The sequence below is a fragment of the Pelecanus crispus genome, chromosome 1 (genome assembly GCF_030463565.1).
Source record: "Pelecanus crispus isolate bPelCri1 chromosome 1, bPelCri1.pri, whole genome shotgun sequence".
In the NCBI taxonomy this organism is placed as follows: domain Eukaryota; kingdom Metazoa; phylum Chordata; class Aves; order Pelecaniformes; family Pelecanidae; genus Pelecanus; species Pelecanus crispus.
In genome coordinates, this window is record NC_134643.1 from 40428336 (window position 1) to 40500424 (window position 72089).

At 40.8% G+C, this 72089-nt stretch overlaps 3 protein-coding genes across 4 annotated transcripts in view; all 3 read right to left on the reverse strand.

Annotated features, from left to right (window-relative positions):
* Positions 1 to 4029, reverse strand: part of IL26 (interleukin 26) — a 6516-nt gene extending 2487 nt beyond the window's left edge. Inside the window, exons 1-3 of the mRNA XM_075707174.1 lie at positions 3859 to 4029; positions 3413 to 3469; positions 1815 to 1946 (exon numbers count right to left, since the gene is read on the reverse strand). Coding sequence (XP_075563289.1) covers positions 1815 to 1946; positions 3413 to 3469; positions 3859 to 4029 — 360 coding nt within the window. The remainder of the gene's footprint in view (positions 1 to 1814; positions 1947 to 3412; positions 3470 to 3858) is intronic.
* A 15781-nt stretch (positions 4030 to 19810) lies between these two features.
* IL22 (interleukin 22) lies at positions 19811 to 21898 on the reverse strand. Its single transcript, XM_009478996.2, has 5 exons — positions 21695 to 21898; positions 20862 to 20927; positions 20621 to 20764; positions 20340 to 20405; positions 19811 to 19924 (listed from the first exon to the last, which is right to left on the reverse strand). Exons 1-5 carry the CDS (start codon positions 21896 to 21898, stop codon positions 19811 to 19813), a joined length of 594 nt encoding a protein of 197 aa, XP_009477271.1.
* A 10952-nt stretch (positions 21899 to 32850) lies between these two features.
* On the reverse strand, positions 32851 to 58366 carry MDM1 (Mdm1 nuclear protein). 2 transcript variants are annotated; one of them, XM_075712151.1, is made up of 15 exons: positions 58211 to 58366; positions 57059 to 57164; positions 54328 to 54689; positions 53751 to 53885; positions 51457 to 51612; positions 49257 to 49390; positions 47013 to 47112; positions 42058 to 42096; positions 41516 to 41691; positions 39824 to 40102; positions 37939 to 38087; positions 37678 to 37808; positions 36445 to 36703; positions 35289 to 35357; positions 32851 to 33040 (listed from the first exon to the last, which is right to left on the reverse strand). In XM_075712151.1, the coding sequence occupies exons 1-15, from the start codon at positions 58364 to 58366 to the stop codon at positions 32934 to 32936; spliced, it is 2358 nt and encodes a 785-aa protein (XP_075568266.1). In that variant the 3' UTR covers positions 32851 to 32933. The 2 variants fall into 2 exon arrangements, with proteins under 2 accessions (XP_075568266.1, XP_075568275.1); XM_075712160.1 differs by lacking the exon at positions 58211 to 58366 and adding an exon at positions 57667 to 57690.
* Between the last annotated feature and the right edge of the window lie 13723 nt (positions 58367 to 72089).

Below are 72089 nucleotides of genomic sequence, written 5' to 3' on the forward strand. Positions count from 1 at the left end.
ATCCCAAACTCTGTATCAGCAAAGGATCCATTACTTTCATTCTGTTCACAGTTTCTATTATTCTTTCACATCGTTTTGTATTGTTGGCTTTGAATTAATACAAATACTTTGAAAAATGTTAGTTTCCAGAAATGAGATGTCTCATAGAAAATCATGACAAACCATCATTTCTCAAAGAGCTATTGTTTATCTACTACCAGAGGAAGTCTTTTCTCTCCTACCAGTATTTTTTAAGATCCAGAAATGTAAATTTTTATGTTTAGACTTGTATTGGGTAAAACGCTGGTGCTAATTATGAAAAAGAATGCAGGAACTTTGAGAAATATGCAGCATTTTGTCTCCATACAGCACAGAAGCAAATGTATTACTAAGTTATATAGCAAGCTCCAGTCACTGATGGTATTTCATAATAACTGATATTCTGAAATCAGTCACAGTTGACAGTCTAAACTCCTCAGTGTGTACTGGCACTTGTATAGGGTGTAATTGCTTTTCCAGGCAAGAATTAATTCTCTGTAAAGTATATTATAGCATGCAATATCTGGAATTTTGACAGACACAGATAACCACAGCAGTGTATTGAATGCTGTGAATAATAACAGTTGTAAATTGCAACTGTTTAACATGGTTTTAAATGCAGAACCTGAAAGCTGGTGGAGTTTTCTCCTATTGAGATTTGAATCTTTTTACATTATACAAAAATTCTGGCTGTGTTCTGAGCTATAGCACTGCAAAGAGATCTCTGAAGCTGCTTATTTTTGCATTGCAAATATTTGTGTGCATGTAGAACCAAAGTCCTTTTCTTTCATGCCACCACGCAATTCAGATTAGGCAGTTTTAATTCATTAACATTTAATTGACTTCTCATCCTGCCCTCACTTTTTAAAATTACTCTACACATTTCCCTGGATATCCATGGCTATATTTCACCCTAAGTCACATGCCACTTTTTGGGACACTGTGACTTGTGAGGACTGCAGGTTTAGGGGAGAAAAAAAATGTAGCCATAGGACATAAAGTTTTAAGGCACACCCTGTTGTTATTCATCTACCCTTAAAAATAAGACAAGAAGTGACCCACAAGTGACAGTGTCATCTCAGCATCAGAGTATGTTAGTATGCATATTTGCATGGGCAAAAGTGTGCTTTAACTGATGTCTTGTTGTTATTTACAGGGTGGGATGATGACATGGTGTTGGTACAAGTGCCTCTTCCCTGGGACACCTGGATCTGCTCTAGGGACATTTTGCCAGTGGGCAGCATCACTCCCTGACAACCTGCTCCGACTGCGGTCATAGCCGACACATGGAAACTGCTCCAATGTGCTTCATAATTGCAGTCCCTGCTTACTCATGAGACACCACCAGCTCTTTCAAAATTCAATATGGAGGAGCAGAGATGACATGTGAATAAAGATTACACACGTCCAGTGGGTACGCTGTTGAAGAAGAAAAGCATAACCAGTGTTACACCATGGAAACTTAAGGAGCCACATTTCTCCCTGTGATTGCCCTGTCTCTTTGCACCTTTGGTGCTGAGAGGGCAGTACAAGGCGACATCATCAGCAGGGAAGTGGCTTCTCTCCATGTCTTTCCGCCACCTTGCCCGCTCCCCGCAAGCTCACTCTGGGAGGAAATGAGTGGTGTTAAACTTCCCCTGCCCCAGCGGGGAAGCCCTCGGGAAGTTGGGTCCTCTGTAATGTGGGGCACACTGTGACTCTGAATCACCCTCTCTATCTGCAGAAAAACTGTGATGGAGCCCTTCCCTAAGCTTTCAGCTGAACAAAGCTAATTTGCCTCTCAGGAATATACTCACACAGGCATTCATGTTTGCTTGCAGGACCTGGAAGGCACTAATTACATACAACTTGTCACTTCCTACTCCAAGACGACTGAAAACATTTTTCACATAGAAGGAGAGGAGCTGATCTCGAACACTGCAGTTTGTCTGAAAACAAAGCAGGTAAAGAATTGCCAAATGAAAACCTCGCAAGTCAACTTGGCCTAAAACTTCAGCCTTGTAAAAACATGTGTGTTTAGAAAGCATACAATCAACAAAAACATTTTCATGAATTTTAGTATCCCATTGGATTGTTTCCTTTGTTTTAAAACAGCTCAATGTAACCCTGTGGTTTCTGAAGGAAAGGCAGGAGGATACCGTGCTGGCAGTCAAAGGAGTATTGGTAAGACCAACCATGAACAGAAGTGACAGCAACAAATCTATTTAAAACACAAAGAATAAATAGAAGATAAATTGGGGAGTTAAGTCAGACCATCTTCGCCAAATGGTAGGAGTCATTGTGAGTGTCATTGTCCCTTTCCTCCACATCAGTGCCTGACACCATTTGAGATGCTGTAGGGTATCCCGCCCATCCCCAACTGCTGCTCCAGAAGAGACCAGTCATCCTGTACACCCTGTGTCATATCTGCCTGGCCTGTGGGATCTCTTGGATACCCAAAGGTGTTTAAAATATCTATATGCCTATTTTTAGGCAATGGAACCAAGTATCAGTTGTGAAATTCCCACAGGAGGGCAATGCATCTGCAGATTAAGCCATCCAAATGCAGGTGTCCATATGTAGGTCCCACAGGCAAGCGAGGAGCCTTCACTCCCAAGGCAATCAATGAGATCCAGGGGAGTTCAAAGGCTGGTAGGTCTCCACTTAAGGGTAAACTGACTCAGTTAGCCCTGCTGACTAGATCTCTGCGCTGAGGAAGCTAAGGTATCTCACACTTGTAGTCACTTACAGATAGGCATCCCAAGTTGAGTGTCTCACTCCCATGCTGAATTGCACTGGGGAACTCTGATCTCCCTCTTCCAACGCACCTGCAGAAGTCAAAGCCCAAAGCAGCTTCTTGGGTGTCCTGGCTGCTCTGCATCATCCCTGGGCTATCCGTGGTACCACACAGCCTCAGCAGAAGGCGTCTCAGCTGCTGGGATGGCGGCTGTGGCCCTGGCCCTCATGTGAATGGGCTGGTGCCTGGAAATCATTGCTGGGGAGGATCACACTCAGCCAAGCTCTCACAGGAGGAGCAATTGCTAGCATGAGCACGCTCCTCCCTGACACAGCAAACACCCTTACTCCAAGTCTCCTGGAAGAGCACCACTGCAACCACCTAGAGAGAATTGCCTCCAGCCAGGCTTTCCAAATCCACCTCTTTCTCCCCATACCACGCTCAACTCTTCCCCTTCTGTCCCAGAGGAAAATCCCTTTCTATGGGGCAGAGATAGCAGTCTTCCTCTAAGCATAGGACTTCATTAAGTGTATGACTCTCATAAATACAATGTCCTTCCCAGTTAAACACAAGTGATTTTTGTGTCAGCTGTCATTCTTTTTGATCATGCATTTCTATCTCTACTGACCAAAGGAAAATCAAAGTAAGAAAATGGAAAAACAGTAGTATAAATCTTACCATAAACAGCATTTTTGTTGTCTTTTTAAGCAGTCTTGTGTTCTTGATGAGATCCTTCTGTAAAATATAATGTGCTAGTGTTAATTAACCTAAGCAAAGGAAGGGAGACAGAGTTTTAAGTCTGGTTTGTACAAAGCTTAGTAGCAATAATCATCATCGTCATCATCATCATCTTATTCAGATGTAGGACGAGGATTCAGCAAAACTGTGTTCCAATCCCAGCCTCGCTACAAACTTCTTCCATGGCAAACTCCTTGGTATACTCATCCCACCTCTTCATGCATCTTCTTTTTTCCCATCTTTACAAAAGGAGTAACGGCATTACCCTGTCTCTCAGGACTGTAGAGATCATTCGGCTTATTAAAGTTTCCAGGTGCTCAGTAACAAGGCTGGTAAAGAAGCATCTATAAATAAAATAAACTTTTCAACTAGTGGGATCAACTTACAGGAACAGATGATTTTAAACTAGTTGCCTTGATATACAGGTTCTCTGTCACTTGGGAGAGGAGTCCTTTTCGGCAGGTATGCTTTCCTGTAGGTGACTTTTTGCCTTCCACAGTGAAAAGACAAAGCAGAACTAAAAAACGCCCAGATGTGAAAATAGAATACACTTTCATCTTCACTCCCAAATCTTCGTGCTTCTACAGTCACAGCAGCGTATGTGATACAGCAAGACTGGTTAGATGACAGAGGTTAACCTAATTTTGTTAACCCTCAAAGCAGCTTCTGCGCTGAGATGCTCACGTAGATAACCTATTGCTCGTGTGCTGGCTGATCACTATTGTTGCTGTGCTTTTTTATACATCTTGCTCCACTTTCAACAAATTTGACCACAATCATCTGTGACGTTTTTCTAAACGATATCTCCATATTTACTGGTAGCAGGGTCAAGGTTTCCAAGAAAGGAGAATTTCCCTCTCATGTGAGAAGTCTTCTTTCATTTAAGGGGTGGTCAAGTGAGGAAAAAGTAGTTCAGCTGGTTAGTTTGGTTTTCGTAACAAAGTATACCAAATGTGTGAATTTTTTTTTTATTTTTCTGCAAAACCTTATGGCAGCAACTTTCTGAAAGGTAACGGCCCAAAGAGAAAAGAATCTTTGCTAATTTACCCTAAGAAGCATTAGAAAATCAGTTATCTATAAGGAAGTTGGACTGCACTGCCTTTAAAACTTCACTGTCCACTCTTTGAGAAGTGTTTTGTTTCAGAGGTACAGCAGCTAGTAGCAAAGGAATTTGCTGCCTATTTTAATCTCTGTAATTAGTCTTTTGCCAGGGCAGAATTTTCCCCAGTAGAAGCAGCAAGCTATTTAGTGTGAAAGGGAGGGTTCCAAGGAGGGCTCTGCTCAAGGACTGGGGCATGCCTGGCTATCAAGTTGCCTCATGAGCCCACTAAGAGCCATGGGCACTGGGAAATAACATGCAAGGTCCTAGCATACCCACCACAGATGTGGTAAAAGTAAAACCATAAAGTCAGATGGTCACTCTTCTACAGAGTTGCTCAAACAGGAATTGGGCCTGTTTCTGAGAGCGCCAAATGCTGAGGGTTTCTCAGGTACCACTCCAGACATGCAAGGAACATCACACCAAGGATAGACTTGGAAATGCTGAAGTGACACCAGCAATGTGAGGCTTTTAAGCCAAGGAAGGATGTAAGTCAAATGTCAAGACCCCTGGGACTTGCTGAGGTGTATGCAAGAAGAGGGAGAAAGCAGTTTTTCGTCCAGCATAGCAACACTTCAGCCTACAGTGATACCAGTTTTGTTGGAAATAAAAGCAAGCTCTTGAAATGTTCACCCAGGACAGAGCTTTTTTACCCCTTCAATGTTTCGAGAGCAACACAGAAGGTCTTAAACAGATCAGAGAAAATTATTTAAACTGCAACTGATACCACTCAAAGGGATGTTGAGTTGCCAGAGCCAGCAGCAGAGCTCTATGGCACCACCAGCGCATCCGTGCCAGGGGCATGAGCTGGCTTTGGGAGGAAGAACGGTGAGATGAGCTGGATAATAAACTCACCCAGCCTTGATCCCACTGGCCATTTACACAAACAAACATGCATGCAGCCTCCAGGCCAAGCTGGACTCACATCCAGCTTCAAGGATCCCACCTGTAACAGCTCTGGGAAATGCATTTTACCACAGGATCGTCCACAAGTCCCAGTAGCTTCACTGGCATTGAAGTGCTGATGGGGTCAAGGGACAAAGAGGACCAATAAGGGGAGGAGAGTAGACTTAGCCTTTTGGAAAGTGGAGATGATGGAGAACTGAGGCCCTATGTGCATTTTAGTGCTTATTTGAACTGTGGTCTGTACTTAAACTCTCTAAATGCTGTTGGGCTTGCCAGATGAGGTGCACCAAACCTTGGCATACAAAGTATGTGGACAGCAGATTAGCCACTTACACCTAGTTTGTTCCTAGAAGAGGCTCTCGGGCGATAGCAGAGTCAGAATGCAGAACTGCCTTGGGTTCCCCAAGGTGTGGTACTCCCTGGTCAACAGTTTTCCTCTAAATGGAATAAATGGGTCATGTAGCCAGTCTGTAATGGCTTTTCACAAGAAAATCAATAATTTTCAACATCTGTGAAACTTCTGATGTTGCTGGAAAACCCTTGAGCCCGCAAGTTTCATTTTGTCTGTTCTGTGAGCTCCTATCACTGTGCTTAGATGGCTATCACAGTGACACTGCTGCATTGGGCTCTAGAGACCTCTGCACGTGAGTCAGCAAACACCTTACTGAATTGGCTAACTTTTCAAATGAGTGGTGTAAAAGGATGCAGGTAGATGCAGATACATGGTGACCATATTTAAAATAAAAATAAAAATAAAAATAAAAATAAAAATAAAAATAAAAATAAAGGAAATAGGGCTTTCCTATCTTTCCTGTCACAGAAGGATATTAGGTACCATTTAATATCCAATCCTGTAAAATCAGTTACACTTCCACCTTTTTTGATATGCTGACTTAATTACTAGTCAGAGAACAGCCAATATTCTTTAACTTTCTCATCTGTTACTTGTTCAGAACAAAGATGGTCTTTTCTTTTGGGGTCTCATGTAGCACTTTGTATGCTGGATTTTAGTGCCACTTTGGCACTCAGACATAATTATGGTATAAATAATATAGAATACCAAATAACCAGTATTATTCAGTATTTTAAAGTTATAGGAAGCATAGGAGGAAACAAATTCAGGACTCCAGCCCTTTTAGCAATGAAGACAGAAAAGATGTGCAAAGCTTTGTATGGGCAGTGGAACTGATATATCCAGAGACAGTCTGAGGACAGCAACAAAACATACCACCAAGCATGTTGACTTCCAGACCTAGGATGGGAACCACATGAGTTCAAGGAGCCAGCCCCAGAGAAAATGGGCTCTCTCCATATGGAAAATTTTAGATGTACAGTATCAATAAATACTTAAGGAACAATACCATACTGATAACACATGCAAAGTTCATGTGTTACATTAATATAAAATGTGCAAAGTTTATGATCATGAGAATGAAAGAGAAAGAAATTAACTAAAAAGAAAAAAAAAAAAGAAAAACTAAAAGGGTAGCCAACTTATTAGCGAAGAAAATCTTGCCTGATTTACCCTGGCTAGGGACTAAGTTTCAAAGAAGGCTGTGTGTGACCTATGCTCCACATGAATGCATGAGACCACCAGCCTGGAGAAGATCTTTTCTTCACTGTGAACCATGGAACTGTCTTGATCTATATGAGTTCAGTAGATATTATTAACATTAAATTCTCTTGATCTATGTAGAATGAACAGATACATCTACCACTGCTGCAAAGTTCTGTTAATCTATTCAAGGTAACAATCATATCTACTGGTTGTTTTGCAGCTTAATTGGCTTTCTGTTCTCCATCCATAAAAAGCCTCATCTAGTTTCTTACTTCTGAATCTTCTCACCTTTCACATTTTCTGTTTATTTTATTTCCTGTTAGTATAACTAGAACTAAATTAGTCGTGTGCTTCCTATAAATGTTACTCATATTTGCTTAGCTGCTGCTAATGTTATGCTGTCTCTTAAGACTATTCTCTACCATTTCTTTTGTTCCCTTATCCTGTTTAATTCACTTTGGTCTTCTGAAAAATAATAGGTCTACATGAAGAGATGCAGTATTTGTGCTCAGAAATGTGATTTGATGAGTAACAATGAAATCTAGTGAGATTTTTCCAAAAACTGAGAGTGACAATACTACTGTAGGACATAAAAAATTGAGATACCCTAGAGCTTCTGTTGGAGAGGGAAGTCTGGAGCAGAGCCACTGCTAGCATCCAAAACTGATTCTGCGATTTTCTGAACATGATTATAATGAACATAGGCACATAGGTAAGCACAAAATGCCCACCAGTGTTTAAACACTGTTCGTGTAATCTTCTATCATTATAATAGAAAGCTTTGGAGCTGCTATAGATTTTCTACAATTACTGAACAATTATGAGCCAATTTTTCAGACACAAGTGCCTAGATTACCCATGCAAACTCAGCGCATAGGCACCCAACGATTCACTGCCATCAGCTTCAATAGCCATAAAAAGCAGGGGAACAACAGAATAGTACCAACAAATGGTACTAACAACTCCTGCTTAAGTATTGTACATACACTTCTCTGGTTAGGGAAAAAATCCTACATAACTGAAATTGGGACAGTGTAAAGAAAGCTAAAAACATTGGATGCCTAGGATTGGATGTCAGTCTGGTGCCTTTTTCATCCCTAACTACAAAATCACTACACTTGTTCCCATAACACACCCACACTACATGTTGCCTGTCCAGGTGCTCGTCAACTGCCTTTGTTGAGGAGCAACAAAGGTTGAGGTTGGAAGGGACCTCTAGAGGTCACCTTGTCCAACCATCCTGCTCAAGCGGGGCCATGTAAAGCCAGTTGCCCAGGGTTGTATCCAGTCAGGTTTTGAATATCTCCAAAGATGGGACTCCACAACCTCTCTGGGCAACCTGTGCCAATGTTTGGTCACCCTCACAGCAAAAAACTGTCTTATTATCTTCAGATGGAATTTCATGCATTTTAATTTGTGCCTATGGCCTCTTGTCCTATCACTGGGCGCCACTGAGAGGAGCCTGGCTCTCTTCCTTACTCCCCCCTTCAGGTATTTATACACATAGATAAGATCTCCCTGACCCTTCTCTTCTCCAGAATGAAAAGTCCCAACTCTCGCTGCCTCTCCTCAGATGAAAGATGCTTCAGTCCCTCAATTATCTCTGTGGCCCTCCACCACCAGGGCCACATATCCACAACACTCAGATTTTTTTCACTCTATGCCTTAGACAAACTTCATAAAAATTTTAAGGCATTAAGTAAAGCAGAAATCAGACTCAAACCCAGATGAAGAAGACAAACCAAACCAAAAAAAAAAAAAAAAAACCCCAAACAAAACCCAATTACATTTCCTCTGGGCATTTGCATCTCTTTGCACTTTATGAGTAACATCTTTTGAGTAAGCCTCAAATGTGAATTGCTATAAAACATACTGTTAATCTCCTCTCATCTTCAAGAAGCGGCACAGACTGGTTCAAGTGGTGGATCTCCCTGTGCTACTGGCCTGGTTCTGTTTTTCAGTTTGGTGACAGATGCCAAACAATTGTCTGGCAAGCTAGTTTTAATTCAGGCATTGATAAGAAGGTCTCAGCACATTCAGTCTTTTCAGAGACAGATTACAGTGTATATGCAAGGTCTAGTTTCAAATCACCAAGGTACTAAAACTAAAATTCTCCCTCTGTGCACAGAAAATAGACAAGAGTTTAAGTTTTCAAAGCAGTAGTAATTTTTATGGCCAACGATTAGCTACTTTGAAAGAATGCTCGGCACTCCCTGAATATCTTCAAATGTCTCCAGCTGTGTAATTAAAATCAGTAATCACTTCACAGCTAGACAAGCAGCTGAATTTGGCATAAAACCTTTATGTATATAGCCTTTACTAGTCATGTTCTTGTACTCTGATGGGTAGACCACTATTTGAGAAAAGAGATTATGAAAGAGATACAAAAAAGTGTTCGAGCATATTCACATCGTTCCCATCAACCAGTCAAATGATCTCAGCGACGGTGATTCAGTCCCCAAACTCTTCAGAAAACATTCATCTTTTTACCACCAAACTCACACTAGGAAATCCCTGTACAGCAGTATTTCTGCAGAGTGTACAGATGTGCTGAGCAGTAACAGACAGCTCAGCTTGCCCGCGTAGGCAGGCAGCTATTCCAAACTCTTCATTTTCTCTTGTGACATAGAGGAGTACTCAAGAGTCCGTGACCTGCTTTCTCCTGTAATTTCATCATGGCTTTGTAAAAAGGTTGTACTAAAATTATGAAAGGAAAAAGCAAACCGGATGGAAACCTGGGCCCGGTTCTGGGGGAGGAGGATGCCCACAGCTGCTCGGCTGGTAGAAGTGGGTCAGTTTGCATGGCACCACTCTTATGCTGAAAAGCTTCTCTCTCCTTCTACCTTTGTGTACCATTTTTCAGTTTTCTCTCTCCCTGATTTTTTTACCTTCTTCCTTGCTTATCTTTTCAAATTTAATTTTTAAAAGTTTTTCCCCTCTGTTCTCTTAACCCAGGACATCCCTGAGCATCTTGGCAATGCCAACACAGGGTGCACATACAGCTTTATGAGTAATGTCAACTGGGACTTGGGCCAGAAGATTGCGAAGCTGCAGAAACTACAGCCTCCATCCCGGAAAGATTTCTTGGTGTTGGAAAAGGACATTATTTAAGACATGAACTGAGCAGACTGCTCAGAGGCAGCTGTGTCACTAATCTAAAGTCCTGTGAGAAACAAATTTTGAAATGTAATTTTAAAAAGTAATGAAACAGAATGTCTGGACAATATTCAGAAACTACAGTGATAAGTTAGGACATACAGAGGTATAAGTAACCTAACCAGCCGCTGGTGAACAACACTGACATTGAACCTTTCAGCTGGCATGGCCATGTTAACGGCAGGCAGCAAAACAAACTACATTAAGAAAAATCATTATAGTTGAAATTTATCGGCAAGAGTAGTCTTTCATTTAAAAAGGAAAATAACTATGTAGGAAATGTTTGCTTGCAGTGTATTTCCATAGTTGGAGTGACTGCCACAGAATGGCTGTAACGTTGGTTCTCCAACAGTAGCACCAGAGAATAAAAACGAGGGAAACAACAGCGCAGTAGGCAACAAGATGATGTTCCAGAGCATTTTTTCCATTGGAGGTGCCATTCTCCCTCTGGTGAACTTAAACCTATTGGTAATAAACGTGATTCCCCCAGTTACTTTTCCCTTGGAAGTAGTCCTCAAGCTCTGAGAAGTCTGTGACCTTCAGTCAGAGATTGCTGCCATGGTGCCATCTTCCCAGCTTTCATTCAACAATGAAAAAGGTTATACAAAGTTATAAAAAAGAGATTGTATTGTAAAGACTCCTAAAAGTTATAGAAAAATAAAATATCACAAAATATACATAGCACTTAGAGAGAAACAACAGGTGCCACGTCAAAATAAGCATTGAGAATTTCACTTCAGATCAGGGAAATTTTTAGGGTTTTTTCCAATTAAAACGATGGGGAAACTTTGTGTTACCATCTAAAAGATAGCATTGCTTATTGCAATGAATATAATTAAATCTAATTTAGCAGATATTAATGATGATAGTGGTTAGATCTAGAAACCAAGGAGATAATAATGAAGTTCACATTTCCTACATTCTTATTTATTTTACAAACTTCAGAAGAAGTAAAATACTGGTTATATCTAACTCTGGATAGCTTCCTTGTCTGCATTTTCACTCTTTAGCCTATTTTTAGGCTTTAATCTTTACTTAGTCTGTAGCATAATACATAAAAACATGCACAAGGTTTTAAATTATGGAAGAGATGTTTTAACAAACACCTTCTTTAAGGGCTTCTTAAACAAATCAGAAATATTCCATCTCTTATTATTTGTAGATTTAGTAAAGTTTTTACGGAATCCTTATGTGCGAATTTGCAATTAGAGACCTGAGCACTGACTTTAAAAACTCCCATACATCCGCCAATTAATTTTGTAACTGTGACAGAAGTTTAAATCATCTAATATGCTTGTAGGAGTGAAGTGAATCTAATGAGAAAGTTGTTGATGTTCTCCATATGAAAATAGCTACTTTTCATTTTTTAAAACATAGACCCATAGTTTCCAGTGAACAACTAATGAAAAACTTTTTTTTTTTTTTTTTTTTAACAATTTAATATCAGTACTGGACTTTCCAATTTTTGAGTTTCCAGGAGAAAATCAACACTTATGTAGAAAAGCATCAAAAACAATAATTTCTTCAGAAAACCAATTTTCTACTAGCAGAAAACAAGTCCAATGGAAAAAGGCTTCCAGTCTCAATCAAAGCTTCAGAGCTACCATTTCCTACAAAAAAAGGGAAAAATTTCCTTTGCCATCATTCTTCTGATTATTTGTATTTGTTACATTAGCAGAAGGAGGTTAAATCTGTATTGCTCTGTGTGGGCTGGGAAAATCACATGGTAGCATTAGTTTTAATTATTTGTTTCCTATCTCTAATAAAAACTTTCAGTACTTGTACCCATTTGGGAAGAAGTTTTTATCAGTCTCACTGCAAACTTTAGTGAATCCTGACCCAATACCAGACACCAAATAAGCTCTTCAGGGGTTCTAAAATGTCTCTTCACATTTCCAGGTTTAGATTAGATTGTTTGAAAGCAAATTTTTCAACATGAGAATTCCTTTCCATGGGAAGGAGCATTTTTCTAGCAGATTTCCCTTCATTCAGCTTAACAGTTCCATAAAAATCAGAAATTTTTTTGCCTTGATATACAGCTAGCCTGTTTCAAAACTTGCAGGCAAACTCTGAAAATTATCCCAGGTCTGAAATGTTTGCCCAAACATCTGAACATACTGAGGTTTGTTTTTACTAATCTGTCACTTCTGAAAACCAAACATTTTATTTATCATATACTCCTGTAACCACACAGCAAAGAACAGGAGATAATTTATCAATCTGCAACCTCTCTCTTATCTCGGTTCTGATAATGAGGTTAGGCATAAGCCTAACCCTTCCAGACAAAACTTCATGCTGCAGCTCTAAGAAATTCTCTGTTTTACTTTTCAGAAGTGTAGAAAAGATGAGTTGCTCCCTTCTTCCTATTTTCAGAGAAACCTTACATGTTCATCTCACCTAAAACACATTCTTTATTATTTATTCATTTCCAATACTGGGTTACCAACATAAACTGAAGTTCATAACTGCAAGTAGCATAAAAAGTACCAATGGAAAACAGTTAAGAAATGAAAAACGAAATCTAAATTTACATTCTTACTGCCAAAAGGTTTCCAAAGTAAAATAGCATAAACAAAGCTTCTTGTTTCTGGTTCTTTCTCTTGCCAGTAGCTTGACCCATGAGCAACGTAACAACCTGAAGTCCACGTCTGGGATTTGTGACGCCCAACCATAGACCATGGGAAGTTGGATGTCTGAGTCTGTGCTCATCACCCGGGGATGACGGAGGAGACCAGGCCCTCAGAGGACACTTCCTCTCATCTGCCTAACGTCCTTGCTGCTGACAGAGCTAGAGATGGGCTCTGCAGGGACCTGTCAGCAGCACCTCAGAATTTGCTAGCTAGTTTTCTGCCACCAAAGCTGGAGCAGATGACTCATACAAAGCTATTATCAAAATGAGGAAAATGTGTGATGTTTTATCAATTTGCAGGATCGGAGTCTTGGTCACTGATTTGTTTTGTGTTCCCAGTCACTGCCCAGAAGTCCTTGTCAGGTAACAACTGAATCATTGACAGATTAAAAATGAGAGCATGATGCCAAGGTTGAGCAGGTCCCTGCTTTGGAGGCTTCAACTTCACATGTCAAGTTAAACCAGATATTTCATGTGCAAGTGACTGTCTTGCATTTTCTGAGACACGCATGGGTCCTGTCAGACCAACATGTTTTTCTAAACTTAATGAAACCTCTGTTACATGCGGGAGCAATGATCACTGTGCTGAAGTTGACAAGTTAATGCCTACAAAATAATTATATTGTTCACCAAATGCTCTGCTTGACAAAAAAATTATTCTCCATTTTTGAGTTACCAGAGTAAAAATAAGCATCAGAGTTGATAATCCCTAAATCTGGGATTATCTACCTAAAATCTCAGTTATCCTCTTTTTTTTTTTTTTATAAAATATGAAAAAAAAAGAGAGAATTTGAATTTTCTTCTGCTATTAAATACTGGCAGGAGTCACATTATAAAGGATAACTACTAAAGGAGAAAGGTTGGTCAAACCAGAAAATTTAGAGACATATTTGATAAAGAGTATTAACCTAACACAACGCCTGAATAGCTTTAGACCAACAAAAAAAAAAAAAAAAAAAAAAAGGCCACTGCAATGACAAGGAATGTCTAACCTTTATTTTGAAACCTTTGCTTCCCAAATAAGTATCAATACATTGGACTTTCTGGAACAAGCTTTTCATCGGAGCAGTCCAATTCATCACTTCCATCTTAACATCTGTGTTGAAATCTTTCATTTTTTCTTTGTAATATAATTAACTTGATACATGCACAAAGTACAAGCTTGATCTTATACACTTTGAAGTCAATAGTTTTATTTTTATCTTCTGTGGAGCAGGACCAGATACCTGATGAACTAATCTATTGGGGAGCCCTTACACGTCAAGGCCTAATGCAAAAGATAAATCAGAAAGTCAATCTTCATGATTGCATAGCTTTTAGACTTTACCACAGATATATGATTGCCCCATTCCTTTCACAGTTTAATGAACATCATCACCACTCCTTAAATGTGCTGTAGGGGTTGGAAGCAACACTCTTTTGGAAAACTATAGGACAAAATAAACTTTAAATTTGGAAAACAATATCATTTTGCATTCAGTCATTTGAAACTAGGGCTACAATTTCCATTGAAGAATCTTACTGGTTCTTGCAGAAACAACCATACCACAGTTTCAAGTCACCTAGTAAAAGATACACTTTTCAGTCTGTTTTTTCAAAATATTTCAATTCATGTTGCCCTGAGCAAAACAGAAAATGTTTTTAGTTTAGAAGATTTGCCCTTTCTCTTTTATTTAACCCTAAAGAAGAAAAAAAGATTGATTTCGGAAATACTTAATGCTATGCCTTAACCCTTCATGCTCAAAAAATGTTTACATCTGGTTCTCATGAGTTAATTTGCTGACAATAAATGGACAGTTCTTCTCAAAATATGGTTTTTTTTAATTTCTCCTTAGAAGAGGAAAGATGTAGGAGTATCTTCTTTTCTCAAGCATTCATCAGTGAATTCCAGATTAAATTATAGCCATTGATATCTGTGAATTTGGCCAGGGGTTTGGAATTTAAAGGTTAAACAGAGAGAGTGGTTTCCTAGACTTCAGAAGAAATCTTTTCACTTACATAGTTGTTTAACACTTTTGCTAGTGGTGAAATTCATACAGTTCATCTGATAAGGTCTGCAGCTGCGTGTTAACCAAGAAAAAGGTGTCACAAATGGATATGTGTTAAGAAGCATGTGTAGCTCCAGCAATGCCATCAGCTTTAGCATAGTTTGTATTTTGTATTTTACTTCACCCAAATAAGACTTCCTAACAAATTCTTGAACAGCATAGAATCCTGGTCTGGATCCCCTGAGAGGCTGCATTACTTTCCGTCCTAAATATGTTATATTATGTTACATGTCATTGGGTAGTAGACTGCCAAAAATACTCTGGGTCCCACAGAACTGCATTGTAGTTTTTTCTTCTTTCTATGGTCATTACCTTCTTCCTGGCAGCATCATTCATAAGCCTGAGATGATTGACTGTAATGTCTCTGCCAATCCTGCTTCACATTAGCAGGCCAGTTCTGCTCCAATTTTCCAAACACCCATTGGGTACTGATGATGGCTGTGACTGAAAAGGTTATCAGGCATTTGCTGTTGTTCAGTGCAGTCCATACCTTCTTCAAAGCAGCTAACTGTTTAGCTAATTGTGCTTTAAAGCACAGGCTGACATAATCACATGCCACTGGTTTACCATCAGAATATCTTCAGCTCTTTGCATTGTCTAGAATATACCTCCAGCAGCAAATTGGAAATATCAACCCTCTATTATTCTAGGTCACTTAACGAATATATATTCAGACCTTGACTACGTAACTCTCATAACCGAGTAACACTCCATGCAATGTATTTAAGAGACATTTCTTAAACTGTCACCAATACTTACCCAGCAGGATGTGGAAACTTCTATTCATGCTTTGGGTTCCTCTGTCTTCACAATGTGAAGTTTCAGAGGTAGTTTAAATGTTTTATAATGACCTATGTAGCAAAAAGAGTGCCTGTTCTGATCATCTAATGTAAGCGAAGGGGAGGAAGAGCCAACAAAATGCAAATTTGGCAGTAGGTGGCTCTGTCAATTTTTGCTCAGGAAGAGGTCCTCCAACCTCTACAATGGAAGTGTTCTCAATGAAGGATGTGGAGCAGGTGCCTTCCCTAACAGCTGAGAACCTCTGGGAATTACAAATAGTCCATGACTTAGAGGCAGGCTGAGGAAAGGAAAATAGGGCAACGGAAATCAGAATTGTGTGAACAACGGAGTTTCTCTTTGGTGACCCAACCGAAAAATTAAACCAAAAAATTCATTTTGGGTCAGCCCAAAGCACTTGTCCAACTCAAAATGAAACAGCTCATTTTGCTTTCAAATCTCTTGTCAACGTTTGAAAGAAAATGTACATAAAATTCTAAACCAAAACACGATTTTGAAACGTAAAATTGAAGTATTTTATTTAGAAAATGTCAGAACGAAACATTTCAGCATGATTTTCCTTTTTTGAGCTGTAACTACTGGCTGAATTGAAACTCAGCTTACCTGACTGAGACTACATCTTTATTTTCTTTTGATCAGTAATTGTTTGTCCAAGACTTTTCCTCTGTGTCATGGTTTAACCCCAGCTGGCAAAGAAGCACCACACAGCTGCTCGCTGACCCTCCCTCCCCCAGTGGGATGGGGGAGAGAATTGGAAGGGCAAAAGTAAGAAAACTCATGGGTTGAGATAAGAACAGTTTAATAATTGAAATAAAATAAAAATTAATAATGATGATAATGATAATAATAATAAAAAATAATAAAAACATTGTAGTGAAAAGGAAAACAACAAAAACAGGAACAAAACCCAGGAAAAACAAGTGATGCAACCACTCACCACCTGCTGACCGATGCCCAGCCAGTCCCCAAGCAGCAATTGCTGCCCCCCGGCCAACTCACCCCAGTTTATGTACTGAGCATGATGTCGTATGGTATGGAATAGCCCTTTGGCCAGTTCGGGTCAGCTGTCCTGGCTGTGCCCCCTCCCAGCATCTTGTGCACCTGGCAAAGCATGGGAAGCTGAGAACATCCTTGACTAGTGTAAGCACTGCTCAGCAACAACTAAAACATCAGTGTGTTATCAACATTATTCTCCTACTAACTCCAAACCACAGCACTATGCTAGCTACTAGGAAGAAAACTAACTCTAACCCAGCTGAAACCAGGACACACTGGTTGTAAGGGAAACCTCCTCCAACTTCTACTTCCTTTGTCTGTTCAAAACTGACCATCCTTCAACACACCCACAAGTCACACATGCCCTGCAAGAAAACCTATGAAGGAAATTCTGCAAGATTTGCTGTGCAGCATTTCCAGGGCTCCAGCTCATGAGGTTTCCATGGTAGAGTCTTGCAGCTGGTGGTTTTCAGGGTTGGAGAAGTTAATAAACAGTTGACTTCATTTTTACATTTTTGTGGACAAATGGGTTTTCATCTGGGTTTAGTCCCAGTGTGGAAAGCTTGAGAGATTGATTTGACATTTCTGGGTAGGGCAGCTCAACAAGAACAATGTAGAAGAGGCCTAAAGGAAATAGAAGAAGGAAATAAATTAATCCGTTTGTGAACAGACAATATCAATGAGGAACAGCATGTGTGGTTCATGGTCTAGTCGCTATTTATAATCAAGGAAGAAAACAGGTACTTTTAGGGTAAAGTTACGTTATTCTGTCCAAAGGCACAATCTTTATAAACCTCTAATGTAGTTGAGATGAATGACACCTGGATAATTCCTATTACCCTCCGTTGACTATAAAGGGAGCCTCATGTATTTTGGGGATAGGCTGTGTCTGTCAAATGTCAGTGAGATGAACTCCCCATTTGGTGCTTAACTTCCCTCCCTTTGCTGTCAGCTGTCACAAGCTCAAGTGGTAAGAGAAAGGATGTTGGCCAACAGCTCTTGACAACATCATTGCTTATGCCACAAGAAAGAAAATAAATATCCTACTGAATATAGCAAAAGGTTAAACCCCTAACACTGTAATGTGGTACCAAATCCAGGTTGGCTGTCACTGTTGAAGTCACTTCTGCCTTGACTGTGAACAGGCATGTAATTCATATATTGTGAGATGCAAAAGAGAGTATGGAGCAAAATAAACCATGTTGATTGTATCTAGTTTGATGGGTAACAGGCATCCATCACCCAGATGGATCATATGCCAGTCCAGTATGTGAGTTCCAGCAAGAAAGTGTTATAATTTCAGTTCACATAAACGTTGTTCAAATTAGGTATGGATAGACGCTTTTATCTTGAAATCACCTTGTTTCAGGAGCAAGATGGGATAGTTTAATCCCACTTCAATGCTGTCTAACTTCAACAGCTGATGTAAGACATGTTGAGACTGTTTTTGGACTAACTTTAATTTCTCTTTGCATTTAATTGATGAAGCTACGAAGCTAGATCAAGGTAGATTTCCTGCCAACATTTTTCCCATATTACAGTATCTATTCATGGGGTGTCTTCTAGATATCCTTTTAGCAAGATTTTTTCATATGAATGCCCCTGATATGCTGTGTTTGCAAAACTTCACCCTTCTCACCTGTACTGCCACCCTGAGTCTTTTATTTGAGGACACACTTTGGGGTTTTTTTTTAGGTGCGGACAGGATGTCTGTTGCCCTGATGAAGAAATGGTAAAGCCTTGCTCAAGAAGTCTTCACCAGTTGCTGACAATCTACTACTATATATTTCCTCTGGCTTTCTCACTATTTGGATGCTTTTCACCTCTTTAACCTTGGTCCAGCCACCAATGTCTCTGGCTGTCACTCCTGTCTTTGCCCAGGGGACATTGCTGAAGGACGTGATAATGATGGATTGCTCTTCATTGACTTTGGGTTTTTTCTGTCTGGGAGCTTGCATTGAGAGCAGGCACCAAGCACTTCTCTTCTGAAGTGCTCTCAAACCCCTGGTGTTGCAGAGTGCCGTTTGTGCTCAGCGTGTCTATGGGGCACTGAGAACACAGCTCTCTGAGTTTTTGGTTAGCAGCTGCTGCCTGACTGCTTGTCTCCATCTCACCTGACCCAGGGGGGACAATTTGGGACTTTTCACCAGCAGCTATTCAAGACGGGATCTTGGCTATAGGCGTACTGAGGCAGAATCAATGAACCAAACCAATGACTCACAGGTGTGATGTTATTTTTCCCACCACCCCCCACAAGAAAGGCTGACCCACACGCTCCCTGCTAAGCCCTGGCCTGTGATAAGTTGAAATTTGAGCCTTATGGTGAAGAAGCATGTCCCCAGACCAAGCTTGCATCCTTTCTGGGTACAAGAATACAGTCACTGGCCCAGCAGCCCCACAGGCATAATATGTGTCATCTCCCTTGCATTTGAGTAAAAGAGGAAAGCTCTGTAAATGGCAATATTTGAGGACCAAAATATTTATTATAATAAATTAAAGACTAAGCATTTATAAAACAATCCATTTGCATATAAATATCACACAGCATTTTTAATTTCATAGCTCACTATAAGCCTCTGGTACAGCTTCATAAATACATTTTCTTGGATATTTTTCAATTAATCTATATAAATAAAAGTACTTTATAATTATTACTTTAAAATAAGTTACCATTAAATATGAATGACAAAAATAATTTCTGAATCAGTCTGAAATACCAGCTTTTCAGGTAAAAGTCAGAAGGGGGCAACATATGCAAGAGAGATTTCCAAGTAAAAGGCTCAAAACATCCTGGCTACGTATCACTGCCTACCTTGACCAAAGCTGATTCACAGGTGTCAAATCAGCCTTATAAAATACAGAAGCAGTTGCCTTATTCCAATGGAGATGAGGAAGACAGGACCGTGCCTTTGAAAATAATTAATGCCCCATGTTGAAATGGAGCTGCAAACACTGTCCTGGAGTTTTCATTTTCAAAGGCGGCAGCAATACGCTTCCTGTCTGTGCCCACCTAGTTTGCTGGTTTTGGCACAGGTAAAAAATATACTGCATTGTTGGGGTGGGGGAGAGCGGTCCGCAATAGTTAATCACTTTGAGTTATAGCAAGGGTTTTTTGGAGATATCTCCTCAAGCCTGATCTGAAATTCTTTCAGTTTTTTGTCTTGTTCCCTCCCTTCTTTGGGGCATCAGTACAGGCATTTTCTATGTAGTCAAACAGTAAATCCAGTTCTCCAATGGCTTTAGTCTTTCCATTCTCTCCCAACTAGAAAAGAGCAAAATGTCAGTTTTACATCTCGTTGTTTCTCAGAAAATTGAAATTAGGCTTGTCACAGAAACTGAATCAAGAATTTACTCTCCTTATTCTCTCAGGTAATTCTATTAGAGTTATTATACCATAAGATATAAACTAGCTCATTCAAATCCAATCTAGTATATACAGTTACCTGCAACCTGATTTCTGAAGGACAATTTTAAATTACCATAACACATGCACAGAGTTAACAGGATGAGTGAAGGAGGGCTGGAAGTGGAAACATCACTAATCCCCTCTTTAATGCCCCTGCAGGCTCCACCTTCTAAATAATCTCCGGAGTTTGCTTCATAATTAGGTCAGCCTTAATCCAACTCAATGACTGGGGTTTGGAACTGCTCTTTTTAAATGGTGGGAAAAAATGTACCTGTTTCATTTTGCTCTTCATTTCTTCCAGGTTCTTTTCAATGTGCTCTTTGTGTCCTGAGAATTTCTAAAAGAAAGAAAACATCCAAACTTAACATTGGCAGCTCTATGCAACAATGTGCCTTTTTTTATTTTTCACACCTTCCTATCTACCTCAAGTTTGATATTTTTGATCTGAGCTTTCTTTTCATATCACTGCCTTTCGCCACTGTTTGCAGCATTCCAAGATTCAGGAGCAGTGACAAGAGTCAGAAGAAGGGAAAGAAACCCAACACTACTCACACATCTGCTCAGCTCCGAGGTCAGGGATGCCAAGAACTGTGCCACCTCCTCAACGTACGGGTACTGGTCCTTGGCCTCGGTGAGGAGGACGTCTTTCACTACAGTCTCCACAGTCCTCTTCATCATGTAGCAGCGGTTGTTTTCCTATGTATGCAAGTAAGAGGTCACGTTAAATCATGGCAAGAGATCAACTAGTGCTGCAGAAGGATGCAAAGAGCAGCCTCCTGGTGTTAAGACTTACCTTGATGTTAGCATAGAGCTGCTGCCCAATGAACCTGTTGTCCGTGTCCTGGTCCGAGACCCTGGCCTGAGAGGGAAAAATGGAAATATCAGGTGGGGATGGGAACCTTGCCTAAAAATTAATAATAAACCCTAAGGTTTTCATCAATAATAGTGCAGGTGACATGAGGGAATAGACACCATAGATAGCCGGTTACAGGTAGATAAGCTTGGACATTGTGTCTATTTCTCCCCTTCACTGGGTGAGATTCAAGGTCAGTATCACTGGAAAATAAATAAGCAGAAATCTGGATTCCTGTCCCCCTCTTAAACGTCAGATGTCATAGTGGTTATGATGACTAAACCAGATGCCGCAGGTGGCTGATCTCACGGCAGCCCACAGCGCTGCAGCGCTCAATGGTGCACACCAGGGGCGACCCACCAGTGGTAAGAGCAGCCAAGAAACCTGCCCAAGCAGAGCACTCTAAGATGCCTGAGGAGCTGCCTGGCCATAGCTGGAGTCACAGGCAGGCCCAGCGCCAAATGGACTGGGCAAACAGAAATTTAAGCTTGTGTTTCACAATTGTCCCAGTCCAGCAGCAGCCGCTCGAGAGAAGGAGCTGTGCTGTGCCAGGGGCTGCCTTTCTCTTGGGGAGCAGGAGGAGGAGAGGCAGCAGCTTTCCCTGGCTACACAACCCGCTACACACACCCAGGCTCTGCCTTACTGCAAATGCATGTTTTTTTTCCGGAGAAAGGCATGAGAAAGAGAGAAGAATACCGAAGGTGAGAAGCCAGAGCACAGGCAGAGGAGGAGACCCTCAGATCCCACCATGAAGGACGCATGGGTTACTGTACCATTTTAGCCAAGGTGTAGGTGCGATTCCTGATGTAGGGCTGCTGGAAGTTGAACTTCCTGAGCCTGCAGGGGTGATGGGCAGTAGAAGCCAATCCTGCCCCTTTCGGAGGCAGAGGGCTGGTGAGAAGAAGAGGGAGACAGCAACAGCAGCAGAAGATGACCCATCCTGAGAAGCTCTTGGTCAAGGTGTGCAGGGAGGCCATGGCTCACGATCCAAAGTCGTCTGTCCCAGCAGGTTGCAGCTACAGCACTCAGCACTGATGAGAGAGAGTAGTGTTAGCATCAGGGAGAGCGGGCAAGGCAAAGTGGGAGAGGCACAAAGGCTGCAACCCTTACCTTTGCTGTGATTCTTGATGTGCTCCGCAGGAGGTGAGGTGCACCTTATATAGGGCCACCAACATCTCTCTCAGCTATTTTTTTTGGGTGCTGGTGGTGAATTAAAAATGACATCAGCAAGTCTCTTACTTTCCAGTATCCTCTTCTGAGAACTACCTAACCACTACAAAACCCACAAATACAACTTCAAGGCCATCTTATTCTTTAGTTTCTTATAAAATAAACCAAATTTTAATGTAGGGCAAAGCAGGGACTCTTACCAGGGCAGGAATGCTGAATTCTTTTTGCATAAAAATATTTGAGAAGTTTATGGGTTTGTGCCTTCTGGCATGATTGGTAATTTGATGGCAGATAATGTGATTTATCTTAATTGTTGTTGATCTTCTGTGGTAGAAGACTGGTGCTCCGCTGGTGCTGCCTGGTATACACAAGTGGTCAGAGACTGCACCAGATCTGCACTGACCACCTACAGTTCCTACCCTGCAAATACTCTTTCCCAGACAGTGTCCCACTTGAGTCACCAGCCATCTGCCCATCACTGTGCAATCGTCTCCAAATTCCCATTTTCCAAAAAATTATCCATATTCCAGGCTGTAACCGGGGGTAATGACCAGAGCTGTGGTCATGCACTTACTTATGCAGGCAATTTCCATGTTCCTGACCCTGCTCTGCTAATGTAAAGGCAGTGCTGCACCTTCAGTCTGAAATATTATGCAGGGTGCTAACGGGAAACTGTTGCAGTTTGCAACCCAGCTGAGATGCTAATGCATGAGGACACAGAACTGGTACAAATGCAAACTCCTGGTTGTCTAATAACCATGGGGCACACAGGTGACAAATGTGAGAAATCAGACCTGGAAAACCAAGGCTCCAGCTCTGGTTGTGAACAGGGGCATCCCTAGGGCTGGACTTCACCCCTCACGGCTGAGGTTCTTGGGACAAGAGCCATGACCGGCCTTCCCCCATGGGCTGAAATGCCCAGCTCTTTTGCTTATACCTGAAAGGAAGCAGTTAAAGGCTGGCTGGCACCAGGTTTACACTTTAGCCTCCCCTGATGCATCCGCAGCATGAATTCATCTCTCCACGCCTCAGTCCTGCCCCAGTTGCCCTCAGATACCTGCCACATCGGCTATGCACAGCTCTGTACCCGCGAAGCTGCACCCCCTCACCCTGGAGCCATCATCACCATGTCCCTTTCCGTGCCTGTCTCAGGGTATCCCACCTATTCCCATGCCTGGCCTCCAACAGCATCCTGACTGCAGTGGGCAGCAGAAAGCAAGTCTAGACCCAGGATGCCGACAACCTAGTTCACACCCCAAATGTACCACAAAGCTATTCAAGAACATGTTTATCAACTCTTTTCCATAAATTTTTCATTTGCCAGGCTAATAGGCCCAGTGGGGGAGCAGGTTAATGAGAAGATGGGAAGCTGAGTTATACTTAGTCAAAACACAGACATTAAAGATCAAACTGGGAGAAATCCAGACACAGAGGCTGTTTTGAAGGTTTGGCCTCCCCTGAAGTGCAATCCCACGAACTCCTCACCAGGTGTTAAACACAGTCTGATAACCAAAGTCTGCTTCTAACTGAGGTTTCTCACGCTTCTCCACCAGCTCATCCGGCGGAAGTCCCAACCCCAGAACAAAGCCCGTGAATGGGAATTCAGACCCTCCCTGAGGGGGGAATGCAGCCCCCCTCATGGTCGAGACCCCCTGTCCTCCCAGCCTTCTGGATCCCACATCTCCATCCTTTTGGTCACTTACTCATGTCAGACACGGATCCAGCTTGCCTGACTTCTTCTTGTGGCTCTGATCCCATGGGTAGGGCTCCTGACCTGGGTAAGCAGGTGCTGTACCACCTGCATCTGTTCAAACTGTTGCGAGGAGCCCACCTGCTCCCAAGCTTCCCACACCTCCTGATGGATATTTAAAGAACATCAGGCAGAGGGATGAGGAATTAGATGCTGAATCTTTCTTCTGCCCTCTTTTATGCAGTGATTACAGGATCTCTTCTCTCTGTCTTCTCTAGTGTTAGAAACCATGCACTGGGACACACCTATTTTCATAGAAAACATTGTTAGACTTCATAAGGCTCTCTTTCTCCCATCTATGTTGTTAGCCACCTCTCTCAGTCATAGTAATTTTGGCTGTGCCATGATGTCCTCCTCCTGACGCTTTAAAAAAAGCTTGATTTCACTAGTTTACCTCCCTGCTTCTGGTATGGCACTAAAATGCTGAATTGCCCATTGTAAGTTTGTTAAATCCTATGTCACAACTTCCCTTTTCATGTCATTCCTAAAGCCTTCACATTATTTAACCTTTTGTGTGCAGTTGTGAGTTACAACAACCTACCTTCTACCCCTCTAGCTTGCTGTGGGTATGGTCTGGCCCAAAAAATGAATGTTCAAAATCTTGCTGGACACTAATTTTAGCAGACTGTATGGTTCCCCTGCTCATCAGTGCACTCCTGGCCTCTTCCCACCCACCTTCCACCAGGTGACTGCTGGTCCTGGATGCACCACTGAGTTATGGTATAGCCACAGTCATGACTGCAGTTATTCCCTGTAACATTGCAAGAGAATTTCTTTGGAAGTGGAGATATGCCTCCTGTTCCCAGGGTCTGCTATTCCTGTTATGAGATTGCATTGAACAAGGACGTGACTAGTCACTGCTATCACCTCTTCTGACTAGCTCACCACACCCTGGATGGGAGATACACATCCAGCACTACATCCTATGGAAAGATGGGGCTAAAATCCTGCACAGTCCTACCACTGGATCTTACTTCAGTCCTCAGCTGAAGTCTGGAGAGGGAGGAAGGAATCAGAGGCTTTTCTGCTGCAGCTGAGGAAGAATTCTCCTTCTTGTTTGAGGAGGAAATACAATAAACTTCTGAAAAATAAGGGCTTGAGCCAGCACTGAAAGTGAACCTTGGAGAAATTGCGTACCTAGACACTCCTCTCCAAACAGGCTGCTGTGAACTGTAGAGCTGACAGAAGACATCAGTGGAAAGAAAGCTGCATTTAATTTAAAATGTGGTACCCTGGCTGAAACCATCACTGGTGGGTCCTACTTTGTGGAGAAAGAATAAAGTGGAAAAACTGCATCTGAAGAATGCATCTTAAAAGAGCAGCCTTTCTCACTAATTCTTTCCTATGTTAACATTGACAAGTGTTCTATCAAGTGGTATGGGAACTGGTAATTTAGTAATTCCTCTTTGCATGTGAACTACTGATGTCTTATGATACATGGTACTCCCAAGCTTTTCTTTATAAAACAGTGTTCTCTTGGGAAGAAAAAAAAAAAACAATAAAAAAACAACTGAAAAAACCAAACAAAAAAACCTTCCCAACCCCCCAAAAAAGTCCTCTCAAGCTTGGGGAAGGGGGGGGGGAAGAGAAAGGGTGTGTGTGGAGTTTTCCTTGTTAATTTTATGAATTTTTGTAGGTTTAATGTTATTTTTAATGTTTGAGGCTAGTAGCACTGTTTAAAATGCAAAATTCTTACAAGAAAACACACCTGCTATGCTTTTATTTTAATTAAAAACTACCAAAGACCTCTGAACTCCTATAAATTACCCTCTGCATTGTTTTATATGTATAATTAATTTTTAAAAAAATTTGAAATTGTTCACAAATCATATTTGCTGCCCAGTGCCGCCCCAAGAGTTAAACGTCTACCCTATCACTGACCTCACCAATAAATTTTTAAAGTGTAATTACATGGAGTTTCCCTAATTCATTAAGAAACCATAGCGGTTAATATTCTCGACAATGACTTCTTGACCCATATTGAATACAGAGGATTTTTTGAGGAGGACTGGAACTCTACATCACGTCTGCCTCAAAAGCCACAGACACTTCCTTCTTACTTTGAACGAGGCCACAGGTGAATAACCAATACTGTACTTTGATGTTCATGTGTTGTGTACCATCACCAGCACGCCGGCATGCAGGAATTTTCTTGAGCTTTAGTACATTTTGAGTCAGCTAGGATTATATTGCATTCTTAGAAACATTTTCAGGACTGTACACTGGGCTAGAAATATTGTCAAGAGTAGGCATGTGGAACAGCGAGCCCATGTATCGTTCTCTTGGGTCTTTTACCTGGCGATGAAATTCTCCCCTCTTAAACACTTGTACAAATGGACCACAGGTCACATAGTGTCTAAAACTGAACAGTCAATCTATCTGGAGACATCCTCAACTTTCAGGTCACACTCATCCCCTTCGCTTTGTTCCAGCTCATTTGTGAGCTAGTTCACTGTGTTTTATCTCAGTTCTTCTCTGCTTTTGCGTAGACTTTGAAACTTGAAAAGATTAAAGCAGACTTAAACCATGTTTCAGCTCAAGCTCCAGCGGAGCCTTATTTTAGTCAGCATTCTGCCCAGCACTGAAAACATCAGTAATGGAAGTTGTTTCTTCTTTACAAAATGTGAAAATAAGCTTTTCTGTAATTCAGTCATTCATTACGGAAACATCCTAGTACAGAGGCAAGCGTCTTCTGGGCATGAACATTGGGAATGCCAGAAGGGATTAATTTTCTATGGAGGAAATTGTATCAACACAGATATTGGGAGAGGACATATAGCATTTGGTTATATTTTTGCTTTTTTACGATAGGTTTGACGTTGTGTAAGACAATCTTTTGATTGTCTTACACAATCTTTTGAATCTTTTGGAAGGATAAGTATTATTATCATCAAAATTGCTTAGCCTTAGTGTTAGGTGACTTTGGAAAAGACTCTTCTGTCAGATCTCAGCACAGACACTGCTGACTCAAGATTTTTTGCAGAGGATGTGCGATTCACCTACCTCCCCTGACAGTAACACTTCTGTTACACAGTGAGTAACACATTTCCTCTGACAATAACACTTTTGCTTAAATATCTGATATTTCATCAAACATCTTTGTTTCTGACCTTCACTTGGTTCTGTTACATAACTTCTAGGTCTCCTAAGTGTAAAATGCTATCTATATAATAAACTTCATAAAACTGGTATTTCTTATCATAAAGAATCTAAGTGGAAGGGAACTAATAGTTCATTGTGGTCTCAATTTTAAATTACACTCTGGGACAAAAAAAAACCCCTTGGTTTAAATACAGTCTCTCCTCAGAAATACTGATGTAGTGGAGCTCCAAGAGAAAGCCACCCAGAGACATGCTGAGACATTATAGAGATGCTACTGACGTTACCACTGCTACTCCAGGACCACTGATGTGGTAACTTTTATTGCAGTGCCAGAAGGATTCAGTGATTAATATGAAAACAGACAGACAAAAAAAAAAACCCAGTGTCAATGGAAGCACAGTAGATGTTAGTCCAATGGTCCTGCCTCTGCAGACAACTGCTGCCAACATCAGTAAAGCATGAACAAAAGTTTTAATAAGACTTGCCGATAGGAGCCATCGCTTAGCTCACACAGATGGGAGAAAAGACAGTTCAGACCATCTCAGTGCATGCAGCCTCATGCCACCAAAGGCACGACTACTAACCCTTCCACCAGATGGCTAGTTCTTTTAATTCAGAGTGTAAAATCACGCATGTATTATGAGACTCTGTCACTTTACATAGTGACCTACATATATCCAACTATGTCTTGCGAATAGTCAGATCAGGTGAACTGAAATTTCTGTGCTTCCTGTTAATGTGGTGTGGTTGCACAGCAGTGACTCAGTGACATGGCAAAGTGGAATTACTGACATAGTGTATCTTAAAGAAAAGCACTCTAACTGGGAACAGAATTTTACAAGCTGGTTTATAATCCAAAATTCAGTGACACAGATACTCAGATTAAGAAATAGCCCCAGCATTGTGCACCTTGATTTACCAAGTACCATCAGTTTTATCATGTAATAAATCTACATCGTCTTGAGTAGTTAAATAAAGTCATTTTGAAGGGAAATGTTATTTAAGGCGAGGTACTTGTGCCCAGACACTGCCCACACACCAGCACTCCCACTGAGGCTCAGAGCTCAGCATCATCTCCTGAAGGTGAGCCCCGGCTGCTCAGTTATTCTGTGTAAGAGGGCTGCTAGAGACGAGGTGACAGTTCCCATGTTGTTAACAGTAGTCTTCTAGTTAGTATCCATCCCTAGGAAGTCAACAGCCCATGCCCCAGCCCTTCCTCAGCCCCAGGTTATGCTATTGCCCATCTCCCAGGAGAGCCTCCGACTCAGCAAGTTTCCTGTTGGAGTGGGACTATTGTCAGGAATGTGAGATTTATGGGGCCAAAAGGAGACCAAACAAAACAGCTACAGCCTAGCAATTAGAATGCTGTTTTCCTGGGTTATCTGTTTTTAGCCACATGTCGTGTAAGCTAAAATATGTAAACAGGCTGGAGCCAGCTTCCCTCTGGAAACACAAAGAGCGCGCTCCTCACGAGAACACTGTTCTGGGAACGCACGGACCTGCTCCAGCTGTGGGGTGCCAAGCCTCGGCACATTTCCCCCGGCCCTGCAAGAGACCTCAGAGAGAGAGCTGGGCACCCAGCTCTCCAGAACAGGGCACATCCGCAGACGGCTCTTCATGTGTCACACCAACCCAAAGACCAGAAAGGGACCTAGGAAGGGAGAAATCCAGAAGTACAGGCTCTCTGGACCCTGTCAGCCATTCCTAGTCTACTTCAAGTCTTGAAGTAGGTGCTTTGGAGACGCCCCAGCACATGATAGTATTAAACAAAGTCACCTTGACCAAAACCCAATTTTTTTAATATATATGTACACACATAAGTATATACATACACAGACACACAGTGTATGTATATCAGATATAAACACAGTTTAAAGGAAAAGCTTTGAGGCCCACTCAAAACCTGCACAGGTCACTGCCTTAGTTACCTCAGGAAAGGCAAGCTGGCATAAATGTGAATCAGTCACATTTACAAAGCTGATGCACGCTTACCAGAAGACTTTATCAAGCCCTCTGAAGAAAGTGGGGACTGAAAAGCTTCAGTTGTCCTTTTCCCCTCCACTGGAGAACTGTCTGCACTAAGGAGGATTTGCTGCCACGACTGTACCACCAAACTCCCCCTGCAAAGAGCAAGCTCATACCTGCCAATGAGTGCTTTTGCTCCTGTACTTTTATGCCAGCCCCACGAATGGAATAAACTGATCCAACAAAAGGTGTGTAAGCTGTAAACACTGTCAGGCCTTGCACACCTTCCCAAAGGACTGTCCCCCTGTACTCAGCACTGGTGAGGCCGCACCTGGAATACTGTGTCCAGTTTTGGGCCCCTCAGTACAAGAAAGACCTTGAGGTGCTGGAGTGTGTCCAGAGAAGGGCAACGAAGCTGGTGAAGGGTCTGGAGCACAGGTCTTGTGAGGAGTGGCTGAGGGAACTGGGGTTGTTTAGTCTGGAGAAGAGGAGGCTGAGGGAGGTTGTAGTGAGGTGGGTGTTGGTCTCTTCTCCCAAATAGATAACTATAGGACAAGAGGGAATAGGCTCAATCTGCACCAGGGGAGGTTTAGGTTGGATATTAGGAAAAATTTCTTCACTGAAAGGGTAGTCAAGCATTGGAACAGGCTGCCCAGAGAGGTGGTGGAGTCCCCATCCCTGGAAGCGTCCAAAAAAGGGGTAGACGTGGCACTTGGGGACATGGTTTAGACTAGTCTACCCTTGATTGGTTTAGTGTGGACTTGGTAATGTTAGGTTAATGGTTGGACTGGATGATCTTAAAGGTCTTTGCCAACCTAAACGATTCTATGATTCTATGACTACCAGTTTCCAGGTGAATCTCGTGTGGTTCTCAGTCCTCCACCCTAACAAGACGCTGCAGGACCACTGAGCACCATCTTTCACAGAGAGGCAACAGGCTTATTATCTGGCAAGATGTGAAGGCTTTTGAGAAGCAACAGATTGGAATCAAGTCTCCTCTTTGTGGGCTTGCTGGAGGAATGCTTTACTGGCAGGAATACCAGGCAAAGGAAGGCCTTCTCCCAGCTGGCAGCGGTCACTGAGGAAAAGCCAGCTTATTTACTTCTACAGGTGGTTGAGAGCCATGAACCCGCAGCAGCGAGATTCACCCAGCAGCTATACCCAACTTGGGAACATGAGCTGAAGACATTCAATTCAACGCTTACTGACTGGATCCATTATTAATGCGCTGGTTTTGTAAATCTTGACCTTAAGTCGACAAGCTCCCAAAGCTGTTTATTCCTTAGATATATCTCCTATTGACAACTGCCTTCCTCCTTATTTATCTACTTGGTCTCTCCACTTCAAGGCTTCCAAGATTTCCTTGACAGAAAACAATACACATTCACTGTACAGCACGCATTTGTAATTATTAATAAAGGGTGCACTTTTGAACCTTTTTTCCATGTTCAGCTTGCTGGAAAACACAACAGGAAACATGTTTGAAGGTTGGTCTGAAACACTTAGAAAAAGAAAACAAAAAACCCTCTTGAACTAGATAAACAACAATAGCAGAAAGGAGGCACAAAGAATTTTGTATCTGCTTTGAAGACTACAGAAGAGCATCCTTCAGAAGCTTTGCACTAGCATTACTCAGAAAAGCTATTTTGTCTACATTTCCCTTAAACACTTCTGTCCAAAAGTAATTTCAATTAGAACATTTCAGGCAAAAGCTAAAATTTGTTCAGATGGGAAAAAATGTCATGATGATGTGTGGGACACCAGGGGCTTTCATTCCCATCTCTAAACTGGGCTTGTACCCCCATGCAACAAAAATGTCTCCCTCCTTTACCAATTCTATCATCTCTCTGGCAGAAATCAATATAGATGGGCCATACAGCACACATATCACAAACTCAGACCTACCCAGATGCACCGGACTCAGGGTGCAATACTGTAAGCAAAATTGGCACATATGCTGTTATATCTATGACTTGCAGGCCTCAAAATCAGGCCTGCACAAAAACTCTGACAGAGCTGTCAGATAGCCAGGAAGCCCAGGCAAACCTAGAAAAAACAAAATAAAAGATTTAAAAAGAGGGAACAGTCCATAAAATTCAAATTATAGGTACCACAGAGAAGTAATGGATGATGAGCGCTCTTGGCCATGAGAGCCATCAGAACATACTGAATATCAAGGACATAAACAGAAGACACACAAATTAACCCACTCACAATACACTGCAGCAACATTCCCTCTGAAACAAAAATATTTCTATTTTTTAGCCATTAAGTTTTCCACTATAAAACTACCATTTTAGAGGAAAACTGGCAATTTGCATAAAGGCTGTTGCACACAAATACAGTTTGCCTTTCAGCAGAAACTTTCTGACAAATTGTAACTTACATATTAAGTGCATGCCACAGAATAACCCCAGAAGTCCTCGAGATAAAATGAAATACCTTGATTTGTCTCAAAAAACCCCACTGATAGGAAGCTACTGCAATGCACAGTTTCTGGAAGAAGTGGACATTGTTTTCTAACATGATCAGTGCTGGAAAGCACTCACTCTCTAAATCAACACCTCATTTGCTGGGGACTGGGCCTTTGGGCATTGCAGCCTTCCAGCCTGCGTAGCACCCATCTGCTCTGGGTCACAATTCCAAGTATCAATGTATCTAGCTTTAGTAACTTATTCTTTCTGAAGATCAGCTCTGAGGAAATCTTGTCTTTCAAAAGTCCACAGATGTTCCAGGTGAACAGGTGAAACAGAGAACTAAACAGAGAAGTGCCAACATAATAGGATCTACCAATTCATCTGGCATAACTTGAATAGAAACAAATCAAACAACCTCTTTTATTTTCAGTAATATGCGTACATAATTGTGTACAAAATCGAAATGTAAGCAAATGTGTACAAAATTCAAATTATTCTTGTATAAAATTTCTAAATGAAGTAATATTAAAACTGGAAGCCACACAAGAAGAACCAAACTGCCTGCTAGCTACCTATTTCCTCTACTTCATGTTAACTTGTCTGCATTGCTTGAAAAGATAAAACAAGCTGTCAGCACAAATCACAAACATTTTTCACTCTTACAATCATAACAGTATGCCAGTCTCCCAGCGACAGGCAACTAGGAGGAGAGGTAATTAAAATGTCAATGTCAAGAAAAAACATTCTTCTGAGTTTACTTTAAGAGATCAACTACTCCTAAATACCTGAGTTTTAAGTGGGGCTGGGGAAGGCCACTGTTCAAGGTGGCTGAGGTTGCTTTTTCTAGAGAAGTTGAAATTAACACTAAACGTGAGTCTTGCCCACAAAAAGAGAAACGTTCACATCAGTACATCTGACGAACTGCAGTACTGTACACACTGAACTCTAATAGTCATCCTGGCCAAAAAACAGTGCACAACGGAACAACCGCTAACGCTTAGTGTCCTTTTCTCAAACTCCTGTATGTCCCATGTTAGCTTCATTAAGAAATAGTAAGAATTTTTGGTAACAGGTTGAAAGCAGTAAGTAGCAAAAGTAACTTTTTGTTACAGCACTGTGTTGTACTGACAATTCATACAGTAACATAAACAAATACACCACAGTTGCCTTTAAGACAGCTGGTTAAAATCAAGCAACTGAGGTGTTTGGTGAATGATGGTGTTGCCCCTGAATACTGTCCCAGGTCATACTGCATGACTGCAGCAGAATACCTTGAAAAGTAACACACAGGTTGCATAAAAAAAGATAATCACCTTCATTTCAAGAGGTGCCACTGTAAAAAAAAAAAAAAAAAATCCCCCATGTCTGTTGTGACATAGTGAATTAAGACATAAGTCTTACATATAAAGGACCTACATTCTCAACACTAATTGGAATACTGAAATTTTAGATTGGGATGGCAAGTCCTAAGAGTTGGGCCTGATATGGCCCTGATAAGTGAAAGGATGCTGCATGATATCTACAATCACAATTTTTTTAAATGTACACTACAAACTATAAAAAATAGATCATTTTACAGAACAGTTTCTATACAACAGGTGGGAGAGATTATGTCTTGCCCCAGAAATCCTTCCTCTTCTGAGCTCGTTCCAGTATCTGAGATGCAAGCGAGCTAGATGCTGCCGAGCGAGCAGAAATCTGAGACAACCTGTCATCTGTGGGGAAAGCAACAAGGCAAAAAGTAAATAGGAAGATTAAATATACATATTAAAACACAGCTGACATTCATAGCAGACTTTGAAAGTGCAAATATTTTTATGCCCTCTTTCACAGTGGGTGCTAAAACAGAACCACAATATACTTCAATTCTATTACTTAGTAACTGACATGCTGGAGAAGAATCTCACTAGAAAGCTACTAGGATGCTAGGTAAGTTTAAGAGAGCTACATGCCCAACTCCTTGACAAACTCCAGAATGAGATCCCTACTGTCACCTGGGAATTGCCCAATTCTCCAAGTCACCTTTGCATTTACTCTTCTGTGTCAGAAGACCTCAGAAATCGTTCCTCTGCCACTGAAGTCCGTATAGACTAGACTCTGATAATGACATATTCATGAAAGCAACCCACCGCTTCAAGCAAAGCGGACAACCTTAGAATAACACATGACTAAAATATCAGAACCTATGTTGCCGAAAGAGCCCTTCTGTGCCAAAACCAGCTAGTGTGCCACAAGCTGTTAAAAGAAATGTGTCTTCTGAAGAAAACAGGAAGTTTAACACAAAGACAACAAGAAGCATGCTTTAAAAATGTAAAGGTCTTCCTTTTGAATACAGGGTCCACTTCACACTCAGCAGAACTCTTAATTTTAAGCAGCCTGGATGCTGCTTCTCTGATAAAGCACAACATTATACTTCTTTAACATCATTATTAAAATGTTGCTACAGCTCTGTCAAGATGCCGTCTACGAAAATGACCTTAATTACACCCATTCTCCTGCAATGGATTAAAAAGAACTGTATCACTACTTTCCAGCCCCCCACCAACAAAAAACAAAAAAAATCCACAACTCAATCCTAACACCTGTTTTTTATCAGTGTTTTAATTAACTTTTCAGCAGCATTTCTAAATTCTTGAAATACAGTGATCCAAACAGCCCGTAACAGGCTCACACGCTATGCACAACAACTATATTCCCATGTATGAGAAAACTGCTAACTGCACTTCTGCAAACAGACATGTCATTGGAATAACTCCCAGGTTTGTATGTACATGAACAAATATGGGCATATGAAATATGTGTGAGCTGGCACATCGCACCTGTTTCTGAAAGCTCATACATCATCACTCAGCTCATAGGAAAAAAAAAAAGAAACAGCAGTTACAGTCTTTAATCTGCGTGCAGCAAGCTTGTGGGAAGCTGCAGAGTACTATAGGATTTTGCATGTTTTATGTAGATACACTGATGCTTGGCTGAGCCATCTGCACAACCCACACATTTTCCAGCCAACTGCAATGAGTAAAATAGAGAATCGGCCTGAACTTTGGTTAAAACCAAGGAGCAAACAAATAAGAGGTACAGAAAAAAGCTTTTGGTTGCTCTGGGGTATATCTATAAATAAACTGCAATCAGATATAAGCTTGCTCTGCCCATAATCTAATCTGAGCCAAACACAGGTGATTGCGACTAGCACAGCAGCACACCAAGTTCAACCTCATACACCATGCTAAGAAACAATGTACAGCAGCTCAAGCTAACGAGGCTACGGTGCCTTTGGTTGACTCACGCTACTGAAAGTGTTTATTTGTGTCTGCCCACAAAAGAGCCAAGAAGATGCACTGGTGGGCTGCGCACTGGCTGCTCCCCCAGATTAACTTTACAGTAAACAGAAAAAAAGGCCAAAACAGCAATCAGAATAACAGGATGCCATAAGTACTCCTAATACACTGAGCAGAGGAACAGGTGTGAAAACTAAAGTCAGAGGAATCGTTTTATGCTGCATATCTGGTGCTGAAGTCTCACATGCAAAATCTTTATCTTAAGATTTCTGCTACCTTTCAAGTTGCATCCAAACTTACTGCAGCTGCAACCTGGGCTGTGATCATTTTGCAGTTTGCTTGTTGCTATCAACACAATGGCTTAAAAAAATGTGTGGGGAGGAAACAATTTTAGGTATGGAACTGAGCAAGCTATAGTAACCATATTGAGCCACAATGGTCTATTTAATTTTCAGGCACATTTAATGGTTTATTCATACTAGAATATACCTTCATATTCATACTTCAGATTACTAGGATGAACATTTGCAAATTATTTTGATAAAACAATGCAGTAGTTATTCATGCAAACACATAAACCAGTATTACTTACTGCATTCATAAACCTCTCACATGAGTGCAAAAGTTAAAATTAATCTAGGTAATATACACATGATATACAATAATACTTTGGGACAAGAAATACCTTCATCATTATAGTTTCTTTCCTGAAGGGGTAACTGGAAAGATCTCATTTTTGGATTGCCAACATTCCCTAAGACAAAAAGTCAAAGGCACAGTTTTGAATAATTTCAAAATACACAAAGGATAATATTTCATTTTAGAGCATTTAAAAATGTTACAACATTATTTCCACGAGTCTTATAAATAGCAAACATACCAAAAACTCCATGAAACTCCTTTGCTCTAAGCTGAGGTAAAATAAACTTACTCCACTGTATTCTTGTCAAGGCACCTATCTTTTGTAGATGCTACAAGTGACTTAGTGAACTCACTCGAGGTGCAGAGCTAGAACACAGCACCAATTCTAACCTCTTTCCAAGAACATTCTCTGGATTTCACCATCCCACTTAACCCAACAACTACTTGTTCCATTCTAGAATGGAAAGACTAGTTCAGTTTACCTAATCTTTATAATAAAAGGACCAAGAATTGTGGGACCTTAAGCAGCCACAGAAATTCTTTCTGGAATGGAGACTTAAGCACATGAACTTTATTTTGACTATGGGGTGAAGGATTCTTTTCTTTATCAAATTTATGCCCCCAGTACTCCTAAACATTGTTAAAAATCTTTGAAATGCTCCAGCACAAATTCCTCCTCAGCCAAGAAATGGCTTCTCAGTATCCAATAAATCTGTTATAGATGGCTTTTTTGTTTCCATATCCTGCAGAAATATTTAAGGAGCTTATCTTTCAGAAATCCACAACTCCTGCAAAATAATACCACACTATAAAGGTCCCCAGTTACACACCACTGTTGGTACCTGCAGCTGGAAAAGTGTCACAGCATCCAGTTGTAGCCTAAACATTAAAAATTACAACTGTTCACGCTAAACCAAATTATTCTCATAATGAGTAAGTACTTATTGAAATTAATAAGGCAAAATTAGACAACAGACCACTAGAATATAGTATTAGTGGAATCTGAAACTAAGGTGGAGAGTCATGCACATTTCCTCAGCAAGCCTAAACATACAGTAGAAAAGCTTTTCTTTACAAACAACACGCTCTTTGTAGAGTCTGTAAGGCAGCAAGCTTAGCATGTTCTTGGCCTGTACACTGCACAGTAGCCATTCCATCATGCAGCACTCTAACACAGCCAGTTAATACAAAAAACCCACCATTATGCTGGAATTCTGGATCCTTGAGAGTCCCCTGAATACGACGAGAGGGACTCCAGCAAGGCATAGAGCAGCTTTTGGCTGGCTTCAGCACAGGAGGTGTAGAGGAACGCTCTTGATAGGCTGAAGCAAGAGGAACTTGCTTATCAGAAACATGGTTAGGAGGCCACTGATCCTGCCTAAGTGGCAGAGGATCCAAAGTTCCCAGCCCAGCAGGTGGAGAAGTAAGGAGTGAAACAGCTTCCACTTCCACATCAGGCTAAAACACAATAGAAAGAAAGGAAAAAAAAAAAACCAAAACCCCACCAACAACAAACACAACACCCCAACATCTCATTTAGAGCCTTCCAGGACAGATCCTCACATACACAACAAATGTTGGCTTTACACCGTTACACTTTTCATGAGGGTACTGGAAGAATAAGTATTTCAACCTTGTGAGACAGCTTAAAGAAAATCTATTCCTAATAACAAGTGTTTAACATGGTAAGTAATCTAGTCAGGTCAAACCAAAAGCTTCTTTTCTTCACAGCAACAAACTGCGTTCTTAGACTTTAAACCAACATAACTAGCTTCTCATGCAATTGTGCCTGCTTCTATTACAGAACTTACTACAGAGGATGTATGCATTGAAATGCAATCTGTCTTTGTAGAACTCAGACTAAGCACAACTTGACAAAAAAAACACAACTGTGAGAGGAAAACAGTTAAATAACTCCTAAAGGTTTCTGGTTTTCTTTTAGTACCTATGCAAGCTGCAAAGTAAAACAAGCACAAAGTAAAGGAAAGGGAGAATGAAACTATTACGGCACGTTTACCTATCTTGTACATAGGCACCCAACCTCTCCTTGAACTTTTTTTTCAAGTCAAGGAATCTGGAGCTGTGCCCTATGTCAGCGGCAAGCCACAGTAACATTAATGGGGAAGTCAACAGCTCCTGATAGCAACCTTTTTTTTTAAAAAAAAAAAAAACAAAACAAAACAGATCCTGTGCATTTAACAGAAAAAGCCAAAGTGGAGTTCATCCAATCTCAATCCAATAGTCTCAACTCCTTTGCTTGATACTCCAAAAAAATTATTTACTCAGACATCGGCCTTTTTTAGTCACAGGTGCTGAGAATTTTAGAATAGTAAATGACAACTCAAGAAAAAGATTTATTAAATAAATCATTCACAATTACTTAAAAAGCACATTCCCAAAATGCATAATGGTAACTCTCTTCTCTGGCTCACCTGGAAGGCCCTTCTTTTTGAAGCTTCTCTTGCACCTTGCTTAGCTGAAGAAGGGTCTGTTCCTAAACCTCGTGTTCTCTGCTGTGAAGATGAAGACTTGAATTTAGGAGGAGACACTAGAACCGCACCTCCTATTGTAGTGGAGAAGATGAAAAATGCTTTATTACCTTAAATAACGTAATTAATGAATTAATACATGTCTTTTTTTTTTTTTTTTTTTTTTAGTTCTTGAAATAATGCTTTGCATTTAAGTCTTTTTACCAACAGCTGGGGTGGTGAGATCATGATGAGTCCTCTGAGCTCCACCAAGCACTCTCAGCTTCGGAGTAGGAAGCCTGCCACCTGTCCTTGAGGATACAGAAGAAGAATCTGACACAGCTGCAGAAGAATTCAATACTAAGGCATTCTCACTGCAAAAAAATAGAAATGATTAAAGAATTAGCTAAGGACTCAGGAGTCTTGCACTCAAGCTTTTTGTTTCTAATACATTCCTATAATGAAGCCTAAGGCAAGACAGTTAGGGCCATAAAACACCAACAGCCTGTAGCTAAAACAGCTGCTTGCAATGGGGAGTCCTGGATTCCAGCCCATGAGCCTCAGTTTCTGTATTTTATTTTTTTTTAATGTAACTGGATAAAATACATAAACAGTCTCAAGCTGCAAATTCAGGCTCCCTCTGTCCCAATAAACCTTGAATGTATTGCTGCACAGTAGCAGAGATTCAACAGGACAGCTGGAAAGAGTACTCACCTAGAAAAACTTTGAACCTGGTTGCCACCTTAGAGGTGGGAATGTGGGTTTGACTCTTTTCAGTCAATGTGGTGGAACTGAAACCAAGTATCCCACATTTATGTAACCACTGTAGCCCCCAGGTTATTAAATAAATCAGCACTACTATTTCTGCCTTCTTCCTCCAGATGCATTTCAAAAGGAGGTGGCAGCATACCCACGCTGTGCAAGTACTCTGATCCTATCAGTGCATGGCTAGACATGCTCTGAGGACATCTAGGCAGAGAATGCCTCATTTCTAGCTTTCAAGCAGGCTTAGATAACATGCAAGTGTTAATGCTCTGCATGGCCAAGACCAGGGCACCTCTCAGCACACACACAACCGCACTGTGGATAACAGAAAATCTTCAATGTCAATCAGACACACATCTATGAACTAGATCATCTCTAGAATTAGACAGAAACTTAAGAAGGTTTTCAGGATGGTGGTTTTGAAAGCCTGCATTTAATTTCTATTTGAGTCTAGCATCTCAATCTTTCTTTGCCTGGGTTTTGCATACAGGATATTATCCCCAAAGGAGACAATTACAATTCCTTACCTTCAATTCATGCTGCAACACCAAAGATAAAACCCAATGAGGAATACAGAATGCTTAGAAGGTATGGTAACAAGGGCCAAAGTTATTCAGATTTAAATATCCATCAAACTAGAATATTGTTCTACCAAAAAAAGTATGCAAAACTTGCACAATAAAAAGCCATAGACTTCTGTAACTAGATATAATTTGGATCTTTCAACTGTCAAATACAGTACTATGCACTGTACTATGCACATACTGAATTGATCTCTCATTATTTCTAAATACCCCTCCACCTTTTTCCCACCCGTGCTCAGTAACATAATCACCAGTGATTACTGGATGCTAGTTAATTTTTTCTCCCAGTCCTTTATCTTTGCCCATGAATTTTTTTAAGAAAAACAGATGCTTAAGTACAAGATTTGCATGCATTCTATCCTTTCAGTCCTATCAATCCTATGCTGTCAATTTGAAGCAAACTCTGAGCTTTAATTTTCACTACACTTGGCTGCTGTGTAAAGAACAGTCTGTTCTGAGAGGCCCATACTGCAAATTTTATAGTTTTGGAAAAAAACATTAGAATTGTTCATGCTTCTACAAACTTCTGTCTTGCAAGTTAGAAATCCAGTATTCTTAATGATAGATCCATTTCCATCAACCAGCTCAATATCTTGAACTTTCTCATTCCTTATCATACTGTTAAAAACATAAGTTGGTGTGATACTACTTTTACTCTCTTAAGTAAATCTGATTTAAAAAAAAAAATAGTTAACCTACAAATTTCTGAGATGTTAGAGGAAATAATTATATATATACACCACAAGAATGTTCAGTTTTACCCTTCAGTTTTCTTATCTTCATTGGCATCCTTATTGTTTTCTTCTAACTGCTGAGCCATGACTGCAGCCTGTTCGTCTTGGTTTTCTTCCTCTTCTGCTGATTGCTGATCTTCCTTTTCTTCAGTTCCTTCTTGTTCACCCCAAACTAAACGCCTTTTGACTGGAACAGTTAAAGCATCTGACATGTCTTTCTTCTCAGTGCTGTCCTGGTGTGGCTGTCCACTGGAGTCAGGTTGCTGCAGCATTTTGGGGCTTGGTGCAGTCTCTCTTTCAGAAACTCTATGTAACAAAGAAAGCAGTGTTTCACACCACTGATCTGCATGATATACACGTGCCTATGTAGAACACATTCATCCAGTTCAGCCCTTGGCCAAAAGTAAAGCTCAGATATTAAAAAGTGGTACAGCTGACTTGATGAATGGTTAAATTTCCACTAAGTTTCAACTGATGTTTAAGCACAACCCATTTTCAAACTAGATTCTACGAAAACTCTGGATTACCGTTTCCAAAAATGTAATGTAAAATTAGGGCTCTAACAAGTTAGATTATCAGAAGTGCTCAAAAAGTAACTAGTTCCATGTATAGGGACTGTCTGATGGCACAATTTTGAAAGCCAAGCAGTTTAGAAGACTCCTCTTTAGGCACAACTTTTGAAAGTCTCAAATTCTCAGCTGCTCACAGAAATCAGTGCAAATTAGCTCAGTGCACAGAAATGAGAACAGTAAGAGGATCTGTACTTCACAGGCAAAAAACCAAACCAGTAAACCAAAAAATTTACACCACACTTAATATCAACTTCATAGTGTAATAAATACTCTTTTACGTGTTGTCCCCCAACCCTTATTAGAGCTACAGTCATGCAAATGGGTAGACCTCTCCCACACATACAACACAAGTAGCGCGCATACAGCAGTCTAAGTGGACTACAGACAGAGGCATCCAAGGCATTGTTTTTAAATATCAGATCTCAGAGAAGATACAAATGGGTTTTTTTTTCCTTCTTGCTTCATCAACAACTGTCTATACATTTTACTAAAATACTAATTCTGAATTTTCCTAGCAAGGGATTTAATACCTGCCAATTCTGACAGCCTTCAAAGAAAGGAGAAAATGGATGTACACCATTCCAGTTCCTCAGTCTTCATCTCAGAACTAAACAGTGTCTGAGACTCAACCACATGATTAATTAATCCTGACAAGAACACTGATAACATCTGACTACGCAAAACATATTTCATATCACTCCGGTGGAAAGAAGAATATTACTTCATTATGACTCAAGTGCAAAATTCCTCCAGACTTGATGAGACTAAGGTTGCCACACTAAATATGCATTTGTGGAAAATTATAAAGGAGTAACTTTCTCTTCTCTCAGAAGACTGGACCGTGCCTCATTTTCAATTTGGGCACATATCAACTGATGTATCTGTGAAAAGGTAGACGCCCTCATATGTTTTAGAGAATTTATGTATCACAGAATCATAGAACAGCCCAGGTTGGAAGGGTTCTTGAAAGACCATGTGGTCCAACCTTCCTAGGGAAAGGGAGCCTAGGTGAGATTATTTAGCACCCTGTCCAATCACATCTTGAATACAGTCAAACATCCAAGATCTCACAGCTATGCTAAGCCTATATTCAGCATTTTGCTCTGTTTCAAAGCTGCAGAATAATAGGCAGGAATGACGACCTTACCCAGCAAGATCTAGAGCTCTGATGTTGTTGCTGATGCCTTCTTCTGAACTGGAATTTGAGGACACATCCCAAAGACTGTTATTATCGGACAGGATCTGATTGAGATGGTATCGGGAGAAGTGTGTTCCCTCTACTCGTTGCCTGTAAGCCTTTGCTCTTTCTCGAAGTTCTCTCACCTACATATCAAGGTTTCATAAGTTGCATGTCTGTTTAAAGTTCACTAATAGGCTATTATAAAGTATTTGCATTAGCTAATAGCAGCTAGAGGAGAAAGGCAAGTTACTCATAATACAGGGACACCCACAGCACAAACATTGCATGCCTCAGTAAATGCAACAAAAGGAAAGCAAAAACAACAAAAGTGTATATTTAGTAAGCAAGTTTGAGCCATGAAGCCAAAGCAAAATTGTCAATTATTCATTCAATGAGCACAAAAAGTTATGCAGCAACTATGAATAAGTTTAGTGCTGGATTTTAGTTTTTCCATCAGCACTCAGACACAGTGCTCCAAACACTGAAACAGGAACTTAGATGCAACCAACCTCCATATACCACATGGAATTTTGGGTGTTTTGAGATGCCTAAGGAGAGGAATACAGAATTACTTTAAAATTTCTTATTTTTCTCTCAGCACTGTATTGTTATTATCACCCCTGTAACTGTATTTCAGTCTACTAAGTAAGAAAGAAATTAAATAGTAAAAACCTGTCAACATAGCTCTATGCTGCCTCCCTGAGATTCAATAAAAAGCTGTAAAACAAAAAGATCAGCACTGGTATTTCACCAGTTTTTGCCAAGCTTGAGGAAATTCATTTAGATTTCTAAGCATTAACACTCAAAAATACATTCACCACCAATTTATGATTATTTCAAGTCAACAGATCTATGTGCATGTGTAATACTGAGTCTGTATGCTGTGAACACTGCAACTGTCTCTAGCTACATTAATCTTATCTCAGTGAGGAGACAATCATTACATGAGAACAGCACTCGATGCTATTGTATGTAAGACATAATATCAAAATCATTCCTTCTGGGCTATAAGTAACTGTAAGAATGAGATACTAAACTGTTCAGATGTCAGGTTTAGTCTTAAAAAAATAAAAGCAATAAGACCTCCCTTTAGATATCATACTGCTGATTATACACTATCATTTTTATGGTTAGAATTATTTAAACACACTGTCTTGTGTCCTTCACGTGGACACAATTAAAGTGCAGGAAGAAAAAGCAACAACACAACTTTTATGTTTAAATTATTAAAAATAACTTTGTGATATTGTTGTGTGAATTCTGGCTCACTAAAAAATGGTTCACAGGAAATACGTATTGTGTCAAAGAGCAGGAAAGTAATACTGACACTTCCTCTAGCACATTTTCATAGTTTTTCTTATTTATTCTTCTTTCATGATAGATCACCTTCTTTCATGATAGATTTTGCATCATTGTTCCTGCAAGGAACAGAGTTAGTGGGCCAAATTCCGCTAAACCCACTAAAGGTAACTGGATGCAGCAGATGGAAATCCACTTAGCCCAAACCAGCCACATCCCACAATTTGACCTGCTAAACTTCCAAAGAACAGACCATTAAAAATATATGCTTGCCATTTTAAGAGGAGAGTTTAAAGTCTGAGGTGCAAGTGATTTACTGGATTATTCACTTTAAGTAAAAGAATGAAAAATTAATTATGATAGCCACAACAGAAGAAATATAAATCCAGAGCAACAGGACACTGCAGGGGGAGGAAGAATACTATGTCTCCAGTGAATTGTGAAGAAGTACAAAGCGGGCAGCATTATCTCAGCAGGACACAGGCCCCAGAGAGTCCTACTGTGATTATGAATTGCCTGCATTAATTTTTCAAAAGCATAATTCAAAGAGATTTTTTTATTCAACTGCTGAAAAGCAACCCTTAATAATATACTGTAGAGTAGCAGTCTAATAGTAATCACTACGGCTAAGGTCATACCAGGATTCTATTATGGTATTTGCTTGTCTGGGCTCAGAACTTCAGAAAGTCTGCTTTGGACCCAAGGTTACCCATGTGTGGTCCCAACTAAGGAAGAAACGAGACTGGATCAGTCAGAGCTTATCATCTAACCACTTAGGCTAAGCGAGAGATGTTCTGTAGGCACCTTTGGAAGGGGTGAGTCTCAACAACAGACACAGAGGTTAGATACAGCTTTGAAGAACATTCCTCTTCATGTCAGTGCATTAGTATGGGAACACGTATGGAATCATGTAGAAACCACGAGGATTGTTGGGCAGCCTGTACTGTGAATGGTCAAAGCACTTTTGTTGCTATACAATAAAACCAATGCGCTTGACACTTTTTTCAAGTTATGTATACTTTCATTAATCTGTTGCTAACATATTTCCTAAATGGCTAGATTCTTTCTTATGTCTCAACTGAGAATGGAATATTTTATTCAGTCCTACTATTTTAGCCATGCTGGATCCCATCTTGTAGTTCTTAGAACAAAAGTATCGATGGATGCTACCAAAAAAAAAAAGCACCTGGCCAAGAATCAGGTCTATCAGGATTTTTATTCTTGTATTAACAGAGGTTTAAAGAATTAACCTTGGTTTTCTTTCAACCTGTCTTGAAGATGGAAAAATTCCAAGCTTTAACCTTGTTCTTTGCTTTCACCCACAAAAAGCTTCTTATTAAGAATTATAACCCTCAATGATACATATGCAAATATTAACAAGACAACAGCAAATTTAAAAAACTCCATATAGAAAAAATCCCACACAGTAACACATTTACACAAGCTAGATATTATTCTTTGTCTGCTAGCAAAACTAGTTTGGTATGCTGTACTGGTTTTGGCTGGGATAGAGTTAAATTTAGTAGCTCCCAGGGCACTATGTTTTGGATTTGTGCTGAAAACAAAGAGTTGATAACAAAGGTATGTTTTAGCTATTGCTGAGCAGTACTTACACAGCGTCAAGGCCTTTGCTGTTTCTCACCCCACCCCACCAGCGAGTAGGCTAGGGGTGCACAAGAAGCTGGGAGGGGACACAGCTGGGACAGCTGACCCCAACTGACCAACCCCCAACATACCATATGATGTCATGCTTGGCATAGAAAGCTGGGGGAAGGAGGAGGAAGAGGGAGGACATTCGGAGTGATGGCCTTTGTCTTCCCAAGTAACAGTTATGCATGGTGGAGCCCTGCTTTCCCGGAGATGGCTGAACACCTGCCTGCCGATGGGAAGTAGTGAATGAATTCCTTGTTTTGATTTGCTTGCGCGTGCAGCTTTTGCTTTATTTATTAAACTGCCCTTATCCAAACCCATGAGTTTTCTCACTTTTCCGCTTCCGATTCTCTCCCCCATCCCACTGCAGGGGAGTGAACAAGTGGCTGTGTGGGGCTCAGCTGCCTACTGGGCTTAAACCACAACATATGCTCACAGGCATGTGATTTAAAGTCTAACAGAGACAAGACAAATTCAGGTAATTCCAATTATAAAAGTCTCTTCTATATGAACTTATACTAGGATCTAATGTAGGTATGCACACATAAAAATATGTATGTAATAAAAAATTTGTATGTAATCAAAAATGTGTTATGTAATGTAAGCACACTTGTCATCAATAAAATATGTCATTATAGTCTTCAAATTAATTTGGCTCTTCCAGCTACCCAGCACAACTCCTTCGTTTAGAAGGCCCTAAAAAACCTATTAATTCTTTTTTTAATTTTTCATGCCTACTGCCAGGTCACTTCCTTCCAGTTTCCTGCAATTCCCTTGTCAGCAAGAAAATATCCATGGAAGAGTCAGACACATCTAAAACACTTACCTACAGTGTGGGAATTTCTTGGTTTCTCATACACGCTAATTAAATGCCGCATATATTTACTTCCTATATCTCTGGAACACGACCCATAAAGGATCCTGCCTGGTAAAGCAGAACATCCATCCTCCACTTGCAGTCTCCTCATTCTTTCCCTTGACTGTACTGCAGTGACTCCTCCCAGCTGGCTGTGCCGCAAACATAATATACTCCAAGGCAATGCGTCCCTTTCCCTTTACGTGCCTACCGGTCAGTTGCTCTTGAAGCTGAGCGCTGCTCCTGACTGTTTTGAACATTACTGATGCAACATCCAGTCTCCAAATGAAAGTCTTACATGCCAGAAAAATGACATAATATTTTACGGAAACATTCTGTATACCACTTAGTCAGGCTGCATGCAATAGTTCAGCATATTCTACAGCCTTAGTTACAGTAAATCTAATGCATATATCAATACATATCAAAAATAAAAACACTGCTTGTTTTTTAGTCCTCTAACATCTTCTTGAGGCTGTTTTCACAGAATGGATTGTCTCATGCATGCATACACAAAATCTGATTATGAATCATCACACACAATGATACACTTTAAACTTTGAGACCTGTTTCTCATTGAGTATTTTGTATGTATTCAATACGTATTTCTTTTTGCCTAAAAAGACAATTACTTGCTAGACTAAGTCCAGTGAGAAAACACAGAACTACTATGCTACCACACTACTCCTGCAATTCTCAGAAAATGTTATTTTCAAAATCTCAGAGCCCAACACCCTAGAGCCATCTGCTCCAGTTCTACCTTCCACATCATCTTGGTCCCAGCTAATGAGGAAACTCCCATTTCCAACTATTTGCCACACATTTAGCAGTGCACAGTGTCTCACAAAGGCTCCCTCTATCAGCTGAGAGAAGCCTAAGTCGATTCAATGAAATCTGACAGTTGCAGAACTAGCTCTAGCAGTTTCTTAGCACGCTGCTAACAGTTTTGATTTATGTGACTAATTCAAGAAATCATACTCAATAATCCTGCTAAGAAATCCTGTGGTCCTGAAGCTGTTAAGCATTTTCAGGGTTCTGTCAAATGAGTTCCTACCAGTATAATACTGATCACAGTTACTGAATAAACTACAAGAAAATATTTAGGTTGGCTGAAACTTGCAAGAGAAATTCTCAATTTTATGTTGTGTATGACTGAATTCAGCTGACTGCTTTGAATGGATTCAGCACAGCAAGCTAACAAACTGAGCCTGACTATCAAGCTGACCTAGGCTGATACATATGTTGGCCTTTTCCTTTTATTCCCTTGCAGTCTCCTATCATCCAATTCTGCACTTTGAAAACTTCTGCTTGTTAAAACTGGGCTGAACATCAACGCTGAGATGATGGGCTCCAAGAGACTCTGTTCTGAATAATTCTGATTGTAAGGGAAACAAAACTCCTCCCTCACTTTTGATGTCATATTCTTTAAGTCATGCCATCTCTTATTTTTTCTTGCTATATATTATACTGACTTGTCAGAACCTAATCATCTTTGTATACTCACCTTTGGAAGCTTGAGTTGTTAGCATTACGATCTCAAAACCGTATCTTACAAACACCACAATTCAAAGTTTTTGAAGATCTAAGAATCTAAGATCTAAGATCTAAAAATCAAAACACAGACCATACTCAGGCTTCAGGTTTTTTAAAAATACTCACCTGGTTGGGAACTTTACTCCTAATACGAGACCAAGCTCCATCTTTGTAGAAATACTGGGCTGGAGACAAAAATTTTGACCTATATTCAGTGTTCATCTTCCTAAGAAATCAAGAAGGAGGAGAGGAAAAAAAGACAAAAAGAGTAAAGCTTAATATCCAGAATACTCTTTAAGAGCACTTTTAAAGTTATATCAACAATTATAAGTATACCTGCACTTAAATGCCAGGACTGAGATGTGAAAAACACATGCTTTGAAACACAGCTCATCCATACCAACACAACTAAGAAAGCTGTGAAAAAGCTCATTCACAGTGGGTGGCTCTTCAAGTAGTTACTCCTGTTGGTTTTTCCTTACAACCCTCTGCCGGAAGCTTTTGCCCTGACAGCCAAATCAGCAGAACATAATACACACGTAAGCCTCAATTACTTCAATGCAAAATGCAGTGCAAATGCACAAAGGTGCATTTAAGTAAAAATGCCTGGTTTGGCACTAAGGCGTCTGAGACATTTCCATCCATGAACTCCGCTCTAAAGGTGTTCTGCATATGGGTAGGTTGAACTGTTGGGGCTAGAAGCATCGGACTCCCAGAACAATCATCAGTATAATTCATCTAACTATGCCCTACTGGCTTTGACTTTCAAAAGGCCTCAGTACTTGAAAAGATGGATTAATTTTCCCTTCTGCCACACACATACATACACAGAAAAATTAACATCATCTAACCTATAGCAGGCAATAAGCAATACTTCAAGTCCTTAAGCACTGAACTGTGGATTTATCAGCTTAAATCTAAAGAGATTTTTGTTTTTAATCTTGCTTCAGAACATTACTAACTTTAATATATTCAGCACTGGCTGAAAAAGCCCTCTTTTTCAGTCCTCCTTCAGAAATAGATCATAAAAGCCTGAAGTCAGAGAATAAAATGCACCTTGTAAAAAGAAAAATACCAAGGCAAAACCCCCTTTATATTCAGAATTTCTTTCCATATGCCCCTTTCTTTGAAACTGACAGAATTCCTTCAGTTTTGGTTGCAAAACTAATGTATTAGCTCAAAAAACACATCACTGCTGTGCCTTGATCCCAGTCATTCTGCTGCGAAAGCAGGCCATGCAATGCAGCTTGCATACAAAGTGACGGTCCTGTCTGCATATAGAGACTTGCACATTTTGACAGCTATTTGCCCAGTGACTGTTTTGGGAACTTTTGACTTGTGCTACCACACTGAAGGCATAAGAGGCAGAAATTTGTCCTTAAATCAAAAAAGTCATAGCAAATTATCAAGAATTTTACACACTACTCACTGCAAGACCGACTACAATCTACTACGTCAAAGAGCTAGGAAAAGCAAAGAGTTAAAGGTTTTAACTACGCTATATCCACTCACTTTTTCATAAAGCAATTTTATTTCATAGAATTTTGGGTGATCATTTTTGATTGGGTGATCCCAATATCCAACAGCATTCAGACCAAGGTAAGTCTCCTCTCCCATCTTTAACCTAATGCCTTAACACTGCCAGAAAGTCATGTGAATAAAGGCAATCACTGGGATAGACATTAAGCACAAAGACAGCAGAGATGGATTAATTTATGCATTTTAAAACCTACATCGATTGTGGGCCTTTATTTCTCTTGGCATATCTCAAATGTGCAAAAAATGGAAACATGAGTTCAGTTCCTGCAATGAAGGTATGTGGCAGAAGAAAAAGATACTTTGATAGCACTCAGTAACACACAATTTCATTTTATTTCTATGCTTGCTGTATTACCCTAAATGGGACAGATTTCTTCCCTTTTCCTCCTGTGTTTGCTTTTGTTACTCTGGGACAGAAAGTGGTACGGACTAGAAAAAGCAAACATCAAGCACAATCATCACAGTTTTAAGGCGTGCAGCAAGCACAGGAGAGCAGTTTGAAAGGTGCCTACAACTTCCAAAGCGCTCGCTGAAAGCAGCACTGCACCAATTTAATTTCATTCATGTTAATTTTATTGATAATGTTATTACTGCATCAGAAGGTTCAACTGAACAAGTGCAGTTACAAAGCTTCCACTTCCACTGCCCAGAGAAGGGGACAGAAACACCAGGTTTAGATGTACCCACAGGAAGCTCAATCCTAGTAGTACAAGGGGGCATTTGCCCCTGCAACCGTAGCATGGGGTGGTTACAGATCCATCATCCATCATTCTAAATATTAGGCTGCTGTACACCTGTTCACTAGGCTAGGTTTTCCTATTTTATACATACCCACGACTTGTATGTAAAGAGAGGGGCTTTGGACTGATATGTTGCTTATTTTTTTGTTTAGGATGTTTCTGTTCTGATTTCCCTTGTTTTGTGGCATCTTCTGCTGGCTTTTGAAACGGTTCTTCCCTCTTACTCTAAGGCAAAGATAATTTTAAAAATACCACATTAGCTAACAATCTGAAAACCCTCATATTCCTTTTGACATCAAGCTTTTGCAAAAAGTTAATTTTATTTTTGTTAGCTGTTTTGCGTATTTAATACAAACAAGAGTATTACATTCCTTTGTTAATGCAAAAATAAACTAGCAAAATGCCAAAGTTAAGATTCTGAGTGCAACATTCAGTTAGTGAGATGATCTATTTTGTACACTTTACAAAATGAATTTAACATGAAACACAGAAATAAAATACTTCGATACCTGTGCATTCTAACCTGAGTTGTATAAGACTTAACATGTATACTTCTGGAATTGTAATAAATAAAAAAAAAAAAAAACCTCTCAGATTTATAGTCAAGCAATATAAAGCAATTTACAATAAACCAAAAAGGCAAATTTTTAGTTTGCTGACATGCTGGTTTATAAAGGGTCAGACTGACTTGTTCTGTTTTCACATCAAAGGTTTGTTTTCCTGCTTATTTTACCCTTTCGGAAGTCTCATGCATGATTTCTGATTCTGCTAGAGATCTTCACAGATATTGTTCAAATTCAAGGAAAAAAAAAAAAAGCAAAAAAGAAAAACAAGCATACCAAAATCCGCCTAAACTTTTTCAAGATATTCATCAGAGAAATCGGTGTAAACAAAAAGTGGTTTAGACACTTTCACCAAAATTCCCTTCTCATGCCTTCCCTTTCTTTATTAGCTCTGTTGGGAAAACATAACCTGAATTTCCAATATCAAAAACAAAGAAATGCTTCCTGAAAGCCTCATGCTTTTCAAGCTTTCTTCACATCTGCTGAAAGAGGCAAAAGGCGACATAGAATTCCCAGATGAGATTTAAAGCACTGGGCAGGTCTGAGTTTTAAACGATAAAGCCTCCAAGCCAACAATCATCTTTAAGAACCTCAAAAGTACCAATAGCTTAAACTGAGCCACAGGCACTCCACGTTAAGTATGTGTTTTGCTCAGTAATGGTCCTAGTGAACATGTTGTCTGACAATGGCTCTTTCTGTTTATCAAGGAACAGAGATGGGTACTGAAGACACTCATATTTGGTCCTTGTACCTGAAGGATGGTTAGCTAAACTGTGGGAATTTAGACAACACAACAGCTTTTGGCAGCTTGCTACAAAAACAGACATTAATATGTCCACCCTGCAAAACAGGTTAGCTGTCATGCAGTATAAATTGCTCTCACGTATTTTTAGAAGGTCTCAGTCTGAAACAATTCCTTTTCATTAAATGTATCTGGTAAAACGGCTGTAGCCATGTTTCCCAAAAGTCCGCTGAAGTTTGTCCAAGCCAACAGCAAGACAAGGGAATGCAAGGCCTCAGACAGCTGAATTACTTTCACAAAAGACATTTTAATGTTTTGAACTAACAGAGCCTACATAGGCTACACAATGTCCTGTTATAGCCCTGTGCTAAATACAATTACTTACCTTTCAACTTATCGAGGCAAAGGCAAATGAATTGTAACCCTTTCTCCATGTTTCTTCAAATTATAACTATTGGATGAAAATCAGTTCCAACTGTGGCATCTTCCATACATAAAAATACTTTTTTTTAATTCACACTATGTCTGATTTATGAGATCCAAAAAGTTCCAGACCTCCCATCCAGCCCTCCTGCATACCAAGAGACTACACCAGTACCAATAAGAGTATAAACCAGATTTAGATTTCAGAAACTATCCTAATGCCTAAAAACAAAGTTTCAATTTAAAAAAAAAAAAAAAAAAACACTTGAAAAACTCATAAATTAAGGTGTTAGGAAAAACACACTTAAAATGTCATTGTAAATTGAACAAATGCACTACAGAAATTACAGAACCCCTTTACAGAAACCCCTAAGAGCAAACAGAGCTGCACAGTGTTATTTTCAGTCTTTTATAGCAAAACCACTACCGAGTCCAGTGTCATTAGCAACAGCTTTAAAACATTAACCAAAAAATTACAAAAAAAACCCCACCCCTGCATTATAGAAAAGAACAATCAAAATTATAGAAGTATACTAATGCCTTTCTTTTAGAGAAATATTTACTTGTTCACAAACTGGAAATTCTTTCTCTTCTGAACCACCTCTCTCTTGTGGACCCTTAACAGGAGAAGATCCTTTGAAATTTCTCTCATATGCAGTTTCAGAAGTAATTGCAGGAGATTTAAATGGAGGTATGGATTTACTTGTGTTGCAAATAACCTTTGGACAAAGAAAACAAACAAACAAACAAAGAGTGTGATTTGCTTACCTGAAGGCTTAATTTTCAAAATCAGTTAACCAATTCATGCAAATACACTCACATATGAGCAGAGAGATGGTCATGGGTACAAATACAGCATGTCCAGACTAATTAACTTCTAGGACAAATTGGAGAGAAACTTAATATGATAAAAATACATTTAAAAGTGACAGTCAGACACAGTTAAACCTGTGGTCAAACATTGTTCTTACTGAAGTTGACTAACAGAGGTTTTCTTTATTTGGGAAGACAGTTCACCTTCAGAGTTGTACGTAGATTCATGTTTTTAAAACATACGCCATAAAACTTCTGTATGACTCCACAGTACGTGTCCAGTCCATAAGTAACAGACAACTGTTCTGTGTTTTAGAACTGGATGGTTACAGCTTGGTAATTTGAGCTATCCACTATTTTCCAATCAATACTGTATTATAAACCAAGGTAGAGAATTTGCCTAATACGTGGTCAGGTATCATCTCCTCATGCAGTGCTGAATTAAAAGACCATGCCATACGTCACAAGCATACATTTTCCCCAGCTTTTCTATGAGAGCTTAGGTCTGACTTATAACCTAACGGGTAACTTTTATATTTTCACAGAATCTCTTCAAGGGAAAGGTATTGTCATTATTCAGTATTCAGGTATATTCGCCATCATATCTATACCAATCAAAAGAAAATCAGTTTGTTAATATGTCTAATTTTTATCATGAAACTCTAATCTTAAGTTTACAACCTGCAAACATTTATACCTATTTAGATTTTCTCTAAGTTCTATTTATCTAAGGATTTATAGTGCCTGCAGACTTATTCTTACATCTTCTTATTGTGTATAAGCTGTGCAAAAAAAAGTTTGCTATTTTAGATTCCACAGTCTTTCTTCTGAAATAGCACAATGTTCACAAGCATCAATAATGAAATTATCAAACTGATTTCTAATAGAATCAAATTAAATTCTCTATGAAATTTTCCATAGCGTGACATTCTGGGACCTGCCTCTTCCCCAAATGGTCCTTTGGTTTCTATACTATTTTCATGCATTTCAGTGACTTTTCTTTGGATAAGGGACTGCTGGGAAAGGTATCTCAAAGTAAGTCCACCTGCTTGGCATTCCAACAAGAAAAAGACAGGAACAGTTTTTATAGTGATTGATCCTAGTTACCAACATTTATTGCCTCTGAAAAGCTGTTACTGAACAAATCTGCTACCTGCAGGTAAAAACAGAGAGCGCACCATCTGTAACAATCCCATTAATGTATATGCACCTAGTGAAGAAACAGAAGGCAAAATAAAAGCAGAATTGCCTATTTTATACTGTAAAATGACCAAAAGATGGACTGAGTCTCCTAAGTCCTGACCCAGGACTTTAATTCATTAACAATTAATTAAAAACACAAAGCAGTCTCACAATCAGAGTTACTCCTTGTGCTCTGATTAGAAATAGCAGCATTTCCAATCCCACAAAGTCCAAAAACTCATGATACAAATCAAAACACCACAAGAGTGTCTTAAAATCAGAAGATTCCGCCTTTATATATAAGTGGTTCTCATCAAAGAAAAAACACTGCAAAGATGCACTGTAGGACCTGGAAGTATATGTGCATGGAGATGGACACTGAGAATAAGAAACTGGGGTAACCCATAAAAGACCATGAGAATAAACAGTGAAACCTGAATGATTTCAGTGGCAACACATGTTATTACAATACAGAAAACCTGAACATTCATCCGTTGATTAGCTATGTATTAGGTAACATAAAATTGATAAAAATGAAGAGTAACATGGAGTAGGATCTTAGAGCTCCTAAGGTAAATTAATGCAAACAGAAGAAAATGATCCTGTTAGAAAGGACAGAATACAACCACAGAGAACGACAACAATTAGACCTGACTAAAATAAAGAATCACAGGGAAACAGATCTAACTATACTGCACTTTTGTATATTGGAAGAAGAAGGAGAAAAAAAAAAAAAGCATGTAACAGCATTCAAGTTTGGACCCCCCCACCAAAGAGGAAGAAAGGAAATCTTGGAATGTAAGCAACTTTGCTGATACATAAGAGAAAGTATTCGTTTACTTTTTGGATTCTTTAAAGTTACCTGTTCAGCTGCAAGTATTGGCGACTTTTCATGAGGACTCTTCCAAACAAATTGGCTTTGATATTCCGAATTTCTGGGGAAAGTATTTAAACGTGAAATATTCATGCCTGCTTTCCTCTGAAGGACTCTGTGAAGCTGACAACACGGAAAAGGAAAAAAAAAGATAACACCAATTGTTCCCTTTCCTACAATGTTTTGCAAGTCAAGTATCTTTCAATGCACACTTTGAAACCAATGGTTTGGGTTTTGGTTGCATGAATTAAATGAATGCAAAGTACATTTCCTCATTATAGCCAACAACCCCCAAAAGTCTATAGATTATTGGCTAAATCCTTGTTTCACTGAAATAAATAGGGACAGCATGTGAAGGGCAAAATTCCTGTTGACCTAAGGGGAACCAAAATCTGGTCTCAAAAGTACTGTTCTCCCAACAGAGAAGCTACAACATAGGAGAACATCAAAATACAGAACTAAGGAGAGAGTTAGACAACAGAGGCTGGTGTATGTGTATTGCTGTGAATATCAGGTTAGTAATTTTTATACTGGTCAATTAAAAAAAACATGTATCTTCCCTTACCCCATTACCCATTTTTTCTAATTCCTTTTCTGGAGATGCAAATGTTTCATTTTGATTTGGCGGAGCTGCAGAGGGTGATCTCTTCATGTTGTTTTCTGCAAGGGCAAGAGCTGTTTCACCTCTAGCATCTACCGAATGTGACCAAACTTTTGGGGGGAGTCTGGGTCCTTCTGGGGTTTCAATTTTTTCCTGATTCACATCATTGTTGTTGTGGTCTGTGTGCAACTCTGCAGTTCTAAGAGCCTCAGTTTCAAGTGGGTCGTTCAAATCACAATCTGCCGTCCATTCAAAGGACTTTGAAATCTGTGGATTATGGTACGGTACCCTTCTCTTGGAAATGAAGCTTGGTTCTCTTGTGATTCCTGAAAAAGACATACTAGGTTTAACAAAAACATTCTATTGAAGACATAATATCACTTTATTACAAGAACAAACTGAAAGTTTATCATACAACTGATTAGCAGAGCAATTGACAGCCTATGAATTATGGGCAGGGCTGTGAAATTCTTTCTTCTTTCCTATCTGCAAATGCCTTTCCTTTCCACTAAGAGAGGTAGGAACATAGTGCTCCAGGACCATGTTGTGTAAAACGCTATAAAGCAAATATGACCACAGGACAATCTTTTGCAAGTTGATTCTGGGAGTTGAACAACAGCAAAAAAATTAACACAGCCAGTGAAAAGAATGCGGTTAACACCGACACAGAATAATGAACCTGCAGTGATAAAAAATGCCACAAACACTTCTCATTGCACGTGCACAATATACCTTGCTGAACAGGTTCTCACCTACTCTGACAGGACAGTGACAGATCCCTATCGATCTAATACAACTGTGATTTAAAACCATCTCAGATAGCTGGTGTCTTTTTACAGTACGAACACAAAAACATTTCCAAAATTCTAAAAAACGCTATGTAACAAAAGCAGGGGTCAAGTTATTTTAAAGAATTGCAAGTTATTTTAAAGAATTGCTGGCTGTTACATGTGCAGATGTATCATTTTAAGAAGATGATTGAATGACTGAACACATTTAAAGCGGGAAATCATAATCCAGCTGCAAAGTGCTCAACTGCAATGGACAAATAAGTGAAGGCCCCTAACTGGCTGAAAGAAACATTTTCTAGGAGAGAGAGAAACTCCTATCTCATGAAAAAGCAACGTAAAAAGAGAGAACAACCTACAGTGAAAGGGATACAGAATGTCTGGATGTCCAAATACATATACAGGCAGTAGGAAATAATTCCAGTGGAAAAACACTGGAAAAGTAACAGGAAGGAACTCAGAGCACCTGCAGCTGTTAACTTTTTGTGGTGATGTTCCAAGTCATTCTTAAGACTGCCAACTATGTGTTTCAACCGGAAGAACCATACGTTTAAGTTAATTATCAAAAACAATCTGCAAATCCTATGAGGTGTCAAGAGTGACATTCGAAGATGCACATGGTTAAATGGCCAGAAAAGAGGTGGGAGTGAAAATGAATGCAAAGGTGGAGGAAAACTACACCAAGCACACACAAAAACACCGCTACAACGCGAGGAGGAGGAGAAACTGCTATACTGCTAACTTACTACTTTATTGCAAGTTGTGTAAAATTTGCAGTTCAGTTCAACTGGAAAAGAAGCAGAGCTTACGATTTTAAAAAGAAGTTAATGTGCTTGGCTGTTCAGATGTTTCAGAATTTGTGGAAGTTATTCTCTTCAATACAGTTGCCCATACACAGAGCCATGTGCTGGGAAAGCAAGGTTAAAGAAATATGCATTTTTGCAGTAATGGAAGAAAGCAGTAATATATAAAAAGCCTAATCTTTGGCAAGATTAAGTTATTTATTAATATGTCCAGTATCTCAGCTGAAAACAAACCATACTCCCGCTGGTTGGTTCTTAATTACTAGGCCATAATTTAGAACACATCATATTGTAGGAATGAATATATTGGACTCTAATTACACTGACTGCATAGTGTGGTTGCACTAAATCGCACAATTTTGTTGATCTGTCTTGTGCCACTACGATAATTCCTATTTTTTACTGCTCCTTTACTTTTACTGCACTGTACTTGTCATCACTCTGCAGCTTACTCCTTTTCCTCAGCTCTCTATGGCTTTTCAATCCAGATGCTATTTCCTTTGTCTTCTACTTTCCAATCCCCCATTTTCCTGCCATGATAATGCCTACAACCCCTAACTCCTAAACTACAGCATCACAAGCTTTTCCATTTAATGCCCATCTTTTTTTTTTCACCTAGTTAGCTGCTCCTGTAGGTCTTTATAAAATTTTCACTTTGTATCAAACTTTGCCCTAAATTAGTCTTCTCTTAAATACAGAATTTTACTTACTGTTTCCATGCACCACAGGTAACCAATGCCTCCTTCTACACACCCTGTATGGGTTAACACTGCATCTGTGCTTCATGTTTGGGAGTCAGCTTAAGCTGCATGTCAGAAACCACGTATTTTTCATGTTTTATATAAACAGCGCTAACATTAAAAGGAAGTTTCAGTGTAGCAAGAAAGAATACGGCATTCAAAAACATTGTAAATGATGACCAGGAAGATGCTTTTAACTGTATAAAGTGTGCAAACTGCAAACACTATCAGTTCACTGTGGTCGTGCACTCAATCACAGCAAACCTCTCCAGACCTCCTGCAGCCCAGGCTCATCCTTACCCAGAGCTGGCTTGGGCAGCGCTGGGGTCTGGCAATCGAGGGGGCAGCTTTCAGGGGCGCTTACCAAACTGATCCGACCGCAGTCCTGCCCACAAGGCTTTCTGCTGTTGGGACGGGCTACAAAACTCTGGGGTTTTCCATTTGAAGTTTCTCTTATATTCACTCAGTCCCTGCAGCAAACAGAGAAGTGTCTGTCAAGTGGCGGGTGCGTATCCTGCTTCGCTTCTGTTGCAAGAGATCTCCAAGGGGAAAAAAAGAGCAACAAGGCCGCTGCAGGAGTCAGCTAAGCCGGCAGGTTGCTCGGCATCTTCCAAACACACCCCCACCGAAGAACAGAAACTACTGGGTTGCCCTCCGAATAGCAGGAAACGGCGTCGAATAATTTCGTGCCCCAAAAAGGACGCGAAAACTTATTGAAATCTTTAGGTTTGTAAAATTTCAGGAACGAATACAGCCTGACCCCTCTGTCACCCACACGACCGAACTCCTCCTGCCTTTATGAGCCGGCACTCCTCAGCCCGAGGGCCCCTTCCCCGCTCCGCCGGTGGCACCCCACGGCCGTACCCCCTCCGTCGGCCGGGCCGCAGGGGCCCGCCGGGCCCCGCCCGCCCGCGCAGCGCACACCCACCCCCCGCCGCCCCCGCCGCTGCCCGCCAGCCCCCGCCGCCTCACCCTGAAGCGCACGGGCATGGCGGAACGCGGGGCTGCCGGGCCGCGGCCCTCAACACCGCCCTTCCCCCGGCAGAGCCGCCGGGCCGGCGCGCCCCAGCCCGCCTCGCCTCCCTGGGCGCCTGCGCGGCGGCCGCTCGGCGAGGGCGGGGAGCGCCGCGGCCTGCGCCCGGCCGCCGCCGCCGCCGCCTCCCCTCACGGCGCGGCCCGCGGGGGCCATCTTGGCCGGCCGCCGCCTCCCCTCAGGGCGCTGCCCTCGGCGGCGGCGTTGGCCGGCTGCGGCCGCTGCATTCCCCATCTTAAAAGCCTTTTCCTGTGGCAGGGTAAGGGCGCTGTGTCGCCAGTACCGCGTATTTGGAGAAGGACGACGGGGAGGCCTGTGAGCCACCAGCCTGGCAGTAGCGTAGGGTACTTGGCGCTAATGCACGCCAGGGGGATAGTGGATGCCTGGTTTAAAAAAAAAAAAAAAAAAATCGCACGCCCACGCTCGCAGCGTTGTGTTGGTACAGAAATAGAGTTTAGAGAAAGGAAAAATAAGTTGCCTTACCTTTCTGGAGCCTGTGCGGTGGTGTGCCAGCTGCTGATCCTCCTTTGCCACCTCACCCGACCTGGCCGTGCGGTCAGGAGATCCTAATCCACCTTCTTTTTCAGCTTTTCCCTCAGGGCTCGCCTTTTTGACTGCCTTCCCGCTGCTAATCTCCATCCTGACTATTTTTGACTATGCAAAAAGAACTGAGAGGGTGGTAAAAAAAAAGGGGTAAGATAGATACACTAAACAAAACGGCTTAGGCAATCTGTTTGCGCTCCCCCCGCCTATGGCTGCTGACCCTGCCTGTCTCCCTTCTTAGTAGGGCCTGTTGCTGGTAGCTGATGTGTCTAGTGCAGCGTAAGCTTCTTGAGCAAAGCTTTTGTCACCTCTGTGTCTGCAAAGCACCCTGCCAGACATGGGAGGAATGATTCGGTGCCAGTCCAACTGACTTAAGTGGAGTTTAGGTCCAGTTGGACCCTGTATAAAAGGTGAGCAACAATTTTTTACTGTCAATGCGAGGAAGGAAAAAGCACCAATCTGTAATGAAAGGCTTGTGAGCAAAGTAAAATGTTCTTTTGCACCTTAAACGGTGGGGGGGGGGAGAAATGTGCTGCATTGATAGTGTTTCCAAGTTTCACACATCTTTTATTTATGAATTTCAAGATCAAGACAATAATTTTGTTACAATTTGCATGCTGATTACATTTGAAACTGCTAGGTCCACCAATTGAAGTAGTTTGTTTTGTTATTACAATGGTTTATTTCATAATGTGCAATCGGGTCTAGTTCAGTACATTTTCTAAGGAAATGCGTAAACTTGTTACAGAATGTGAAAAGCCAGCTGGCAAACTTCTTGTTCAAAATACAGATTCCAGGTTTGCCAGGAGTTTCTCCTCTTTGATATGTATGGAAACCAGGCCAAACATAATTTCAGTATGTGTTTAGGGTGTTTTCCAATTAACCGAACTATAATAATGCATTTACAGATGGTTCGGGGCTGTCTGGATTCAGAGATGGGTTTGATTCTTTAATGCAGAAATATAACATGACACCACATCATCCTGAAATGCAGGATATTGTATTTCTTATCAATGTATTTCCCTTTTTTTAAGATAAAGCAAAATAAATTATCGCAAAACAATGGAATTCACATTCCCCTATATGCACTGATTGATTTAAATTGCATTTTAAATCTTCTCCTTATAGCTAAGAGATAGGAATAGCTGATGTGGAATAAGCATTTCAGTAAATATGTCAACCACTGAGCTACTAGAATCTTTACCTCATGCTCTATCACTGCTGATGCATACTAGCTACTTCAAGTTCAATGTATATACATTACTGAACACACAGTTATTCAAGGTAATATGATGCAAGAATGCTAAAATGCTTAGGCTGGTAAGAATATTTTCATATGAGTGCTGAATAAATAATGGAATCATAAAAATGGATCCATGTGTAGAAAAAGTTGCAGTGTATTCACAAACTCATGGTTCTGAAAAGAAGGAAAAGATTGTTTCCAGTTTTCTGGAAGATAAACTAGCTGGGACTGATGTAAGTGTGCATCTCTTGGTAACTGGTCTGTATTATTTATTGGATCCCATTGTTTAAAAAAATAAGCATTTAAAGGTTGTGTTGCTACGTAACACATTTAAATAGTTTTGATTTCAAGTCACATTTCTACAACACTTGAGAGGTTGACCATCTTCCTCCTTTATTCCCTATAAAGCAAATATAAGTATTTTATTTTGCTTTGCTGATACGCCAGATTTAGATCTTCCTGTTGCTGTTCTTCAAATGAATCACCAGATGTGGTTTCTCTTGCTAAACTATGTATGAAAATTCTTTTCATTTTTTATGTGCATCATTTCAAATGGATGATTTGACCCACATATTTTTCTTTTCATATTGTTTGTTTGCCTGTTTGCTTCACTACATCTTGCTGCATATCCTGACCCTTATCTTCAACCTTCTCTGTCTCTTGACCCCAGCCCTCTTGAGTCCTGACTTCAAGTGCTTGATTAAGTTAGATTTTCCCTCAGCACCTTTCACTTGAACATCAGCCTGTGAATAGCTAACTGTCTATTACATCTAACTAAATAGGGACCTTTTTATGACCCGTTTCTCACGCTGCTTGTAAACTTGTATACCACAGGCAACCCTGCCTTAAAGAATCAGTAACCTGAAGTCTCTTTCTTTTTTTTTTGCTTTAACATTGATGGTCTCTCCTGCCAAAACCTAAAGTATAATGTATCGGCAATCCTCCCTCCAGCCAAAGAAGGCTAGACACAGCTTGCCGTGGAGCCTGTCAGCTCCACTCCATGTGTCAGCCTGAGGGAATCAAACGAGAGCAATGAAACGTGTTTTCTGCCTCCAGAGTCTGTAGCCTCTGGCACCTACTGGTACAGGAGCAAAGGAGGAGCAGTAGCACAGCTGGCCTGGCTCAAGTCCCATGGTTCTACTCTTAACAGCAAATGTTTCTCGTGCAAACTTGTCCCAGCTTATTTTACAACTCATTTAGAAACTGCACTGTTAGAACTACTTTAGTTTTAGTACTCATTTCAATCCCTTTTTCAAGTTACAGAGCTGATCCAGCAGTCATTAAAGGGCAGCGTTTTGTTGCTTACGGGGATCTGAATTCAAAGATATCCTGGCTTCATGCCTCAGTAATGGGTTCTTGAGCTTGGCAAAAGCATTAACTGTTATCATCTTAAACTACTCTGTCCCTCTGATACAATTTCATTCTGAATTGCAGGCAACCCTATGTAGTTCATCTTTCTAACTTTAAAGAGGTCATAAAATGAACATGGCATGTGGCTAGACAGGTCCAACTCTCAGCCCACCATCCACTTTTTTGTGCATTGTGCGCTACCTCTTAGGGCAAAACACTGTCAAAAGTGACTGCTGCCTTTGAGAACTTCATCTTTTACCCATCCAAGGCCAGACACATACTGCAGAGCTTACCTTAACCAAGGGCTACCAGCCTCTGTGGCAACCCAGGGTGATCTTGAAACTCCGAAGTGTCTCAGATCAGACCACTTCTGAAGTCAGCATCATTGGCCTTTCTGTCATTCCTCCCTTTCTAAAGTGAGAATAATAAGAGATTCCTAGCCATAGTTTGGTATCTGCTAATCATGAGCTTATTTTGATTATAAAAGCACAAGATATTTTTTAAAAAGTGTAGAATTCAGGTTCAGAAACAGAACAAAGTATCTCACATTTATGTAGCTGATGCAAGGGCGACAGTGGCTAACTTCATTTCTTAGATTAGAAGAAAAAGGAAAGTAGGAAAGCGTGTGTCATTTTGATCTAATTTTGATCTAATGTTTGCCTGGAGAGCACAGTGAAACCATAGCTGCTCATCCTTCAGCAAAGAAGTGTACACCCAACTTGTAGGTGTAAACAACAGTGATCTCTGTTTCTGTCGGAAGCACAGGCCTTTACTTTGTGATATTTGTGCAGCTCTACACGCTCAGTCATTCTTACCAGTCTACATGACTGTTCATAATGTAGAAATAATCTCCTTTCTGTTTTTAAAGGTGAGTAAGAGTTACACACTGCAGTAGCAAAATTGTGCAATGCTGGCATAAATAATCTCTTATGACAGCCCCTCAGGGAGTAACTCCGGTTGGCAGGATGTGTGTAATCCCGGGATGGTCTGATGCATTGGTGACTGCACCGTAACAATGGAAACATGAGCTTGGCCTCGGGTATCTCATGGCTCGGCTTGGCGGGCTCAGCTGTGTTGGCAAGGTAATGCAGTTCAACTTCAAAAGGGAGGGAGAAAAGGCTAATAGTCACTGTAGAGGGCCATCTGCTAGACAGCCAAAACTCTCTATGATGTATTAAGAAAAGCTTTTGTAAGAGACATGCTGAACTTTCTGTTAAATGAGACTTCTGTCATTTTTCTTTTAATTTCTTACTTTGCTCTGCATGTAACGATAACCTGCTATCACGCTATTGGTGCTATATACATACTTCAAATCACACTCTGTGATGCTGACTCTAACAGACACATAGCCATTTAGAAGGGAAGGCTCATTAAGGGAGTGGGAATTAGCCACACTGTCCGAAGGAGATTGTCCTTTACCTTTTGGAGTCCAGATGTGAGCAGCTTTCCCTCTTCCCTGGCACTCCTGGCTGTGTCCTTCAGGAGGTGGACAGACAGAAGTCTATTTCAACAGCCCTGTAGGACAGAGTGGAAACGTTAAACAAGTTCAGGTTTTGTATGTCTAGGTCAAGACAGAGGCAGATTTTTTTCATCTGGCAACATTGTGGTAAAGGAGCCTCTAAAAATTGTTCTCGCTCTGGTAATAATGATCTGTCAGAGCAGTTTGCCACACTGTCATCTGTGCTGATATCTGTATCTTAGCTGTTCTCTATAAAAAAGATGATAATGCAATAGTCATGTTTTGGAAAAAAGTATGTAAACCTGCTGTGTTTTATAGTACAAATATTGAAAGACATGTTATTAATAGCTTGAAATACATTGTACCAGTAGCTGCAACAGCATTGAGGACAGAGTGGGAAGGGGACAATATGATCAAAGGGGAAACAACTTCGGCATCTAGCACAGGAAAAGCCACCAGTGGCATTTGCATAGCTCATATGTTCCCCCTCATTATCATGAACTTGTTTGCTGTAGATAGCAGGGGTAGCTGGCTCCAGACAGATAGCTTGTTACCCCCTTTTGCCCTTACTGGTGGAATCTAGAGAAGAAGTTGCATATTCCTCCATAGTATGCGTCTGGCCTTTGCCAATTTCTTGGGTCACAGCAGCAGTTTATGGTGATGGCTTTCTGTCACAGAGATGCACAGAGTTATTTTTATGAAGTGGTAGTAGTTCTCAAGATACTGAGTCATATCAACTTTTTCCCCTGTCATTTTATCCATTAACCCTCCAGTAACTGCAGTGCGGATGTCCTTGTTCTTCTTGTTTTCACTTTTTGTTAAACAAAATATCAGCAGATGGCAAGCCTTCACTGGTACAGCTTGATAATATACCTATACTAAACACAGACCAGACTTTGATTCTTCAGCCTTCTTCAATGGGTGCCTCTTCCCTCCTGACTCCTGCCAGCCCACAGGATTAATAATGTTCCAAAGCATTTACATATACAAACCTACATTTATCCACAAACTACAAAAAATGTTAGATACTACTGTGCCAGCTACATTGTGTCTAGGAAAACTAGATTTGATGCACACAATTACTTGACTAGCTCCAGTGCCTTCTGATAAGGTGATTTGAAGGCACTGATTATAGTAGTGTAGCAGAGAGGATCCCAAATTGTGTCCACGCATTCTCCACAACTATGTATACTTTGCAGCCAGGTGTAGGACCTGCTGTCACTAGCAGTGGCCACCACCACTGCTGCCACTGGTGTCCCTGCCAGTGATGGTACGTGGCTTTAAAAGTTTGTGAAAGCCAGATTTAGAAATTTTGTCTACTCTCAAAAAGTGCCAGTAAATATCATAAGCAGATGTGCTGCTTTTGGCTGGGGTAGAGTTAATTTTCTTCACAGTAGCTCGTATGGGGCTATGTTTTGGATCTGTGCTGAAAACAGTGTTGATAACACAGGGATGTTTTAGTTACTGCTGAGCAGTGCTTACAGAGCATCAAGGCCTTTCTGCTTCTCACACCACCCCACCAGCGAGTAGGCTGGGGATGCACGAGAAGTTGGGAGGAGACACAGCTGGGACAGCTGACCCCAACTGACCAAAGGGATTTTCCATACCATATGACGTCATGCTCAGCATATAAAGCTGGGGGAAGAAGAAGGAAGGGCGGACATGCGGAGTGATGGCGTGTGTCTTTCCAAGTAACAGTTATGTGTGATGGAGCCCTGCTTTCCTGGAGATGGCTGAACACCTGCCTGCCAAGGGGAAGCAGTGAATGAATTGTTTTGCTCTGCTTGCATGCAAGCGTTTGCTTTACTTATTAAACTGTCTTTATCTCAACCCACTTTTCCCCTTCTGATTCTTTCCCCATCCCACCGGGGAGGAGTAAGCGAGCGGCTGTGTGGCGCTTAGTTGCTGGCTGGGGTTAAACCACGACAGTGAGACATCTGAATGAGCCCTGCTCTAGGTGCCCTCAGTAGACAGCCCAACACAAATCTGCAAGTAGGCAGGACCTCATAGTCCGGGACTACTGCCAGCCTGCATAGCTCCTCGTTCTCCTGGCGTTTGTCTGCACTAGGTACATACACCAGCTGATATAAATATGTTTCTTGGCTGTATTTAGGTATTGCAAGGAATCTCTTTTACTATGTACCTGGTTCTGATGGGCTGTTCATAAAGACAAGAGCTTCTGAACACTGTATAAGCCTTTAGTTACTGCAGCTCAGCTTTTCAGTTGGGTTTATATTAGGCAATATACAAGAATGTTTTAGGGCACTGAATACTGGATGAAAACACTGCAGCCCCATGGTGCAAAGTGCCGCAGGCATATGATTTGAATGTGCTAAAAAAATGTTCCAGTTTATATTGGTTTGAGTATATTCTGTCTATACCGTACCAGTTTTATGGCAGACTAGATATTGCCAGTTCCCCCCCAACACTATAAAGCCAGTATAAATGCCAAATTGTGTACTCTGGATAATTCACCAGAAGTGCCATCGTGTGGTCTTGCCCCATCCATTTGGACTGGTAGGTGATCCAGTGCCACACAAATCAAATCTTAATGGTCTTGTCAGCATGTCCTTACTAAAACTGCAGCTCTTAATTGTCTCAGCCTCTCTTCTGTCTGGCATACATACGAGCACAAAGAAATCTAATATTTACCAGCACAGCTGTTTCCTACCTCCTTCCCCGTCTGCAGCCCCCTGGGACACCATTCTGATAGAGTTTTGTGGAAACAGCAGTTGGCAAAAATCCTGAAGTCCCTTCTAAGGGCAGATATGACATCACTGTGACACACGTATCTCGAGTTTCTTCAGAAAACTATTTCCTCCAGGTCATGCCCACTAGCAAAACTGAGCAAGGTGGGTGTGTTCCTGGAGGACCTCATCCATCTTTGGCTGAAGTCAATCTTTGGGTCGGCTGCATGGAAGGCAGTCGTGGAGCTACAGGCTGAGCCTGGCCTTACCCCAGTGGTCCCGGGAAGAAGCCCGGTGGTCCCTGTTGCTCTTTGTGGACTTGCTAAGTGGGATTCACCGAATGCAAGATGTGTGCAGTTGATCCTGGCTCCGTGCTTTCCCAGCTAGAGGAAAGCCACCTCGTGGGGACGGGCTGAGACCAGGCATGGCCGGAGCTGTCGCTCAGGCGGGGGCCAAGCACCCGGCCTTGGCTGGAAGCAGCTCCCTGGGGCCAGGGGTGGGTCCCAGCTGCAGCCTCCCTGCGGCACTGCCTGGGGGCCTCTCCCCACGGATACTGGTGGGATGGGGCCACCCTTGGCTGCGCTGACTCTGCGTTGTCCCCAAGGCAGGGCAGCCATACCTCACGGTGAGGGGATGCTCTCGGGGCCTTTAAAAACCAGGCACAGTGGGCATTGCCGTGTTTACAGCTGGTCTGCACAAGCACGATGCTTTCTAGTATTTTCTTTCAATCTGTAGCAAAATCTGAAGTTCCCAATATTGTTGGAAAGGAAAATGCCACCCAACCAGCAATCTGGTCCTTATCACAGCTGCTCAGTCTCAGTGCCCAAAAGTCAATTTTCAATCAATTTAGTCTTAGATGCCTTTTCAATTTCAGATAAACCAGAGCCTTCAGGACTTAACAGCTTTTAGAAAATATATCCAATTAAATGTGATACCTTGGATTAATTTCAGAATACCTGACTTGCAGCGGTACACTTCGAAAGATAATTTCATTAGTGTTTTTCTTTCCATGACAGTACCTGGAAACAAATCCTGCGATTGCCTTCTCGTAAGTAGCTCCCACTGAAATCAATGGAGCGACCCTAGAGGTACAGTCTGCTGAAGGTATCTCTTTTCTTTCCACAGACCATATTAACTGCCTTGCAGGCCGGATCTAGACATAGGGTCATTGGTTGATCATTTCTGCTAAGAGATCTAAAAAGGATTATGTATTACAACCTTTTATGTTCTAGTCAGTGGCTTGAACTTGGCCCATGTGAGCAGCAGCTTATGTCATTCATGGGAGCAGTCTGTAGCTGTGAATTCTAGCAAAGCTTTTTCTGAAGTAAATAGACCATCCCAGGTAAAATTGGAATAAATTTTCTGGTTTTTTTAATCTGAAATCTGGAATGGCAGGAAAGGTTTTGTGATCGAAATGTATACCTCCCCACCTGCAGATGTTCTGGGTCTCGCCATCATCAGTTGGAATGAGCTGTCAAAATCCAGCCCTCAATTACAATATCCAGTGAAGAGATAAAATTGTAACTATCATGTCCAGAAAGTCCCGCTGACGTAAGGAACAACATTCCTGGTGACCTCAAGACGAGGAAGAGCCATCCTGTTCTGAAGACAGGGATGGTGAGAGCATTAATGTAAAGAGCAGCATCATAGTGAGTTAAAACCAGCGGTGGTGGTACTTAACTGTTTTTAAAGGTTAGTTCAGGCAGGCGTTCCACCACTTCTGGTAGCTTAACTGAGTTGAAATGCTCTCAGCAGAACAAAGCAGTTCTTATGAGGAGCGGCTGAGGGAACTGGGATTGTTTAGTCTGGAGGAGAGGAGGCTGAGGGGAGACCTTATCGCTCTCTACAACTACCTGAAAGGAGGTTGTAGTGAGGTGGGTGTTCGTCTCTTCTCCCAAGTAGTTAGCGATAGGACGAGAGGAAATGGGCTCAAGCTGCGCCAGGGGAGGTTTAGGTTGGAAATTAGGAAAAATTTCTTTACGGAAAGGGTAGTCAAGCATTGGAAGAGGCTGCCCAGAGAGGTGGTGGAGTCCCCATCCCTGGAAGTGTTCAAAAAACGGGTAGATGTGGCACTTGGGGACATGGTTTAGTCTAGTCTACCCTTGATTGGTTTAGTGTGGACTTGGTAGTGTAGGTTAATGGTTGGACTGGATGATCTTAAAGGTCTTTTCCAACCTAAACGATTCTATGATTCTATGATTCTATGATTCATCCCCACTGGGATGTAAAAGTTGCAGGAAAGAAGCCGTGTGAGTACTAGGTAGATTTTTAAGTATCAATTTTAAAATAGAAATGCATAGGAAAAAACTCATTCTTTTGGCTGACTTATGCTGGAAGTTTTCATTTGGTTTTGGATTTGGCCATACGAAAAAGTAGGGTTAACATTTTCAGAATATTGCATTGGTCCTCATTTTTTTTTACATGTGAGTACTTCCCTGACTGAACAGTCTCCAGTGTAGCAGCATGGTAAAGACAGGCTACTTGTGACTAATTAACACCCATTTGCAAAACCGTTGAGGCCACAAAGGCAAGCAGAAAACTATATCCCACCTTATCTTTGGAGAAAAGTGTCCAGGGCAAAGCATTGCTGAACAGTAGTAAATACTTACCTATGTATCCACATGTAGCCTCCAGTGTGGCATTAACCTCCCATGGAGTATTTTCTCTGGGGGATACAGTAGTACGTGGAAATAATAGGAAGTTACATCTTTCATATGCAATCACTTAAATCTAAATTTTCCAACTGAAAAGCTTCAACATTTTTTTTTTTTTTTTTGGCAGGGAGCGGGGGGAATGAAAGAAACAGGAGAGTCTCAGTCTGCCCTGGTCTTATCAGAAATTAGACTTTGTAGAAATAACATCAGAAAGAAGTTTGAAAATCATTTGACATGTTAATTGAACAGTAGCAACAGGATCCAAGAAGACAATCCAGCTTGATTGCATTATCACAGCTGGTGTATTGGTCTTGCTTGAGAAAATGGGCATTTTTTGTTTTCTCTCCATTTTGGGTGTCTCCTTTAAGCATAGTTCATGCTGGCAGTCTCTGTGAAGTTGTTGCCTTTTCAAGCTTAGAAAAAATATTTGAGAGTTAATGTTTGATTTTTTTTTCTGCTCACAGCATTATCTCCCTCCCAGACAGTCATCCTCAAATAAACAATTTGCTGTTAAAGATGTTACATTGGTTTCTGTCATAACATGCTGCATCTGTCCTTACTTTAAAGAGCAGCAGCTCTTCCAAGTGAGTTTCCTCCTAATCTTTTTACATCTGCACTTGCTCTACCCCTGGCACCCACTGGACACTGAAAGCGTGGTATTAAGCCAGCTTAAAGACATATTTCTCACATTTCTTCTGTCTATACAATACTTAATCCTCAATAAATGATGCTTTTCTAATCCATTTTTTACATTCATTGAGAACCATGGCTCATCTCTCACGCATACGTCTCATTGTGTTTTGAATTGAATTATTTAAGAAGCACTGATAAAATGCCTAAAAGCCTTTATTGGCATATTGTGACTTCTGTTAGACTCAGAAGTTGTATTTGCTTCCTGGGCACTTTGACTAATCCCAGTGGTAGAAAGGCTTGCTGGAAGAAGGGTGCACAGCAGAAAAAGAGACCGGGGACACACATCACACACGGAATGGGACCAACTACTGATGTGCTGCAGTAAAAGTTACGTATTAACAAGAGCTTTTATCAACAGTGTCTGTCAGGAGAATACATAGGGGATCCCGGTATTAATTTAAAGCTAGTCTCCTAACAGTTTCCAGAAAAAGGTGGCAGAAGCACCATTTTTCTGTGCTCCTGGGGAGTGACTTGTGAAGCAGCTGCTCAGGGTTTCACATTGCTTCCTACCTCCCCACCAGGGCAAGTCGAATCCTCGATCGCTGAATGGGGACAATGCAGATTTTATGGCACGACGGTTCCTCTGAAGACTTGAGTGCTGACTTTCTTTTCAGTATTGGCCTGAATCCATTAAACTGTACATGAATGCACAATACTAGAAATTTTCCACTGCAATCTAGTCATTAAAACTGCAGTCTGTTTTGTGGCTTGCTCAGTGCAGAAAGATTGAAGTCAACAATTTCTTCTGTTGTGTTTTGGTCAATAAATCTGCTGGTCCAGATTCATTCCTGATACAACGCCAATGCTGCAATGTGGATAGATGTTGTCTTTTTTCTCCCTCCCTGAATTAAATTGTACAACCAAAAAGATGAGAAATCTTCAAAAGTACTTTGCTTAAGTGAGGGCTGAGAATGTCATTGAACAAAGACAAATGGAGGAATTTTAATTTAAAATTTACTGCAGGTTTGCTGACAACTGGTTGTTAAGCAGCTCTATTCTGGGTTAAGTTTAGACAATAATCGTAAATCAAAGTGAAATACAAGATCAGTTAAATAAAGCTATTTAGAAACATTTATTTTTTAAGATATACCTTTCAAGGCTTCCAGGCAATGCATGGACTGTTGACAACTATATGAAGACTTGGGCAGATGAAGAAGTGGCAATGGGCGAGAACTGCCTGAGTGAAGCACTTCTCTATTCTTCTGTTTTATTACTACATTGCCTCTGGCTTCAGTGGGCAGCTGGAGTGGGCAGGCAAATTTACAGATGTTAATGCTTGCCTTTGGCATTTTCTTTCACTGAGTTCTGGGACATCATCTGCAGTCTTCTAACGTGCAGTTTGGAGGTGAAAGACAAAACTTACCTGAGCATCCAGGGTACGGATTAATAACCTAGGACGTTGTGCTTTATCATTTGAAAGTATACTCTGATTATTACTGTTTTTCATGAAGAGATGTGAAAACTGCTGTCTGCGTTACCGATGGGACTCGGCACGGGGGGACTGTCACCACTAGGTGGCACGAACCTGATGCAGCAGAAAACATGTCGGAAAAAATGCTGAAACATTTAATGCTTTGCTGAATAGCTGCCATCCGGTAAGTGAAAAGACTACCACCACCACGCTAGCCATCAGCACAGGACTCGTCTGGAAAGCTGCCTTCATTCTGGCTTGCACAACCATCTTCTGGATAACAGGGGAAGGAGGATGTGTTTGGAACAGAACCACTGTGTTGCCTCCTTCCCCTGGGCAAAATGAGAATCCATCGCTACTAGTAAGTTTTTTCTGTATTTCTGCAGCCACGTATTTAAAGCACACGCTTTTTTTTCCCACTTGGAGCTACAGTGATGTGGACAGCTAGGACTACACCATAAAAATAAGGCTAGCTGGCTGCCATTGCTGTCCCATTCCCTCTGGCCGTGGCCACACAGCTCACTCGGTGCAACCTTGCTGTTAGACCTCAAGGTTGTAAATTGAAATGTCTCAGCACTGCTTCGCCTCCAGGCCAGCGCTGACGCTGCACTGCAGGTCTGGGGAGAGCCGCTCTCACCGTGTCCTCTGAGCGGGATGTCCATCTGGAAGCCTTGGATGGCTCTCCAAGTAGGTATTAGAGATCCCAAGATACTTCCAGTTAAAGCAAGTGATCCTCAAGATTTCTTTAAAGATACGCACTCTAATATACTGCCGATTTTTTATTCAGATTTGCTAATATCTAATCCATTACTTTAGGCAGCATTGTTAGATGAATATGATAATTGATCTCTCTTAAAATGCAGGAAAGCTGGCCTCGCTGTTTACCACAAAGGAGACTGAGAGCTACAGAAATATGTTCTGGTTAGGCTTATAACTCTTGGTTAAGCTTTTGTAACAATTTTTTATTTCTACAGCATCATAGATGTGGAAAGCACTTGAAAGAGAGAGAATATGTGCTTTAAATGTGGTATCATATATGCAGAAGGCACTCAGAATGAAGAAAATGGAAGGTCCTTGTACTAAAGCACCTATGATTTAAATGAGATTAAGTGCAGGATAAGATGACAATAAACAAAGGGCTGGAGGAAAGGCTGGCAATGGTGAACAGTCAGACTTAATAATATGACCATATCTTATTTCCTCCTCAGATTTTTTTAATACAGTAAATTTATTGTAATAGGATTTCTGGACAGCATCCACTTTGAAAGCCTGCGCAGCGGTTTAGCAATAGAAGATTGGCTGAAAAAAAAATTGAGGCATGTCAAAGGATTTTAAGGGAGTCTGAGGTTGCAGGAAGCAAAAGATCAGAGACTACTTCTTAAAAAATACTTTTAACGATTCCCATTTCTCACACAGACAGCATGTTTTAATACATTACTCTTATATAAGCTCCTGAGTCATTCGTGTCAAGTGTGAATTTTGTTTGGTTTCCTGGAAGTGTGATGCTACACTCAGACAGTGCGGTGACAGAGGTTGTACACATGAAGCCAGTCAGAAGCTACGTACAGGGGTAAGAAAGAATTTCCTTACAGGACACTTCATTTTTGGCAGAAAACAAAGTAAGTTCTCAATTTTGGCCATCAAATTAAAAAAAGGGGAAAATGTTCTTTTTTATATAACATGGAGGAAAGCAAACTATTTCTGAGAAAATCTTCATTTTGCCAAACCTGATTTTTCATCAGCACAAGTTTCAGTCAACAATTCTCAAACATTTCTGAAGCATGTATGTGAATTCTTGCACTGTAAGTCCCTTGCCTGAGAAGGACTGCAATTGACTTGCACTTGTCAATTATATGCAATTTAACCACAGATTTATTGTGGACAGCACTTAGAAACACATGATAGCCCCACGGCAGTTACAGGGGCACAGGCAATGCAGGGGAACAGCCCGGGGAGCAAACCTTGAAACAGTACCTGCAAAGGCAGAGAGTGAATTACTGGGACTTGGTATTTGCCAAATAAAAAAAAACAAAACGAGCTGGTAGCTCATGTCAGAGATGTACGATCAAAACTCTGCAAATTCAAAACATCCAGTATTCACGCTCTTCCTTTCTTACAAGAGGCTGGAATTTGGGCTATTTCACAGACAATCCGCGTGTGCTATTTCAGAGCACCGGAAGAGTCAGTTGCAGCTAGAGCCCAAAAAGCGCAGCCCTGGACTTCCTCATAAAAATCTGCTTTGCCCCTTCACCAGCCCAGCCCTTCATATGCCCCCCACCCAGAGTGCAAAAAGATAGAGCATTTCTTTTCTGCACAGCTTTC

Bases quoted from the DNA above. Each gene is read 5' to 3' on its own strand.
- MDM1 (XM_075712151.1), bottom strand. From the start codon at position 58,366: ATGGAGATTAGCAGCGGGAAGGCAGTCAAAAAGGCGAGCCCTGAGGGA. The intron at 41,692-42,057 runs GTTGGTTGCATC...CTTGATATGTAG, and splicing joins ATTCCATGTGGTATATGGAG to GTGAGAGAACTTCGAGAAAG. The intron at 35,358-36,444 runs GTGGGTTTTTTG...TTTTTGTCTTAG, and splicing joins TCCAGAATTCCAGCATAATG to GGAATGTTGGCAATCCAAAA.
- IL22 (XM_009478996.2), bottom strand. From the start codon at position 21,898: ATGGCCTCCCTGCACACCTTGACCAAGAGCTTCTCAGGATGGGTCATC. The intron at 20,406-20,620 runs GTGAGTAGTGTT...TCTTTCTTTTAG, and splicing joins CCTCGGAGCTGAGCAGATGT to AAATTCTCAGGACACAAAGA. The intron at 19,925-20,339 runs GTACATTTTTTC...GCTCTTTTCTAG, and splicing joins TGAAGAGCAAAATGAAACAG to TTGGGAGAGAATGGAAAGAC.